Here is a 70067-nt window from a genome sequence, read left to right as displayed (position 1 = left end):
CTATGAGCCATATGGTGAACATAGTAGAATTACTTACCCTATCATTCTCATTAGTGCCACTTGGATTGAGAACATCGATGTTGGCTTGCACGCCCGCCCATTTTTGGCGGTCGGTGTTGATGCCGGACCAACGAGACCGAAGTGAGCGCATGGTTCGCTCGTTCCCACTTGTGTGTGTGTTGAACTAGTCCGTCATCCTCATCCAATATGTTTCTCTTGTTTGATCGGTACCGGTTGTTGGATCCATTCCAATTGTCAACCACGTCTTGCAAAGCAACTTGTCCTCCGCTATGGTGTAGTTGGCGGACCGACCGGGAGGGCGAGGTTCAATCAACCCTTCTCCTTCCTCATCTACATCCTCATATTCCTCCTCTCCATCAGCGGCTTCATGATGCATGAACGAGGATCCAACATTCATTGTCTCAATGAATGCCGCATCATCGACTCTACATTGCAATGAAATTCATCACTTCCCGGCTAGGTATGCATCTAAACTACAATTTGGACGAAAAGTAGTGTTTTTTTACCCCTCGGGCATTTCATCATGCACCGTATGTGCGCCCGGCGGAGGAGGAGGAGGAGGCGCCTGGTTCGTCGTCGTCGTCGTCGTCGGTCGGAGGAGGCACCTGGTTCGTCGTCGGAGGAGGAGGCTGCGGCCGGCGGGGGACGGGCGCCTTCGCTTTCTTCGGCGGCGCGACGGAGGCGGGACCGATGTGCGGCCGTTTGTTCGACGGCGCCTTTCCCTCCTCGGCGCGGGCCGCGCGCGGCGCCCGCGCGGCCATCCGCGCGGCGGCAGCGCCTGCGTGCAGTGCCCCGCGCGGCGGGATGAAGAGCGCGCGCGCAGCAACCGTTGCGTTGCCGCCGTCGGCGCCGCCGCTAGGGTTTGGCGGTGGTGCGGCGGAAGTGGCGGCGGCGGAGGGTGGGACGGAGTAGGGAGGGGTGCCGGAGGGGTCCTCCATCGTCGGGATTTCACCGGCGGTGCACGGAGACGACGGATTGGGCGCTCGGGCGGCGACGCGGAAGAGGAAGTTTCAGCGCGGGGGATTTTTCGCCCTTGGACGAGCGATGCCGCGCGCTGTAGCCGATGCGCCAGATATGCCGCTCCGGATTGTGCAAAACGCCGCGCGCCCTAAAAATTTTACAGCGCCGCACCGTTTACCGCGCTCGCTGGAGCGCCACATTCTCTCCCGCGCGCTATATCGGACGTTTTTATGCCGCGCGACCTATATAGCGCGCCTGTTGGAGATGCTCTTACAGGTAAAATGTAACAACAGTTTTCCTAACGTATGCAGGACCATATCAACATTGCGAACTCCACCTCCATCGCAGTTATGCTGAAAATGCTCCAACCCACCAAAGGAACAGTTTACAAATTACAACCCAGAGGTTTCTTACACGGACCAATCTTTTGCAACGTTTTCTTCTGTGATCGACGTCAACTGGACTGAAGTTGTGAACTCGCCTTTCAGTGTGCTGCACTGGTGCTACGTATTGTCTGATATGAACTCGCTTAACCTGGTCAGCTGAATAGTTTAATTATAGTACGCTTCTATGTGTGTGAGAGGGAAACTATTTGAATTATACTTTAGTTGATTCGCAAAAAAAAAAAATTATACTTTAGCACAATACCACTTTTTTTTACTTCCTTTTCCCCTCTTCTCTAATGAAAAAAGCAGATCACCTGCTGTTACCGTAGAAAAAAAGTGTCATGGACTGCATCCAGTGGCGTTTCGAGCGTGAATGATCATATGAGCTTGTCTGATGCGCCATTCGGGGCGGTCGCGTGAAGTGCCATTTTCAGGTCATTTCCCGTTCTGGGAAGACAACTGTATAAATCTCAGAGTCAGGTCAGGGCGCTTGGTTCTTCAGATGGCGACTGCGAGTGCTCGAGCCACCATGGCGATCCTCCTCCTCCTCGCCGCGCTCACCGCATCCCACATTGCGTCCTCTCTCGCCGACTGCCAGTTCAGCGGCTACCTCCCGGGCAGGTCCGGCGCCTGCGACCAGACCAACAGCCCGGACTGCTGCGTGGACGGGCAGCAGTACCAACGGTTCCTCTGCTCGCCGCCGGTGACCGCCCCCGCGACATGGGCCGCCCTCACCGTCAACAGCTTCAGGGAGGGCGGGGACGGCGGGTTCCCGTCGGAGTGCGACATGGCGTACCACGACGACTCGGAGATGGTTGTCGCGCTCTCCACCGGCTGGTACAACGGCATGTCGCGCTGCGGCCGGAGCGTCAAGATCACCGCCAGAGGCGGCGCCTTCGTGTACGCCACGGTGGTGGACGAGTGCGACTCCGTCAATGGCTGCGACGCTGAGCACAACTTCGAGCAGCCGTGTGGCAATAACGTGGTCGACGCCTCGCCGGCGGTGTGGTTCGCCGAGAACGTATCCCATGAAACGGCACAACTCATGAACCAGCTGCACCGGTGTATTCTGGGCCTTTGGATGTGAAACGAAGCGATCTAGTGAGATGGTGAGCTGCTTGCACAATTCCCGTCCAGCTAGATGGTGGGCTGCTTGCACAATTACACAAGGGACCTTGTTCTTATTGTTTTTTCAATTAAGCAAAATTTCCTCCATGGATCTGGTCGTCTCTCTCCAGAAATCCATCTGTCTCTCTCTATTCGATCATGTTCTGTATCTCACCCGATCTAGAGCGAGCCAAGTTTCTCTCACTTTATCTTGTTTGTGATGGGAATTTGTTGTTTGGAGCAGTCATTAGTTTGGAGAGAAGTTGGGGATGGTATTTGGACGGGGATCTCATTAGATCTCGGATTTCTGTGGGAGCTCTAAGCTCGGAGATAATAGGAAAACTCAAATTTAAAATAGGAAACTACAGGCTTGGCTATGCTTGAGTGAAATTCGCCGCCGTTTTCGTGTGCTGGAAGCCGGACCATGGAAGATCCAAGGACACGAATGGCTCAGCAATGGAAGCTCATACACGTACAGTAGAGGGAAGAGGAAGACGATGGGATTTGAAAGGAATTTTCGTGCAAATTAACTGCCTTAAAAGGTTTCTTTTGTAAAATGTACCAACAGTAAATCTCGTACGCTCAGTTTGAATCCAAAGGCTCACAATCCATGGTGCAGCTGGTGCATAGGTTAGTTTGTTTCACTGGATACATTCTCGTGGTTCGCCCTGGGTCTCGACAAGGATGTTGGTCTAGAGGCCGTCACCTGGTCTGACGCGTAAACAGCTTGCCTACATGTGTGTTTGTTGCAACATGGTGTATATCACTATATAGATTCTTTTATTCCTTCTGAAATTGAATACATAATACCAGTACATTCCATCGAAATGTATGTTGACCAGGGGTTTCTACTTGTAAATAAATAAAATTTCACAAATAGAATGGTTGGAAGATTTGGGCACGTGGAAGGGAACGGGCGTGATGCAAAGAAGACAGCAGCAGGAGTATCAGGGTTAGAAAGATGATTAGTAAAGGAAGAACACACAAGAAATGACTGAAGTTAAAAAGGACGGGACAACTAGTTAGTAGACAACCCCCACCAAATTAATCTACTCATTAACTAAGCTAGCTTACCTCTAGTAGTTGAACTATCCATGCCCCTGTCGCTACTGCGTATGCATGCCAATCAACTCTGCTGGCCGGCAGCTGACCTCTGCCTACCCAAATGGAGTGCCATCAGCCTGTCAGTTTCAAATCAGGGCAGCATTTTTACACAGTAGTTCCAGAACAACGGACAGACAGACAGAGAGAACCACACGTGTGAATGAAATAAAATGCTGTGGATTCGATCCATCGGACGGCACCGCCGCTCCCTGAAAAGTGAAAACAAAATAAGCTAAGCAACCACCGCTCTGCCGGCGAAAATGACGGCCACCCACATCATAGCCAGTGCTGCTATGGCGGCCAAAAATCACGATTCTAAATTAAAAACAGAGACAACAACAACCACTCAAATGAACTAATAAACAGATGCTCTCGAGTTCAAGCCAGCTGCAGACAGTTTACAGCATCCACACAATGACACAAAGAATCTTGTAGAGATAGTACACACTCTGAGCTGGATTTACAGGTACGATCATGATAATGACGATGTCAATCAGTGGTTGAAAATCTTGCAAATCCAGCAAAATCTCTGGAGCAAAAGCGACAAAAAAGGATTCCAAATATTCACTTGGTAAGAATCAAGAGCTCTTTCCATAGTTGTCCTAAAGTATACAGCACCACAATAACATTGTAAAAGTGGTCCATCCTCCATCACAGGCAGAACAATTACAATATTTTCAGAATATCTGGGTGTCAGATGAGATTGGACTTCACCATCCACTTCAGGTTCTGCACGAAGCAGGCCGTGCTCACTTGGCATACACAGTCAGCCTCACCTTGGCGGTGACATCGGGGTGGAGCTTGATCTCAGCGACATACTCCCCGACCTCGCGGATCTCCGGAACCTCCACCAGGCGCTTGTCGACGTCCCTGCGTGAAAAAAGGTTCATTTGCCCGTAAGCAAAGCGATAATTACAAAAGTGTTGCTGGTTATACCAACTCGAAAGGATTCACCACCTGTTAAGCTGTGACTTTATGATCTCGACGAGATCCTGCGACGTGACACTGGAGAGTACAGTGAATTTTTGTCAGAGGATGTGAACAGGGAAAAGGAAGACATATGGAGAATTGTTCGACTAGGACGACTTGCCTCCCGAAGATTTGCTTTCCTTTTCCACCTTTACGTGGCACCTTGAATGCCCCAATAGTCTCGAATACTCGCGCAAGTTGTTGTGCCTCTTCTTTTACCTAGTTAAGCATGGACATTCACGAGCTTATATGAACAACCAGTACAGGATTCAGAGGAATGCAGCATGCCCAAGACTTGGTATTTTCAGTCTGTTAAGGATAATGAGGTTAAGCTGCAAGTCTGAAACTATTCAGACAAAATAAGGATGCTGGGGTTAATATGTGATGCATATCTAGACACTAAAACATGTCTAGATGCATTCGTATCTAGACAAAACTGAGTCAATTAACTAGGACAAAGGGAATACTAAGTGTAAACTAAAATTTTGCATTGAGCATTAGAAAGTTCTTTTCTTACCCGCTTCTTTTCAGCCTCTATTCTAACCTGCTCCAGTTCCATTTCCCTGAAAAGAGGAGCAGCAGAAACTGACACATTAACCTTATTCATGTTTATACAGAAAACTGAACATTGCCTGTCAGGTTGAACACTTTCGCGGGTGTACAATATAGAATGTATCAGAATGTTATTTGAAAACATGGGAACATATGCATGTCAATCCTAGCTACAGACAACACAACTCCGCCTTCAGAAAATAATATGCAAGACAAACGACTACATAACATCTCATGCACAAATAGGAGTCCATTGGCCCTTAAAACAAGCATGGGACGAAGAACATCGCAAGGATCCTACATGCTAAGCATCACAATGTACCAATAAATTATTCAATGGATAATGGAATTACCAGGAAAAGTATGATGCTGTGAGACCCATCAAACAACAGACATAAGTAAACAACACTCAGATCCTGCCGTGGCTGCCTATATGTAAGAAGAAGGCTAACCTATATACCGAGAAATGCAAGATACGGCACGGAAATGGTTGCAGAGGAAGTTACTTGAGGACGTCTGGAGTGAGCAGAGTGGCTTTCCCCTTGGGGAGGAGGAAGTTGCGGTAGAAGCCGGCCCGCACCTTCATCGTATCCCCCTTTTTCCCACCCACCTCCTCAATGTCGTCCATCAATATGACCTACATAAACCCATTAAACTGAGGAAAAGAGCATCCAGAAAAAACACATGATGCTACAGAGTGCAGAAAGCCATAGTCAGTCAGGCCATGATGATGGCACAGTCTTTGCGCATCGTCAGTCATTTGGCTGTAATTGGCAGATGCAAACGTATTCTATCCTAATACCATTGTGCAATCATCCAATTTCTAGACCATCTAACAAACCCCTTGTCGAAACCGAAACAATGACAAGGGGTTTGTTAGATGATCTAGAAATTGGATGATTGCACAATGGTTAGGATAGAATGCACTTGCATCTGCCGATGGCTAAAATGTGCAGACTTACTTTCCATTTCGTTGTACAAGTATGAAAAATGGCTAGAATTTCAATGCCAAGAGGCGGCTAAAATGTCAGACTTGCTTCCCATTTCGTTGTACAAGTATGAAAATGGCTAGAATTTCAATGCCAAGAGGCGGCTAAAATGTGCAGACTTACTTCCCATTTCGTTGTACAAGTATGAAAATGGCTAGAATTTCAATTTCACTTGACCACTTGAACCGTTTCCAGATGAGCTGGAGCATGGACAGTGCACTACATTGCCACTGTTTTTTCAGAGTGTCAAACATCACCGGGAACATTTCCTAACGCAAACAAGTATCACCTGGAAGGAACAACTAATTCGAGCGTGTGTGGAGCATCACCACTACTGTCAACAGTCCAATGTCCAATCAATCGGCCAATTCTTTCAGCGTATACAGGCGAATGTCTGCAGAAAAAAATGGGGAGAGTAAGCCTGACAGACGACTGACCTGGCGATACTTCTTGACCTTGCCCTGGGCGACGATGACCAGCGACGGGGCCCGGCGCGTCTGGAGTCCGCGCGGCGAGACGGTGGAGGCGGAGGAGGATGATGGTGCGAAGGCGGCGGTCCAGGGCAGCGTGGATGCACACGACGGCGACGCCATTGCGCAGGCGGTGTGTTTTTCCTGCTCTTTCTGAGCTCGCCTCGCAGGGACAACAGCGTCTCTTATCCAATCTCCAATCCGAGCAAAGGTGAACGGATTTGGTAATGTTTGGGCCTGGGCAGCGGGCTCTGTATGGGCTCCAAGTTCTGATGGCCTGCGATATTCTTATGGGCCGTCAGCTTTTCCTCTCCCGGTTTTTTAAAAACTTTTTTAATGAATACTCCCTCCATTTCGACGAATGAGGCTTTAAAAAAAGTCAAGCTAAATAAATTTTTTATCATAAAAACGCTGTTGACAAATTTAATACGTATTATATAGATATTATCTAACGATAGTAATTTTATATTATATACATGTTAATAATTTATTCTAAAAACTCGATCAAACTTTACTTAATTGGACTTTTCAAAAAAATAAGCCTTATCAATTTGAACCGAGGTAGTATTCAAAAAATTTATGAATAGTTTTTTTTGCCACCAGAAGATAGGATCAGTTTTACTCATACCATATTCTTCATTATATTTTTCTCCTAGATTCGGCGCCCAACAAATAATGACCGGCCACGGATTTGAATCCGGATATATAGGACCATAGATTTGAATAAAAAATGGAGCCGACTCGGGGAAAAATAGTAGTCGATAAATTCTCTCATATATAGATATTTATATTTCTAGTAAAAGTTGAAAGGGATTCATATTTTTCAGACATGCGTGATACAATTAGTTAAGAAAATAGAGATATGATTTATGCCAAAAACCAAACATTGATGAGACGGTATTGAACGGTTACACCGTAAGCTTGGGCGGTGGTAAAATTCGGAGCTATACATACTCGCCAAATGAATAGGGTAATTTTAGTGTATTGGCCTCGGCTTTTGATTCAGAAATCAGATTATCCGATTTAAAATATTCGGATTGTCCTAATTATTATTCTGATAATCTGTATCTACATGCTATCTTTTATACCATATCCTACACCCATATCCGGTTTGATACTTCGAAATTGGATATCCTTATCCGTCCAGATTTTTTAAAATTCGATATGCATACTTTAAAATGGATTCGAAGCCAGAGTCAGTACAAAATTATCTTACCCCTGATCATGATCATTTTTTGTTTTCTTATATAACTTTTTCATCAACCCATGGTTCATCTGCCACCTGTGCTTCGTCCCTCTTTTCCTCTTCAAGAGGCGGGGCCAGTAGGCCATTCTCCGGCTAGCTCGTCTTCTACATCATCAGCATGCTGATTGTCACCTTCTTCAATGTCATCATCAGCTTATTGTCCACTTGTAATTCTTGTTCTTGTTTCTCTAACCACAATGACGTTGCTCTACTTGTACTTTATTTTCTAGAGTAGTTCCAGAAGATATTCTCCTCTCAACAGAAGAATGCCACTGACCGTCATTCATAAACCCTATGTGTGGGACTGTGGGAGAAACCAAGGTCAATAAACAAAGTACTCCGTAGAAGAATGTACGAGTACCTAAATCGGATGCCGAAATGGAGACGGACCTGCCGGATAGTGGCAACCGCTGCCGTCCGCGGCGGATGCCACCGGACAAAAACCTCCCCGCGGACTCCACGAGGCTTCCCAGACCGGCCCAACCCAAACCGCCCTTTAAAAACTCCTTCCCGCGTCACGCCCAGACAGACATACACACAGAGCGCGGCGTGCGACGGCGACATGGAGGCCGAGACCTTCGAGTGCGCCGGCGACGCGGCGGCGTTCGTGCTGTCCCGCCTCCCGCACCCGGACAGCGCGGCGGACGCCGGCCGCGCCGCCTTCGTCGACGCCGCCACGGGCCGCGCGCTCTCCTTCGCCGCCCTCCGCCGCGCCGCGCTCTCGCTCGCCTCCGCCCTGCGCATCGGGCTCGGCCTCCGCCGCGGCGACGCCGTCCTCCTGCTCCTCTCGCCCGACGACGACCCGCTCCTCCTCCCGCCCATACTCCTCGGCGTCCTCGCGGCCGGCTGCGTGGTGGTCGCCGCCCACCCGGACGCCACGGCCTACGAGGTAGCGCACGCGTCCGGCGCGGCGATCGTGGTCGCCGGGCCGGAGGCGGCGAAGAAGGTGGCCGGCGTCGTCGGCGCGCCGCTGCTGCTCACGTCCCGGTCGCCGGACCCGCGGAGGCTTTCAGCGGAGGAGCTCATGGACGGCGGCGACCCGGCAGCGGCGCTCGACGCCCTCGCCGCGGACCAGCCTGGCCCGTGGGACGCAGCGATCGTGGTGTACTCTTCGGCGGGCGGGAAGCCGACAGCCTTGACGCACGCCGACACCGTCACAGCTGTGGCGGGTGCAAGCTCGCCGGACCAGGACCGGGTCTGCCTGGCATCTCTCCCGGCGTGGGGCGCCTGCGTCCACGGTGCTTCTGCCGCCGTCTGCCGACCTGCGAGACGCGGTGGCCGCCCACGGCGCCACTGACGTTGTCGTGACGCTCGAGGCAGCAGCAACGCTCGCGGCTCCCATGGCGCCACAGGGGAAGCTCGCCGGGCTGAGGAGGGTGACGGTGGTGGCATCGGCACCGATGGCAGAGGACGCCAGACAGGCGTTCCGCCGGAGGTTGCCGTGGGTCGAGCTGACGGAGTTGTCCGACGCGCCGGAGACGGAAATGGAGACGGCTTCCGAGCAGGTGCAGGTGGCTCCGGCGGAGCTGGGAGCTCTGCTGCTCGGGCAACCTGAAGCAGCAAGTCCTCTAGCCATACAGTAAGACTCCACTTTACATGCCAAAAGATTTTCAAGTTGAGATCTTTCCATGTTAACATCGCCACATGATTGGACAACCACAGCGAATTATATCTCTTGACCATTTTCACGCGTTTAAATCTTTCAGGCACAAGGGCAAAATGGCAGATCAAATTTCAGCGGCAAACAGAGTGGTAAGACTACACTCATGCATTGAACAAATCAAATAAACGACACATAACATGATGACATCTGAAATAAAGACAGCTTGATAATATTATTACTACTAAATTTACGCTATAAACAAATATATTTCCTCCATTCGCCACAACCAATGAACATGTTTGTACCACAAACCAATGAACATATTTGTATTGCTGTATGAAGAAAAGAAAGCTAGTAACCGCAACTAATTATATTCCCAATGCGGTACAATCTTCGGTGTATTTGTATGTATGATGCCATGATTTTACTGTGCAAATTGTAATTGTCTAAACTGGCCTATGGAAACTTTCTACCAGGTGGCGCCACTCCAGAAGATCCAAAAGACTATTATGGGCGACATTTTGGCAAACTCGATCGCGGGCAAGTTCTTGAGGAAGCACCCAGTAGCCACTGATAAACAGGCTGTCTCAAAACTGTAGCAGCTTCGCTTGCGTCGTCATTTGCTGTTGGCTGCCTGTTTGTCTTGAAGGACCTGGCACAGAGTGGTTAAAGTGTTACGAGTACTCTCATAAGTTGTACTGTCATATATTTAGCTATGTGGCAAATTAAACAGGTAGCCAGAAAAAAGAGAGCTGATAGCTTGTAGGGCCAACTTCTGGGAAATAAAGCTTGTCTTGGCAGACCTGACATCGAATGCTTGAAGAGTTACAGACACTCTCAAAAGTTGAAGTATGAAATGCCGAGTTACATAAATGGCAAGTTGAGCAGGTGGGGCCTCTAATGTGGGGAAATCAGCATAATACCAGTTTAGTACATCAAACAGAATGCACCTTTATCATGCATTCATATTTCTCTACCTCCAGGACTTCAGAGTGACAGCTTTCGCTGTTCTTGGTTCTGTAAGCAACCAAGAAATTGTTTCGAAAAAAATGTAGAGATAAATGTCCTAATCCAACGAAACCACGAGATTTTCATCCAATATGAGTTTCATATATATGCAGTAAAATTTTATTGACAAATGATATTTTTAGATTACCTTCTCATAAATCAACGTAAATGCAATTTTTAAAAGATACTTGAACTTTAATATTCATTTCACAGATCATTCGACATTACATAGATGCAAATTTGCCTCAATATATTCCCACAAAAAAATTTGCTTCAATATTCCTGCCAATTTTGTTTTTCAATACTACAGTGTGGTCTAAGCCATGCAATCTTTGAAACACAGGGTCACATCAACCTCCATACAAAAAGCTGTGCAAAATGATAATCACAAAGCTTTTGGTAATAACATAACAAGGACATCGGACTTGGTCCATTCAAGCATAGACTTACTATTCGTTGTCGGAGACCTCTGCACTTCCTGCCACCCACTTCCATACACCCCCAGATTTCCGTCTTTGAGAAGATGTCATGGTTTGTTCCACCTGAGATATTTGTTGCTGCAATACTTCCAGTTCATTTTCCAAAGAGCCAGCAGATTCCAACCTTTTGTGTGCAGCAGCAATTTGGGACTGGATTGAGCAAAGAGGAGAGGTAAGCAATCAGAACCATAAAAAGGAGTGTTCAAAATATGCATGTTCGTGCGTAGAAGTTATTGCAGTGTGCAAGTTCAACCTCCAGTTTCTCGCATCTTGAACCTTCAGCGGCTAGCTGATTTTGAACAGATCGAAGTTCCTACAAAAGAAAAGGAGAAAAAGATGGGAAATTATTATGGTGAATCAAGAATTTCCTTTGCACTTTTCTCCTTCAAAGAAACAAATGGAAAGACAGTTTTACCTCTGTTAATTCACCGTAGGACAACTTCACCATATCTAGTTTATCCTTTAGCTTTGTGTTTTCAGCACGAACTTCTGTCAGCCGAGACTCTAGTTCTACTTTCTCCCCATTAAGTGCATCAATTTCAGCAACAATTTGTTTGGAAGAACTTCCAGGTTCAGCTCTCTTCACATCTAAATCATCAGTAGCAACAATATCTTTAGTTTTCTCATCAGCAGCAGTTATTACAGCATAGGCAGCTGTCACAGAAGCAGCAGCAGCGGCAGCGGCTGGAGATTGGAGAAGCCGAGGTTGCACAAAGTTTCTTGGCTTGGGTTTCATCACAAAGACCTGCACAGTGCCATCATTTTCCTCAGATTGAAGAATATTGTTAATGGAAACAAAGAACACTAAGAATTGCTAAGGGAAATAAAGAGCACTACAAAGGGAAAACAGAGGATATGCAACTTTACCACGTCAATGTAACTACGCAACAGCTATAAGCCTATAACTCTACAAGTCAAGCACTAGAGGCACCACACATAAAGCAAGCTGAGGTAAGCATGATAGCTGACATGTACAAATTCAACAAATGGATTATTTTGAACAAAATCCTATGCATAGTAGTTATTTCTATCAAAGTGAATACCTCATTGTTGTATTTCCCATTATAACCGCCAAAGGCAATTAGAACCTTTTCACCATCAACTGTGGTCGAGCAAAGAGTTAGACCCTGGAAAAAGAAAGAAAAGTTGGACAGAAAGTCAATATTCACCACATCATAAAAACTCGAGCACTCGGTGTCTTGTTTCATAGGAAAACTGATTGAGCGTATTGATAACATCATTTTGTGTTAGCCTTGGCATTGGGAGGTGGGATTTTTAAATCACAATTAACAGCATTGCATCTGAAAGTAATACAAGTTGCATGTACGTCTGCCTCTAAGTTCATATGGAACTTCCTTTCACCTAGAATTTAAGTACCCTAACATTTATTAGAAATCAATGTAAACAAATGAAATCAACTGGTATATGTAGAAATGCTCCATGAATAATCATCTCATTTCACAACTTCTGGAGTATTATTTTTTCAAAAAAAACATGCAAGGATTGTATGTGATATGATTAAGATTCTGGAATATGAATTTGTGTGAAAAATCTTAATGATTAAAGAAGCCAGCACAGTTGTGCAAATACTGCTTAGTGCTTACCTCACAAGCAAGTGGATCTCGAACTGTCACACTGGTGACCACGGACCAAACAAACTTGGCAGCATTCATTACAATTGTATCAGTGGAACCTGCAACATGTGTATTTCCATAGATACTTGAGCTCAAAGAACAGCGCAAAACGAATTTAACAAAAAAAGGTAAATACAGCATCTGACGTTCAGGCATTACCACTTGCATTATCTCCACCACCAACTATGTACCAGTTTTCATCAAGCATTGTACCAGCATGGCCACTCCTAGGAGTTATGTTTGCACCTTGAGTGTCAGGTTGAGACCACTCCAGCTGTTAAAGATGAACATTTTTACACAGGCTTCAGTTGAGTCCTAAAGTCAAGTGTTAAACTTGGCTCGAGAGGAAAATCCCTCAAGAGTATCCCTTCTGTGTAGAGTACAATATTATTTGATAAACATATTTGAATGCGCTTATGATGTATAATAGTTACTCCTAGCGATAGTGGAATAGAGTTAGATCCTAGTCATTTGATGGGAACAAATTCAACCCTGTAGTTACTATTAACATAATATATAGTTTTGAAGTTCCAAGTCCTACTCCTACTACAATGCAGAAGTATGAATGCATGTGGGGACTTTGACAATCTTCAATAAGCTTTCAAAGAACGGCTAAATATAGATGAACTTATCAAGTAAACTTTGGCTTAGCAGATTTATAGAATGTGACATTGACTTGATGCTCAAGTGTACTTGTATAGCGTAATACATAAGAACATTCAGTGCTTACACTTTGCAAGTCAAGCAAGTACAGATCATTGAAGCATGTGGAGTGAGAGGAACCGCCAAAGATTAGAAGATAATTGTCAGCATAAACAGCAGCCGAATGATCATACCTAGGAGCTGGGCCACCTTTCCTGTTTAACAATAACAAAGAGAACGATAAATTTGACATCCAGAAGAAAACTAGAAATACATAAAGCAATATTCAGCATAGCTAATAAGTAAACCCTTACTCTGTTGTAACCTCTTCCCACATCATTGTCTCCAAGTTAAGTACATGAAGATCGCTCAGAAGTCTCCTCTTGTTATCCTCTCCACCAAACATTATTAATCTAGAACCAACTAGTGATACAGATTGCCCGACTCGGGCTATCTGATGGAACGAGGGTTCAGCATGGTCTCCAGTAAATTAATGTATAATCACAGGAGAAAAAAAATCTTACTGGAACTTTTCCATGCGTATCAACAGCAGACCAGCTATTTGTTTCCACATCGATAAGCCAAACTGCATGCAGAAATTCAGCCCAATCATTTACATTCAGTTCTAGTACTTGTAAAGTTTGGGAGATCCGTCCAGAAAATGAAGAAATCAGGGAAGATGTAACTTGTGAAGTTGAAATGAAGCATGTTGCTTCACTACAAGTTCAGAACATGATAATCTGTGTGTAGGAGGCATAAGTGAAATATGTGCACACATCAGTTCATCTACAGCACCTCTATGATAATAGAGCTTATACAGTAATATTTAGGGGCATAAACAAGTATGTCATGGTCTTTGGTGGTGGTACAGAACCATAAGGCGATAGTACAGTTATTCTTATTTTCATAAATCTGTGTGTAGGAGGCATAAGTGAAATATGTGCACACATCAGTTCATCTACGGCACCTCTATGATAATAGAGCTTATAATATTTAGGGGCATAAACAAGTATGTCATGGTCTTTGGTGGTGGTACAGAACCATAAGGCGATAGTAAAGTTATTCTTATTTTCATTTTTTTAAAACCAACAGGAGTGCTGCCTTTTGATTAAGAAAAGGAAAAAGGTATTTACAAACAGGTGGTCATGTTTTCGGCGGAACATGACGAAAACTACTATGTCTGTCTAAGCATACCCATGACCCAACATGTTGCTGCTAGATGTTCTAGTATGAACTGAAGAAAAAGGGAAATCCATAGAAGCACCTGAAACCTTATTCGATGCTGCTGCTCTCGAGTTCCCAGCTACAACTAGAAGATTATTCTTCCACTTGACCTGAGTGAGAGCACTAGTCAGCATAGAAAATGAGACTCTTCCGCTTGAAAGGTTTACGGAGGTTAAGATGATAGCATTACCAAACTGTGGCCTACTAATGGTGGAAATTGCCGGATTCCATCATTATTTTCAATATTCAATTGACTTGAATCTCGACTGGGATTCAACACTGACCACTTGGATGTCTTAAAATCAAAAACCTGCCAAGAGTACCAATGTTAGGACATAGGCATAGAAGGAGCAGAGGCATGCGAGACACGACCGGTTAGCATGCATGAGTGGCAAACCTGAACATCTGACAGAGAACGGCCATTTCGACTTCCCCCAACCACATAAAGCTTGTCTTGAACCACCTCCGCAGCATGCTGTCATGTTGATTAGCACTTCAGTAGTCATCACAGAATAAACAAAAACACAGTTTAAGGCAATTGCGCTGCACGGTGGAACAGCATATTACTCGTGTGATGTTCAACTTGTCTCTTGTCTGAAGATTTGCTAAATATGATTCACGGCGCTAGACTTAGAGCACAATGCAACAACAACTCCACTAGAGCCATTTCTTACCCAGGGAGTTTCGCTAGCTAAGTGTGACAACAGGGCAGGATGCAGATTTCAAACGGTATGAACCACATCCGCAGCATGCTGTCAGGAATCAGTGCTTAAGCAGTCATCATAGAAACCGTTGAATCACTCATGTAGTCATTGGAGAATATTTTATATGTTAACGCTTGCTAAACATGTTTCGGCGCGTTGAAAGACGTGAAATAAGAGCGCAATGCAGCAGCAGCAATAACAGTAACAACTTCGGTGCAGCTACTTCCTATCCCTGTATGTATAAACCCCTGCAGGTTCGATGAGCTAGCTGTGGCAACAGGGCAGGATGGAAATGACCAACCCGGCTACAGTGCCACATCCCTGTGATCAAAACTCCCTAGAAACCACTACCTCTACCGGTCTACGGGATCAGAACAGATCAGAATTCGGAAACGACAGCCCAACCCGAGCGGAGGCGGAGCGGGAAATCGCGCGCGCGCGCACCTTGTAGCGGGCGGAGGGGCGGGAGGAGCCCTCGGCGGGGCGGAGCAGGACCCAGCGGTCGTACGGCGCGTCCGCGAGGCCGGCCCGCTCCTCGCCGCCGTTGATGGCGCCGTCCGCCGCCGCCTCCTCCTGCCCCATTCCCCCGCGCCCCTGATCCGAGATCGCCGCGCGGACCGGGCGGCGGGGAACGGGGAAATCTGCTGGGGTCCGGTGGAAGCTCCGCCGCCTCGGCGTCGGTGGGCGAGGATTCCTCGGACGGAGAGGCCGGCGCGTTGCTGGATCTGACCGACGAGGCTTCCTCGCGGTTTAAACCCGGAAAGTGATCTGAGACTGAGCGGCGAGTGCAGTGCAGTGGTGGACTCGTCGTCGCTGCCTCGTTGCGTTTGCGTAAACACATCCCGTGCAAAGCGCATACGTGAACGGGCATTTGGAGGCGTATTCCAGTAAGTACGCGAACGCACCGAGAAGGTATACTTGACATCTGCGTGCACAAAGTTAACTCCGTCTCCCGTGCTTTTTTAGATCTTACAATGGTGGAGACTCGGTCTCCTGTGTCCGTCTCGGTGCTGGAGTTGGGCGACCGCAAATTCAAGCTAATAATAAGTATATTTCGGTTTGTCTTTTAGTTTTTCATATGTGTCGCTTCATGTAACTTGATTTTTCATCAATGAAATATGTGGCTGCTCTAAAAAAAACTCTCGAACAAAAGGTCATCACCCTTTATGTTCTTGCGTGTCTATACTATGGTAAAATGTGATCCACTTCATGCTTGTTGGTTCTTCGGCCAAGATGTTTTGTTATTTTATTTTTCCTTTTTAGAATCCACATACCAGATGAGCCCTTGTGCCTCGGAAAATCATGCATCTTATGAAATTCCAGATAGGCAATCAAAATTTATTAATTAATCTAACACCTCAAATATTGGTGTTATACAACTTACCATATCCCGCATGTGTCTCCCAACCCTTATGTCAATGTCGCACATGTAGCATGGTGAATCATATATTGTCTGTCTTTTAACCCACCTATGGGCTAGCTCCGTGCATACTACTCGTTCTTCGATCTTGAGAACATTTGTTCCAATTCGTATGGATGCCAAACGGATATGTTAGCTTGTGTAACTGTGTTTTTCCACTCCGTTCGCTTAACATTGGGCTCGATGCTATTTGGTTTAACGGAATTCTGACCGATGATGTGTGTCAAGTGTCAACGTTGTGTGTAATCGATAATTTTTTGATCATGGGCGTGCAACAGGGACGGGTTCCCGCGGTTTTCTGCGCTAAGCCGCTAAACCTAGGTGAGTAGTTGTACTTGTACATAGGGCCTTGTTTTGTTGGTGTTATTCCCACCAAACACGAAGTCTTTACTTATTACTAATAACATGTTTAGTTCTAGTATATTGGACTAATTTTAATCATCACTTTTTCATCATTTTTCAAATACTAGTGTATTTTTCCCAATCCCACTACACTAGCTAGTACAGTGTATTAAGGATTGGGTGAGGTAGGGATTTCACCTAATCCCTATCAAAATTATTCCCACTAATCCACATAAAAACTCTATTACCAAGCAAGATTTAAATGGGATGCGCTCTACAATTACTATTGACCGACTTCTCGCACAATCGCATCAATGTTTGTTTAGAAGCCATAACAAAAGTGTTTTGCTATCTCCATGGCAAAACTTTCTGAATTTTGCAATCTTCATGAGAAAAAAATCTGCTATCTCCATGGAAAAACTTTTTCCTCTAATAATTTTGGTATATCCATGAGAAAAAGTTCTATTATCTGACCCATCGCCATGCTCTTTCTGTGACACTGTTGTCTTTTGTCGTTGAGTGTTCATGCATCAACATTAGGGTTGTGTGCTCTCTATATTTGATCCAACGGTTGAATTTGTATGCGTATCTTTTCCTTAGGTAGCCAGCTATTTTTGTGGTTTCTACAACCTAGATTTTCAAAAATAGAAAGGAAAGAAAGCTGAGGGCGTAGAAGTTCGTTCTAGTCAGGTCTCCTCTTTCATAATTGATAGCAAGGTTCAAGTCAGATCTCCTCTTTCATAATGGATAGCAAGTGATCTAAACGCTCTTTCGTGGCCTCGTGGGTGTAGTGAAGACCATATCGTCGTGCCTTATGTACTATCTTTTTTCTTCTTGAAAATAAGGTATCCTCCAATCCATAATAAGTATTTATGGTTTAGTATAACTTTAGTACGAAGTTTTACTAAACCACCAATAATTATTATGGATCGGAGAGAGTAAACTTGTGTGTAAAAAAATCGTTGTAAATCAGCTTAGATTAGGAGCGTGGTGGATCAAGGATGAAATAATTCAATTAAGTATTAAGATCACAACACATCATTGCTTACATCATCTCCCAAGTTTTGTATTCGGTTCTCCGTGCGATGTATGTGAGTATGTAACCTGAACAAGTGACAACCAATCTCTGCTGCCAACTGGACATTTGTCGTCTTAGCTTAATCTGAATTCATTTTCATATAAAAAATAAACATGCATGAAAATGGTTTTCTAAACAAATAGCATGGTATATACCAAAAATTCACTTACGATCTCGAGCTACATGGAACTCATATTTTTCAAAATTCGAGAACAACATTTTAAAGTTTTAAAGAATCAAAAAATGCCTAGATGTATATAATGATGTACTCTACCATCATACGAGAAATCTCAACCTGAAACACTTTATATTTTCGGATTAACAAATAAGACAAAATCTAACAGAATTTGGACGACTGACTTTTTTTTTACCATCAACTACTTTAGATGTCATATATTATATCATTTCTATGCAGCACAATACACATGATATTTCAAATAGAGATTTTTTCACGGTGGTAGAATAAATTATTTTCTAGCTATAGAATTTATTTTCAATTTTTTTGAAACTTGGAATTTTTGTTTTTAATTGTTCACAAGACGCTATTTATAGCTGGTGACCCAAAATGGTGCACTCGGTATATATACTTCCCCTTCCCTCGATCACTCTATTGTTACTCAATTTTTAAATGCTAAGTTGCACATTCTACATTTCTACGATGACATATCTTAGTTTCTAAAGGGGGGATGTCTTTAAGTTGGTCAATTTGATGTAATCGATCATTGAGCTCTATAATGTACGGATCATTTGAAACTACATGGTCAGCATTCCTTTTTAGTTATTAAATTGCATTCTCGATAAGCATGCATGAAAATGGTTTTCTAAACAAATAGCATGGTATATACCACAAATTCACTTACGATCTCGAGCTACATCCAGCTCTTATTTTACAAAAATTGAGAACAACATTTTAAAGTTTTAAAGAATCTGCCTAGATGTGCATAATGATGTACTCTACCATCATACGAAATCTCAACCTGAAACACTTTATATTTTCGGATTAACAAAGACAACAAAATCTAACAGAATTTGGACGACTGACTTTTTATTTACCATCAACTACTTTAGATGTCATATATATATATTATGTCATTTCTATGCAGCACAATATACATGATATTTCAGATAGAGATTTTTTTCATGTTGGTAGAGTAAATTATTTTCTAGCTGTAGAATTTATTTTCAGATTTTTTGAAACTTGATTTTTTTTTTGTTTTTTTAATGTCCACAAGACGCTTTGTACAGCTGGTGACCCAAAAAACTCTGCACTCGGTATATATACTTCCCCTTCCCTCGATCACTCTATCGTTACTCAATTTTTAAATGCTAAGTTCCGCATTCTACATTTCTACGATGACATATCTTAGTTTCTAGAGGGGGGATGTATTTAAGTTGGTCAATTTGATGTAATCGATCATTGAGCTCCATAATGTACGGATCATTTGAAACTACATGGTCAGCATTCCTTTTTAGTTAGTATTAAATTGTACTCAACTTCATCAGTACTACGAGAGCGTACTACTATATACCAAAGCTTGTATATATATCACGATCATGCAGGGAGACATGTCATTAAGAAAACGTCCTACTGGCTGGAAGCTTTAATTGCTATAGTATTGTATCCATTGAGTCCAAGCATATTCACACAGGTCCGTAGGATATTCCTAGTACGGCTTGAAGCATCGAGATAGTCAACGGGGAGCTTGCATCTCCATGAAAGCGGCATGTAAGCTTAACATCGTGCAGTTGCTTAATTCTCATTGAGCTGGTATTTAGGTATGTAGGTTGACAGCAATCTGTATCTTGGTTGGGAACATGAGAATGTTTATATGTTCGTGTGAAATGTAGCAGTATGTTTGAAGTGAAATTCCAAATAAACCTTAAATTTAGTTAACGAGTGTTATTTTGCGTTAGAGCGGATTTTCGGAAACTGTTCTCAAAATCTCGGCCGGTCGAGAAAGTTCACGATTCGGGTGCTCAGGCGGTCGACAAGTTCACGATTCGGGTGAGCAGGTTCTAGAAATCTAAGTACTAGTTTGACATCGAAATTTAGATTGCTACATGGTATACATGGATAAGTTTTAACTCGACAATTTGCTAGTGATGCTGGAGAGATTAGGCGTAATTGGTATTTGATTGATGTTAATAGATTGTCATTTACCAACAAATTAGAAAAAATCCAACTTTGTTTGACGTTAAATTAACCAAAAATAATCCGGGCATTTGTAGCAAACAAATTTAAACACTGTGATGCGGCAGTATTTGTATGCAATGGTCAGAGAAAATTCACAGATCACCACCGGTGTCCTGTCTACTACAGTTTCTGACCGCAACATCAGGTCAAACCTACTTGTGACGCTGACGTGGACGGAGCAGGTCAACAGAAGCATGATCCAGCTGCCCCAAAGCCTCCGAGCAAAAAGGTGCCAGGAATATCCCTACTCTCGGGCCCACCGCCCAGCCTCCCAATTGCCCAGTTCCCAAACCTCGTGTGTATGTGTCTCCTCCCGCAGCTGCAGCTACTCCTACCAGTCGCACTCGTGGAAGAAGAAGAAGAAGAAGGAGGCAAGAAAAGCCTCACCTCCTTCGCGAGCTGAACTTCTCCCTCCCAATCACTCCGCCATTCCCGCCTCGTCGATCACAACCCACCGGAGAGGCGGAGACCAATAAGCAAGAGATCGATCGCCAGTGTTGCTATCCATCGTCCTAATCAGCCGCAGATCAAGGAGTGATTGGAGCAAGCTAATTAAGCAGACAGGAGGGATCGAGAAGCTACTGATCCGTCGAGGGCGATAGGCGCGCGTATACAGTGCATGGAGGAAGGAGGCGGCGCTGGTCGCCGCGGCGGCGAGGAGGAGGATGAAGACGACTGCAGAGACCAAGACCAAGAGACGGCGGCGGCGGCGGAGGCAGAGGTGTACTGCGCGGTGGGGAAGGACGCGGGGAAGGAGTGGAGGGCGAACCTGCGGTGGGTGCTGGGCAACTTCCCCCGGAGCCGCCACCGGCTCGTTCTCGTCCACGTCCACCGCCCGCCGCGCCTCATCAACATGAGTACGTTTGTTTAACTGGTCCGCCTCTATGGCTCTATCTAGCTACCCCCGATTATTGATCGAAATAACTATGTTATCTTCGTGTTAGTTCCTCCGTCCAAGTTAGCTAGCGTAGCAATGTGCAATGCATGCCAAGCTACAATACCCGATCCGTTCATCGATTCCTCTTCAAATAAGGAGCATATATAGTATATTGCCGCTGGTCCAAATTAGTTATTGCCGGTTCATGGAACCTAGACTGATTCAGGCAGCATTTTACCTGAACCTAAACCTGCCGTTTAATTTAGATTTGAGGAGTAGCAGTTCAGAATTTATGTTGTTGAAATGTTGATTTTTGCGGTGGCTTTGTTCTTGAGGTGTTGGTCATCACCTTCTTTCCCGGAAAAGTCCATGCCAGTGCGATTAACTACTTGTCTTAGTCGATACTCGATAGTCTTTGTTACCTACGCATGCACTTTTGTGTTCCGACGAGGAATCTGGACGCATCAGTACGTACTTCTCATGCTTGTTACATTTGCTGGGTGCACGTACGGACTGACGACGACGACTTGCAGTGGGGGCGTGGGTCCCGGTGAGCCAACTGGAGGAGCACGAGGTGGCCGCGTACAGGAAGCTGGAGGAGGACAGGGCCGGCAGGGCCCTCGACCATCTCCTCCACATCTGCACAAGTCAACGGGTTCGTTCCTACCCACATTTGCACGCACGACGACGACTATCTTCATTTCGATTCCCCACCCTGCATGCAGAAGGTGGTCAATGTCATCAACAATTAGGTAGATCAGATGCTGAATTGAGCTCGTGCCTTGATTGTCGATCAGGTCCACGCGCGCAAGGTCGTCGTCGCCGGGGACGACGCGGCGAGGGGCCTGGTCCAGCTCGTCGAGGATCATGGCGTCGCCGAGCTCGTCATGGGCGCCGCCGCCGACAGGGCCTACACCAGGTAACCACACCAACCAGCTCCTCGTCCTTCAACGAGTTCACATGTACACATTCAGCTGGATCGTGCTTGGTAGGTACCATCGATCACTAGTGTTAGCGTCAGTGTGCGTCTAAATTCAGAGATGATATTTCCTGGCTAGATCGATGCAATGTTACAAGTTTTTTTTATCTGTGGAGGAACATACCGGTGGGCGCCGGTCCAGCTGCGCGTCCGATTAATTTGGTTAATTCGGTTTCGGTAATAACCAAACTAACCAAAATTAACGTGAATTTTTGAATAGCACATAAATTTTATGGACATATATATCATATTTTTCTATTTTTATGATTGAATAGAATATTTTACAAGAGAAAGGCACAAAACAACAAAAAAAAGTGCGGCCAAAATAAAAATGTAGCTAAGGCTGGTAGTTGAACTCACGACCTATGCACAAAGTGGCACAACAAGCCTATAACATCATGTTTTTTGCGGTTCGGTTTTCGGTTTCGGTTCGGGTATGCACAGCCGAAGGCGCCGGTAATTAAGGTTTTTAAAAATACAGGAAATACCGTTCAAGCTTTGTCAAACAAATTTATAAATGTTTCAAAAGAAATTGAATTTAAGATCATTAGGTATATATCGGTGAATTTCTCGGTAGAAAGATTTCTCCATCGGTGCTAACACGAATAAACAGCTTTCAGTGAGATTTCGAAAATATCGGTCTAAGAGAAAACCCTAAGTTTGACTAGAGATAGCTGTGGTGGTTGTTTCTTGTCAGGAAGATGCGTGCGCCAAGGTCTAAGAAGGCGGTGACGGTGCAGCGGAAGGCCAACACCAATTGTAGGATCTGGTTCATCTGCAAAGGAAACCTCGTCTGCACCAGGTATGTATTAACAAAAATTCACTTTGACGCTCGCTTGTTGTGAAGCTATATATTTTTCAAAATTTGAAAACATGATTCCAAAATTTCAAAAAAAGTATAAAGGAAGGTAATGGTGTACACTACCAATGTGCAAAATCTCAACCTAAAATAAAATTATATTCTAAGCTTAACAAAAATGAAAAAATCTGAAAAATTTGGGAGGTTTGAAAATTTATCATTACTGTCACTACTTTAGATGTCAAATACTAGGTATTTTGAGGTGACATTTTTTTTTGTGTTACACGGAAGGCTCGGTAGGAGCCTTGTTTTAAATTACTAAAGCCAACAAGGTTCAACACACGAACCACACAACAAACTCTGAACCAGTTTTACAACACAAAGCAGTCAAGAAACACCCCAACATCAACACTACTAGAAACTAAGAAGGAAGGATAACGGCAAGATGAAAGACCCCTAAGACGGTAGATCTTGCACAGTAGTTTGGAGCCCACGAATCCTGACAAACACCCACTTGATCTTCTAGATCGAGTTTCAGAATTGCGAACCCGGACGATGGGAGTCAACCAAGAGGTCCTTCACAAGAAGGTATTTCCTTCTAATTATATCGGCCCACAAGCCCTGACCTCCTGTACAGATTTTCCAAATCCATTTGACCATTAGGCAGATGTTCATGATTTTCGTGTCATAATCCGCAATCCCTCCAAAGGCTCGAGTTCACAGGTCGCATCCCACCTGATCCAGTGGAGCTTACGCTTTTTTTGTGTGTTTGTAGGTTACATTATTTTCTACATCTACAATTTTGTATCTTTTTTTTTTTGAAACTTCAAATCGTCGTTGAACAATTCTGAAAACGAGCTCCCTGTCGCTCATGACCCAAAAATACGCACTCTATGTATGTATCTTTAGTTCTTTACGTGGCTATGTAGCATGTGAGTGTCGTCTCTGTCTGAAAATTTGAGTGAGACATTTAGGGGCTTTTACATCAGCAGTGTTTTTTTTTATGAAGACATAAGTTGTGGATAACTTGTGAACAGTTTAAATATGTCAAAATGGTTCTTCTTAGCACCGAATAAAATAGGCAATTAGCGAGCTTCAGAAATCAAGTGGCACATTTTCATTTTGTTACATTACAGTTTAGTCTTTTATTTCGATGTAACTGGTCATGGAACAGGGAGGCCAGCGAGGAGCAGAGCAGGGCGGAGCCATCGACGGCGAGCACGAGCCCACGGTCAAGCATTTCCGACTACTCAAGATCCAAAGCCTCGCTTCACGGCGACGGCGACAGCGAGCCGTCAGGTAGTATGCACGACACGGCCACGGCAACCGTGTCTCTTCGCCGGACCCCAAGCAGGGACGGCAGTGACAGCGCGGAGGATTCCGGCCACGAAGAAGCGGCGGCGGAAGCGGGGCCGTCGGCCGCCACGCGGAGGGTTCAGGATGTCAACGAAGACCCGCCCACTCCTTCGCACGATGGTTCAGTACGTGCAACCCTGTCCTTAATTTCATCTTCGCACGATGGTTCTTGCACGATCGTGTCTGAGTGTGTTTGCCAGGACGATGCGAAGGAGATGGACGACGCGTTGCGCGAGAAGCTCAGGGACGCGATCATGGAGGCCAGGAGCCTGAAGCAGGAGGCGTACGAGGAGACTCGCCGGCGGCAGAAGGCCGACCGCGACCTGGCCGAAGCGTCCAGACTGGTAACTAGTTTCTGAATAAAAGTGCTGAATCAATTTGCTTCAAATAATGCTTGAGCTCTGTAATCTATTTTCTGAGCATAAGATCTCCGTGAATCGTAATCACAACCATGGCATGATTCTGATGGGTGCAGGCAAGGGAAGCGGAGCGCTCGTGGCAGGCGGAGGCGAGGCGCAGGAAGGAGGCGGAGGAGCGGCTGGCCAGGGAGCGCGCGGCCATGGAGCAGGACAGGCGGGAGCTGGACGCCATACTGGAGAAGATACGGGAGGTGGACGGCCGAAGCGCCGAGCTCGAGCTCGAGATCGCCGGCTCCGAGCGCGCGATGGGTGAGCTCGGCGCCAGGATGTCCGAGTCGTGCTCCGTGCTCGACACGCTCCGGCTGGAACGCGGGCGTGAAGAACCTGCGGCATCCATGTCCACGGTTGAAGTTGAAGTTGAAGTGGGTAGTGATCAAGGCCTGGGCTTCTTGCGGCTTGGCTTGTCGGAGCTGGAGGAGGCGACAGACGGTTTCGATGAGTCAGCTAGAATCGGCGGTGGCGTGTACAGAGGGACCCTGCGCAGCATGAGCGTCGCTGTGAAGGTCATCGCCCCGGACATCGCTGTCGACGAGGCGCGGTTTGTCCGTGCGGTGGAAGCCATGGCCAGGGCGAGGCACCCTGGCCTCGTCACGCTCGTCGGCGCGTGTCCAGAGGCCCGCGCAGTGGTGCACGAGCTCGTGCCGGGTGGGAGCCTGGAGGATCGCCTCTCCGGCGACGCGTCACGGCTGCCGTGGCAAACGCGGTGTGGCGTGGCGTACCGCACCTGCGCCACACTGGCATTCCTCCACTCGACGGGCACGGTGCACGGCGACGTCCGACCAGCGAACATCCTGCTCGAGGACGAGCGGTGTTCCTCCAGTAAGCTAGTCGGCCTCGGCATGCGCAGTCTCGCGGCGCCGAAGGTCGTGGGCGACATGGCGCTGGCGTACATGGACCCGCGGTGGCTGGCGACGGGCGAGGAGCCGACGCCGCAGTGCGACGTGCACGCGCTGGGCGTGGTGCTGCTCCAGCTGGTCACTGGCATGCCGGCGTTCGCGGCGAAGAAGGCGGCGCGGGAGGCCGCCGACGGGAACGCGGCCTGGCACGAGGTGGTGGACGCGCGCGGCGGAGGGTGGCCGATGGAGCGCGCCACGGAGGTGGCGCTCCTCGGGCTGAGATGCTGCGACGACGACGGAGCACCGCCGCGTCGGAGCCCGGGAGAGATGCTGGAGGAGGCGCGGGCCGTGCTGGAAGCAGCGACGAGTGCCGCGCCTGGAAGGACGTGGTCGTCGCTGTCGTCGTCGTCGGCAGCGGCGTCCGACGGCGGCGCCCCGTCCTACTTCCTCTGCCCGATCCTCAAGGTTTGTCACGCGCGCATTCGATCACTGGCCCGTCGCTTGGTGGTATCCATATCCATGCATGGTGGTGACGTGCGTATTGATCGATGTTTTGCAGGAGGTGATGAGGGACCCGCAGATCGCCGGCGACGGGTTCACGTACGAGGCGGAGGCGATGAGGGAGTGGCTGGGGAGCGGCCACGACACGTCGCCGATGACCAACCTGAAGCTCCCCTCCGACGAGCTCGTGCCCAACCACGCGCTCCGCGCCGCCATCCAAGAGTGGCGCCACACCAGGCCGCGCGCGTAGCTCCTCCTGTGGCCGGTTTTTGTGAGATGTGAATTCCGTGAGGAATGTATAGCAGGAGGCATTTTTTTTTTCATGTTCGTTCGTTTCCACGCTGCCATGGTAGTTTTCAGAATTGTAGAGAGTATGCGTGCGTGCACTTGATGTTTTCAACAAAAAAAGCTAAGCATGGCCCTCCACGCAAAAAGCATATTTCTCACTGTCAAAAAAATTCAACAAATTTTTTTGTACGTACATCTCAACAATCTATGTTTGTTCATACAATTTCACGAAAAAGCGATTTTTCAGGCGATGTAAAAAGACAAAAGTTGTCTCGCGAAAAGCCTTATTTTAACATCAATTTTTGTCTATTTTACTCAGCTCGGACGACAAGTAGATTTTTTGTGGAAAAACATTGTGCGGACATACCAAGTGAAGATATAACCGTGAATTTTTTTTGTTTGGAGTATTTTGACAATTGAAGTTATATCAATAATGCATTTTAAAATAAAATGAGCATATCTACCCAAGAGCCAAAACATCACTGCCATAAGTGTATATATATTCTGGATTTTTATGTATTAGGCACATTTGACCCAAAGAATGATTGGTATGGCAACGATTCGGTGAAAATATCTTATTGTATATAAATATCCTTAAAAATACTATATATACTTTGTTTTTTCTACTTGTAATAATGAACTAAAAATATCTATCGATATTTTTTTTAGAATATGGAGGATGCACATATAGAGATATAAGCACTTCACTCATGTAAGTGAAACAAAATATTATGAGAAAACATGTTATTGCTAATTTTATTATTTTCTCACAACTAATATGATAAGGATTAAATATTTTTCTAAGGCTTTCCTAATATATTGAAAGCAATATTTATTAGATAATATTAACTATGTTTGTGAGTTAAAAAATCGAGTTATAAAGAACTATAAAACATTAGTATAAATAATTATATTTATTTTGACTCGACTCAATGTCCACAAAGTGCATGGATTAGCTATGGATTGGAAGTTGGGGTTATATATTTGTCTTAACTTGCGTGAAGAAAGAAGTCCAAATAACCCCCCTAAGTATCCGGTTATGAACGGAGAACCCCCTCAAGTTGAAATAGGGTACTTAACCCCCCTAACTATGTAATACGGGGTAATTAACCCCCCACAAGAGAAGGGCAGTTTTGCTTGGCGGTATTGCAATATGTACAGTGATTTAATCTCCCCTACCGTCTCCTCTGCCCCTGCTCTGACCTGTATGCCTCCTCACTGTCCCTGCTCCTCTCCATTTAGGCCCCCTCCTCTATCCTCTATCTATGTCGCCAGCGGCTTCGATCCTTCCTCCCGCACTGCAGCACCACCTGACAACATCCCGCCAGATCATGCACTTCTTTTTCCATCGTCGTGTTGCTCCTTGTGTCTGCCGTGCGTGCACGCTGGATCCTACGCTAGCCCATGTTTATGCCCAGCTTCGCTCGCCTGGCACACTACGGCAGACACCCGGGTTCCATCCCTCATCGGTTCCCCTTTGTCGCGCCTAGGTGCACATTTGTTGTCTGCCAAGGACGTTGTCCCTTGTTTCGTTGCTCCTGCCCGACCTGGTCACATGTTTGACTTCCCGGTGGTCTTGAGATGTTGAGGTGATGCTTGTCCGCGGCTTCCCAATCAAGGTCGCTTGTTGCTGCTGTTGATGTGTTCTTGCTCAAATTGTTGAATTTTGAGGACGGGTCGACCTCAAGTTGCCGCCCGCTGTAGGTGTAAAAAATCCCCAAAGAAAAAGTCGGTGTTCTCACCGCCGGCGAAGGATATGGGAATGGAGATGAACCTCTACATGGACCTGGAGCCGAAGGACCTCTCCCTCCTCCTCCTCCTCATGGATGGCGAGACGCGCACTCGAGTTCCACCATGGTGTCCTAGGAGGGCACTGCGGAAACCTCTCCACATCAGCTATACCGCCAAGGCAAATTGCTCTCATCCAAGGGGGGGGGGGGGGGCAATTACCCGGTATTGCATAGTTAGGGGGGTTAAGTGCCCTGGTTCAAACTTGACGGGGTTCTATTTCCGAAACCCCATACTTAGGGGAGTTATTTGGACTCCTTTCGTTGTGTGGAAGATTGTGTGATAGTCTTAAGTTGAAGCAGTTAATCTTTATTCGTGCGTAAAGTTAATACGAGCTTGTACTGAACATCATGGCGCACTACGCGGCGAAACCGCAAGCTCAACACTACGCCGGCAGAGCCATTATGTTCATCCGCATGATCCCCTCTGAATTTGTAAACAAAAAGATAGGTTGATTGTACTACTGGATTTATCTGTTATGGGATAAACGAAAAGCAGCGCAAATTTGTTGAAACCCCGGTTCGTGGAAAAGGCAGGAAACGAAGAGGGTAGGGTTATGTAGGAAAAAACTCAATTGAGACACATCGTCAGCTAGTCTCTATATATTGCCCCATGTTCTATATCCAACATTTTTCTATCGTTGGCGTGTCAACCAGGTTTAGTTTGGTTTGCCCGTTAAAATAATTCAAGTATTATAATTCTCCTCTCTCAATCAGTACGGCTTGATCTCGTCCGATGTGTTTCAATCATTAAGCGGTGCGATCTGAAAAACTGGATACCAATCATGCAGGAAAAAATGCCATTAAGAAACGTCTGATTGTCCTTAATGTTAATATATCACGCAAGTCCAAAGCATATTCACATAGGTTCGTAGGATATCCCATTGTACGGCCTGAAGCAGCCGAAATTCGGAATAGTCAACCATGAGGCATCATGATACTCAAATATAAGCAGGTGCTGACGAGTGACGACCGGGAAATTTGCAAGGAGCTAGAGGGATCAGTCGGACGCGTCAACAAACAAAGAGATGGAGAAGCCAGGCCGTCATAGATAACTACCATGTTCAGTCAGCTAGGTAGAACGTGAAAAAGGTGCCAGGAATATCCATCGGGAGGGCCCACCGGCCAGAGAGAATGGGGCTGGTCCTCGCGTCACGCCCACTCTTCTTCCCATCGATCATGTCCCTGTCTCTCGGACGTGTTCCAACTTCCAAGCCTGCTTAGCTGCCAGTTGCCCTCCTGAAAGATAGGAAAAACAGCTAACCTCGACTTCCATCTCCCTTCTCTCCAAACTCCGATCAAGGGGCCATAGGTAGCACAAAGGAAGGAAGGGTATGGAGGAAGCAGAAGGCGGCGTTGGTCGCGGTGGCAGCGGCGAGGACGACGCCGAAGAGAGAGCGGATGTGTACTGCGCGGTGGGGAAGGACGCCGGTAGGGAGTGGAGGGCGAACCTGCGATGGGTGCTGGCAGACTTCCCCCGGAGCCAGAGCCACCGCCGGCTGGTGCTCGTGCTCGCCCACGTCCACCGCCCGCCGCAGCGCATCAACATGAGTATGTTTACTTACTTCATCTCTATCTGCCCCCGGCCTGCATATATTAGCTACCTTGATTATCTTTCGTAATCCGTCCAGTTAGCTACCAAGTGTGATGCCTAAGTCCATCCCATGTCATGGCGAAATCATCTTTACTCATGTAACTCCGAAAACACATTCGTTTGAAGTTACGAAATTCAGGTGGGGACTCTCTCCCCCGGTGAAAATTTCCAAAAAAAATCCCTTATTTGATACTGTACTTACTTCATGTAATTCTCAGTCAAATGTGAAAAAAATTAGCTTAATTTTAAGTTAACTAGGAATTAGCTTAAGTATGAGTCGATCTTTAGACCATTAGATTGCTTCCTTTATTCGTGCTAGCATAAGTTGTGAGCCATTAGATTGTTTCGCGATTTATGCTAATCAGAGCTATAAAATGAGTTGCAAGTGAGAAAATACCCTAGGCTATTAGATTGATTCTTGCATAATTCGTGTTAATCATGTGTTGCCAACGATTTAATGATGTCACCTAAATGAAAATGATGTTAAATTCTTAGTCTGAGAATGAGTGACTTCCCAATAATTTCATAGTTCCTTGCACAAAATACTCACTTTAGGTGTCTTTTATACAAACCACCAACTATACGTCTAAGCCGTTGTTGTAGGGAGGTCCATATTTAGAATTAATCTATTTAATAGCAAATCTGATGGTCAAGAACCACGTGTTAGTGATTATGTGACGTTCACGTGTCATCAAGTAGCCTCTTTCAAACATTTCCAAAATACAAAAAACCCGCAATAATTGAGATCCTAAAAAATTCCTACCGCATTCTTTTGAATCAAATACGCCCTCTTTTTTGTCCCTGCATGGGCAAGGGAGTGGTTGTAAACTAGTAACCATGGTTACCAGGTATTTGCAAACAAAATTTGAATTCAAATTCTAAGAATATTTAAATATTCTTAGTTAGCGATGGTTACCGGCGGGTAACCGGTTTATAACCATATATGGGACACACCCAAATTTCAAACACGGCCGAAGTTTTTTGGGTGAGAAGCCCATTTATGAGAGGGGGCAGGCAAATCCGTTAACCGGTCGATAATCGCGGTATATCAACCGACAACCAATTCCAGGCTCCTCATGTGTCTGACATTTATGGTTGCAAGCAACGTACAAGCTGACTCAAGTTGTGTCGCAGTGGGGGCATGGGTCCCGGTGAGCCAAGTTGCGGAGCACGAGGTGACCGCGTACAGGAAGATGGAGGAGGACAAGGCTAGCAAGGCCCTCGACGATCTCGTCCGCATGTGGAAAACTCAAGGGGTTTGTTCACATCAACTCCCTTCCTCCTTTATCTATGTCGGCATCGTCGCACACACACATGATAATCGTCGTTTTTATTCCCACAATGTAGAAATTTAGCTGCAGTAGTCAATGTCATCAACAATTCGGTAGCAGGGATGCTGAATTGGACTCTTATTTTGATTCTTGATTAGGTTCACGCGCGCAAGCTGGTGGTCGCGGTAGATGACACGACGAAAGGCCTGGTACAGCTCGTCGATGACCATGAAGTCGCTGAGCTTGTCATGGGTGCCGCTTCCGACCGGGCCTACACAAGGTAGCCACCTACCTGTCTATTCACTTCCCTACGTGTAATTTCGGACCATCGGTGTTGGTGTGGGCAGTGTGTGAATTCAGAATGTCACAGTCAGATTTGTTCCTGGATTGATAGATGCGGTGTGAATTTCTGATGTAATGTATGCGATGGTTGTTTGTCGCTAGGAAGATTCGGGCCCCTAAGTCTAAGAAAGCATTGGCGTTGCAACAGAAGGCAAATCCTAACTGCAGGATCTGGTTCATCTGCAAAGGAAACCTCATCTGCACCAGGTATGTTTGTGTACATGGCTTTCCACGTCGGGATCGAGTAACAGCATAACTCTAGCAAAAAATGTTTTTTTATGGCAGATAATTAGAATATGAAGTGTGGGACATCTTTAATGTTTTTCGCTCTATTTAAGATGATGATGTTAATTCTCCACAGGGAGGTCACCGAGAAGCAAAGCAGGGCAGCGACATCCACGGCTAGCACGAGCCCAAGATCAAGTGCTTCCGGCGAGCCAATATATACTATGCACGACGCGGCCAGAGCTTCTGTGCGTCAAACTCCGAGCATGCATGGCATCGACAATGCCACCGACCACAACGTCGAGGACATCGCTCACCAAGCAGCTGTTGAAACTGCAGAGGCCGAAGGGTGCTTACCCACCGGCTTGCACCCAACACAGGAGGGTGGAGAGGAACTGTCGACGCATTCGAGCTACAGTCCGGTACGTGTGCAGGCAACATTCCGTAAAGCACCATTTCAAAGTTCTGGAAACTTGAAATAATCCACACATGTACATATTACCTTCGATACATATTTGATACATACTCATATAAACTTTCAAGGCAAAGTACGACTATATGTTGTCTACACACACAAAAAAACTTAAAACTTGCACAGTAAGTCTGAAGATAATATGTGTAAGAACAAATACTTATTTTCTTTGAAACTTTAAAGTACAAGTTTTTGATTTTTGAAGAATCGGATCCACCTAGATCTGGGTCTCACTAGCTATTTCCGCGAAATCTATTTGCTTCAAACTCGATCTCCATACTCACAACTCGCAAGTATGACATTATTCTGATTTTTCTGATGGATGTGTACAGGCGAGGGACGCGGAGAGCACGCCGAAGGGCGAGGCGAGGTGCCATAGGAAGGCGGAAGAGCGGCTAAGGATGGAGCAGGACAGGCGGGAGCTCGATGCCATATTCAATAAGATACGGAAGGTGGACCGCCGCAGCGCCAAGCTCGAGCTCCATGTCGCCGGCTCCGAGCGCGCTATGGGCAAGCTCAATGTCAGGAGGCCCGTGTCGTGTTCCTTGCTCGACGTGCTCAGGTTGGGGCGCCGGCGTGAAGAACCTGTGGCTGTGGAAGAATCCATTGCTGCGGTGGGCGGTGGAGATCCAGGTGGGAGTTTCCTGCGTCTCGGTTTGTTGGAGGTGGAGAAGGCCACCGGGTCCTTCAACGAGTCTGCCAGAATCAGCGGCGGCATGTACAGAGGGACCCTGCATCGCATGAGGGTCGTTGTGAAGGTCATCTCCCCCGACATCGCCGTCAACGAGTTACGGTTCGCACGTGCGGCGGACGCTATGGCCAGGGCAAGGCACCCCGGCCTTGTCAAGCTCATCGGTGCGTGCCCGGAGGCGCGCATCGTGGTGCACGAGCTCGTGCTGGGCGGTAGCTTGGAAGACCGCCTAAACGGCAAGGCACCGCCGCTGCCGTGGCACGTGCGGTGCGCCATTGCGTACCAGACCTGCTCTGCGCTGTCCTACCTCCACTCGACGGCCACGGTGCACGGCGACGTCCGACCATCGAACATCCTGTTCGAGGACGAGCGGTGCTCCTCGATGAAGCTCGCCGTCCTCGGCATGAGTAGGCTCGCGGCGCCGAAGCTCGGCGGCACGGTAGCGCTGGCGTACGTGGACCCGCGGTACCTACCGTCGGGGGAGCTTACCCCGCAGTGCGACGTGCACGCGCTAGGGGTGCTCCTGCTCCGGCTAGTCACCGGCAAGCTGGCGTCCGCGGCAAAGAAGGCGGCGCGAGAGGCCGCAACCGGCGGGGGCAGGGCCTGGCACGAGGTGGTGGACGCGAGCGCGGGAGGGTGGCCGATGGAGCGCGCCACGGAGGTGGCGATCCTCGGGCTGAAATGCTGCCACGTGAGCGACGGCCGAGCGCCGCCTCGCCCGGCTGCCGAGCTGCTGGAGGAGGCGCGGGGCGTGCTGGAGGCTCCGACGAGCGCCGTGCCAGGGCGGACGTGATCGTCCTTGTCTTCCTACTTCCGCGGCGGACGTCATGGTAGATTGTAGAGAGCGGTTGATACGTCTCCAACGTATCGATAATTTCTTGTGTTCCATGCCACATTATTGATGTTATCTACATGTTTTATGCACACTTTATATCATATTCGTGCATTTTCTGGAACTAACCTATTAACAAGATGCCGAAGTGCCAGTTCGTTGTTCTCGCTGTTTTTGGTTTCAGAAATCCTAGTAAAGAAATATTCTCGGAATTGGACGAAATAAAAGCCCGGAGGCCTATTTTCTCACGAAGCTTCCGGAAGACCGAAGACGAGACGAAGAGGGGCCACGGGGTGGCCAAACCCTAGGGCGGCGCGGCCCCCCCTTGGCCGCGCGGCCCTGTGGTGTGGGCCCCCCGTGCCGCCTCTTGACTTGCCCTTCCGCCTACAAATAGCCTCCGTGACGAAACCCCCGAGCACCGAGAGCCACGATACGGAAAACATTGCCGAGACGCCGTCGCCGCCGATCCCATCTCGGGGGATCCTGGAGATCCCCTCCGGCACCCTGCCGGAGAGGGGAATCATCTCCCGGAGGACTCTACGCCGCCATGGTCGCCTCCGGTGTGATGTGTGAGTAGTCTACCCCTGGACTATGGGTCCATAGCAGTAGCTAGATGGTTGTCTTCTCCCCATTGTGCTATCATTGTCGGATCTTGTGAGCTGCCTATCATGATCAAGATCATCTATATGTAATTCTATATGTTGCGTTTGTTGGGATCCGATGAATAGAGAATACTTGTTATGTTGATTATCAAAGTTATACATGTGTTGTTTATGATCTTGCATGCTCTCCGTTATTAGTAGATGCTCTGCCAAGTAGATGCTTTTAACTCCAAGAGGGAGTACTTATGCTCGATAGTGGGTTCATGCCTGCATTGACACTAGGACAAGTGACGAAAAGTTCTAAGGTTGTGTTGTGCTGTTGCCACTAGGGATAAAACATTGATGCTATGTCTAAGGATGTAGTTGTTGATTACATTACGCACCATACTTAATGCAATTGTCCGTTGCTTTGCAACTTAATACTCGGAGGGGGTTCGGATGATAACCTCGAAGGTGGACTTTTTAGGCATAGATGCGGTTGGATGGCGGTCTATGTACTTTGTCGTAATGCCCAATTAAATCTCACTATACTCATCATGATATGTATGTGCATTGTCATGCTCTCTTTATTTGTCAATTGCCCAACCGTAATTTGTTCACCCAACATGCTGTTCGTCTTATGGGAGAGACACCTCTAGTGAACTGTGGACCCCGGTCCAATTCTCTTTACTTGAAATACAATCTACTTGCAATACTTGTTCTACTTGTTTTCTCTGCAAACAATCATATTCCACACAATACGGTTAATCCTTTGTTACAGCAAGCCGGTGAGATTGACAACCTCACTGTTTCGTTGGGGCAAAGTAGCTTTGGTTGTGTTGTGCAGGTTCCACGTTGGCGCCGGAATCTCTGGTGTTGCGCCGCACTACATCTCGCCGCCATCAACCTTCAACGTGCTTCTTGGCTCCTCCTGGTTCGATAAACCTTGGTTTCTTTCTGAGGGAAAACTTGCTGCTGTGCTCATCATACCTTCCTCTTGGGGTTGCCCAACGAACGTGTGAAATACACGCCATCAAGCATATTTTTGGCGCCGTTGCCGGGGAGATCAAGACACGCTGCAAGGGGAGTCTCCACTTCTCAATCTCTTTACTTTGTTTTTGTCTTGCTTTATTTTATTTACTACTTTGTTTGCTGCACTAAATCAAAACACAAAAAAATTAGTTGCTAGTTTTACTTTATTTACTGTCTTGTATTCTATATCAAAAACACAAAAAAATTAGTTTACTTGCATTTACTTTATCTAGTTTACTTTTAGTTACTTTTGTTACCATGTCTAGCTCTGAACCTGTTACTTCTTCGCCTGAAGAATTAGTCTTTACTTTTAAACAAGGGGATGAGGAGAGTTTTAAGGATGCCTGGTCTAGAATTTTTACTTCTTATCGTAAAACTGAACCTCAAATGACTCTAAGTTTGCTCCTTAGCAATTTTTATTTTGGTCTTATGGTTCGCTATAGATATGCTTTGGATACTTTAGTGGGAGGAGATTTCCTTCATTGCAATGGGGATCAAGCTTTTAATGCCATAAAGAAGTTGGTTGCATCATATGATTCAGCTAATAACTTTGATTCAGTCCTCGCTAGCATATATAGTAGATTAAATACTCTGGAGATAAGTACATCTAGCTTGAATGATAACTATTGCCACGTTCGTAATCGTCTTGAACAAGTCTTAGTGAACTCTAAACTCTCATTGTGGGATCCTTCTGTTAAAATTGTTATCGGTGATCGAACCCTCCATGCCTATTGTGATATTATGTATGAATTTTGCCTTATGCCCGAAAGTATTTATAAATCTTTGAAACTTTGGGGAGTTGAGGAAGGAGGAGAAAAGATAACTCTCATTGATAACTCTACTATAATCCCTAAAGGAATAGCTGCAGGTGTGCATACAACTATTTGTGGAAGAACAATATCTATTGATTATCTTGTTGTTGAAACAGGAAAACTCACACTCGGAAGATCCCTGCTGAAACTATTGGGAGCAGTCATTGATGTTGGAGAAGGCACTTTGAAATTCACCTCTATACCGGGAGAAACTCGTATATTTCCTAAACCAAAGGGAAAGAAAAACAATAAGAAAGGTAAGGGTAAAGCCCAAGGTAATGTTGAAGTACCACCCTTCGATGTTACTTGATACACACTTTCGCGCCTAGCTGAAAGGCGTTAAAGAAAAGCGCTTATGGGAGACAACCCATGTTTTTACCTACAGTACTTTGTTTTTATTTTGTGTCTTGGAAGTTGTTTACTACTGTAGCAACCTCTCCTTATCTTAGTTTTGAGTTTTGTTGTGCCAAGTTAAGCCGTTGATAGAAAAGTAAGTACTAGATTTGGATTACTGCGCAGTTCCAGATTTCTTTGCTGTCACGAATCTGAGCCCACTGCCCTGCAGGAAGCTCAGAAAATTATGCCAATTTACGTGCATGATCCTCAGATATGTACGCAACTTTCATTCAATTTGAGCATTTTCATTTGAGCAAGTCTGGTGCCATTTTAAAATTCGTCAATACGAACTGTTCTGTTTTGACAGATTCTGCCTTTTATTTCGCATTGCCTCTTTCGCTATGTTGGATGAATTTCTTTGATCCACTAATGTCCAGTAGCATTATGCAATGTCCAGAAGTGTTAAGAATGATTGTGTCACCTCTGAATATGTCAATTTATATTGTGCACTAACCCTCTAATGAGTTGTTTCGAGTTTGGTGTGGAGGAAGTTTTCAAGGATCAAGAGAGGAGTATGATGCAACATGATCAAGGAGAGTGAAAGCTCTAAGCTTGGGGATGCACCCGGTGGTTCACCCCTGCATATATCAAGAAGACTCAAGCGTCTAAGCTTGGGGATGCCCAAGGCATCCCCTTCTTCATCGACAAATTATCAGGTTCCTCCCCTGAAACTACATTTTTATTCGGCCACATCTTATGTGCTTTTTCTTGGAGCGTCGGTTTGTTTTTGTTTTTGTTTTGTTTGAATAAAATGGATCCTAGCATTCACTTCATGGGAGAGATACACGCTCCGCTGTAGCATATGGACAAGTATGTCCTTGGTTTCTACTCATAGTATTCATGGCGAAGTTTCTCCTTCGTTAAATTGTTATATGGTTGGAATTGGAAAATGATACATGTAGTAATTGCTATAAATGTCTTGGGTAATGTGATACTTGGCAATTGTTGTGCTCATGTTTAAGCTCTTGCATCATATGCTTTGCACCCATTAATGAAGAAATACATAGAGCATGCTAAAATTTGGTTTGCATATTTGGTTTCTCTAAGGTCTAGATAATTTCTAGTATTGAGTTTGAACAACAAGGAAGACGGTGTAGAGTCTTATAATGCTTTCAATATGTCTTTTATGTGAGTTTTGCTGCACCGGTTCATCCTTGTGTTTGTTTCTAACAAGCCTTGCTAGCCTAAACCTTGTATCGAGAGGGAATACTTCTCATGCATCCAAAATACTTGAGCCAACCACTATGCCATTTGTGTCCACCATACCTACCTATACTACATGGTATTTTCCCGCCATTCCAAAGTAAATTGCTTGAGTGCTACCTTTAAAATTCCATCATTCACCTTTGCAATATATAGCTCATGGGACAAATAGCTTAAAAACTATTGTGGTATTGAATATGTAATTATGCACTTTATCTCTTATTAAGTTGCTTGTTGTGCGATAACCATGTTTACTTGGGAACGCCATCAACTCATTGTTGAATTTCATGTGAGTTGCTATGCATGTTCGTCTTGTCTGAAGTAAGGGCGATCTACACTGAGTTGAATGGTTTGAGCATGCATATTGTGAGAGAAGAACATTGGGCCGCTAACTAAAGCCATGTTCCATGGTGGAAGTTTCAGTTTTGGACAAACATCCTCAAATCTCTAATGAGAAAAGAATTAATTGTTGTTGAATGCTTAAAGCATTAAAAGAGGAGTCCATTATCTCGTTGTCTATGTTGTCCCGGTATGGATGTCTAAGTTGAGAATAATCAAAAGCGAGAAATCCAAATGCGAGCTTTCTCCTTAGACCTTTGTACAGGCGGCATAGAGGTACCCCTTTGTGATACTTGGTTAAAGCATATGTATTGCGGTGATAATCCAGGTAGTCCAAGCTAATTAGGACAAGGTGCGGGCACTATTAGTACACTATGCATGAGGCTTGCAACTTATAAGATATAATTTACATGATGCATATGCTTTATTACTACCGTTGACAAAATTGTTTCATGTTTTCAAAATCAAAGCTCTAGCACAAATATAGCAATCGACGCTTTTCCTCTATGAGGACCATTCTTTTACTTTCAATGTTGAGTCAGTTCACCTATTTCTCTCCACCTCAAGAAGCAAACACTTGTGTGAACTGTGCATTGATTCCTACATATTCGCTTATTGCACTTATTATATTACTCTATGTTGACAATATCCATGAGATATACATGTTACAAGTTGAAAGCAACCGCTGAAACTTAATCTTCTTTTGTGTTGCTTCAATACCTTTACTTTGAATTATTGCTTTATGAGTTAACTCTTATGCAAGACTTATTGATGCTTGTCTTGAAGTGCTATTCATGAAAAGTCTTTGCTTTATGATTCACTTGTTTACTCATGTCATACACATTGTTTTGATCGCTGCACTCACTACATATGCTTTACAAATAGTATGATCAAGATTATGATGGCATGTCACTCCGAAATTATCTTTGTTATCGTTTTACCTCGCTCGGGACGAGCAGAACTAAGCTTAGGGATGCTGATACGTCTCCAACGTATCGATAATTTCTTGTGTTCCATGCCACATTGTTGATGTTATCTACATGTTTTATGCACACTTTATATCATATTCGTGCATTTTCTCGGAACTAACCTATTAACAAGATGCCGAAGTGCCGATTCGTTGTTTTCGCTGTTTTTGGTTTCAGAAATCCTAGTAAAGAAATATTCTCGGAATTGGACGAAATAAAAGCCCGGAGGCCTATTTTCTCACGAAGCTTCCGGAAGACCGAAGACGAGACGAAGAGGGGCCACGGGGTGGCCAAACCCTAGGGCGGCGCGGCCCCCCTTGGCCGCGCGGCCCTGTGGTGTGGGCCCCCGTGCCGCCTCTTGACTTGCCCTTCCGCCTACAAATAGCCTCCGTGACGAAACCCCCAGCACCGAGAGCCACGATACGGAAAACATTACCGAGACGCCGTCGCCGCCGATCCCATCTCGGGGGATCCTGGAGATCGCCTCCGGCACCTCGCCGGAGAGGGAATCATCTCCCGGAGGACTCTACGCCGCCATGGTCGCCTCCGGTGTGATGTGTGAGTAGTCTACCCCTGGACTATGGGTCCATAGCAGTAGCTAGATGGTTGTCTTCTCCCCATTGTGCTATCATTGTCGGATCTTGTGAGCTGCCTATCATGATCAAGATCATCTATATGTAATTCTATATGTTGCGTTTGTTGGGATCCGATGAATAGAGAATACTTGTTATGTTGATTATCAAAGTTATACATGTGTTGTTTATGATCTTGCATGCTCTCCGTTATTAGTAGATGCTCGGCCAAGTAGATGCTTTTAACTCCAAGAGGGAGTACTTATGCTCGATAGTGGGTTCATGCCCGCATTGACACTGGGACAAGTGACGGAAAGTTCTAAGGTTGTGTTGTGCTTGTTGCCACTAGGGATAAAACATTGATGCTATGTCTAAGGATGTAGTTGTTGATTACATTACGCACCATACTTAATGCAATTGTCTGTTGCTTGCAACTTAATACTTGGAGGGGTTCGGATGATAACTCTGAAGGTGGACTTTTTAGGCATAGATGCAGTTGGATGGCGGTCTATGTACTTTGTCGTAATGCCCAATTAAATCTCACTATACTCATCATGATATGTATGTGCATTGTCATGCTCTCTTTATTTGTCAATTGCCCAACTCGTAATTTGTTCACCCAACATGTCTGTTCGTCTTATGGGAGAGACACCTCTAGTGAACTGTGGACCCCGGTCCAATTCTCTTTACTCGAAATACAATCTACTCGCAATACTTGTTCTACTGTTTTCTCTGCAAACAATCATCTTCCACACAATACGGTTAATCCTTTGTTACAGCAAGCCGGTGAGATTGACAACCTCACTGTTTCGTTGGGGCAAAGTAGCTTGGTTGTGTTGTGCGGGTTCCACGTTGGCGCCGGAATCTCTCGGTGTTGCGCCGCACTACATCTCGCCGCCATCAACCTTCAACGTGCTTCTTGGCTCCTCCTGGTTCGATAAACCTTGGTTTCTTTCTGAGGGAAAACTTGCTGCTGTGCTCATCATACCTTCCTCTTGGGGTTGCCCAACGAACGTGTGAAATACACGCCATCAGCGAGTGCGCAACCAAAAGATGTGACCGTTGAAGAGCAGATTTAATTTGTTCTTTTTCGATTTCGAATTACTGATGATGGTATAGAATAGGACTAGCAATTGATCTGATCAACTGTTTTGAACATTTGCACTGCACGGTACACTAAACCAATCGATATAAAGTTTGGCGTTACAAGAAAAAGAAGAGGAAAACTTTTAAACATAAGGCTCGACGAGCCCAGCTTTGAATTAACAAAGTCATCAACCGGCTAGGAGTACAAGGTGACACAAAACAAAGAAAAGGAAGAAAAAAAATGGGAATACCAGCTAGAGATACAAGCCTAAAGCCTAAAACAAAGGAACAAGCAGACCAGAGGTAGGCCCTAAACTACAAGTTCTCCAAGAGCGCCCAAGACTTCAGCAAAACACCGGCGGCTCGGCTTGAGGCCCCAAGCCCCGAGACGCCACTCCGAGGGTCTTTTTAGAAAGAAGAGGAAAATTTAACACACCATTTTAACTTCTACACCAATCAAACACATATTATGCATATTTGAAGATCACACTTCCATTTCAAAAATATCTCACCAACATCCTACATCGTCCCGAGCTTTGCCACTTCATCCATCATCGCGTCAGACGCTTATTTTGTTCTACCGAAGCGTCGTCTTTCCATGCTCATTCTTGTGTGTCGAACGACGCCGGATGTCCATCTAAGCCAGGCAAGGCTTGACGGTGAGCAAGTGACATGTTGATCCATCATATGTGGGGTACTGGGGTCCACATGCCAGAGACTCAAAAGTCACCACAAAGAGTCAGTAACCCAAAGCTAGTGAATCTGAATCGATCAAGGTCATTGGAGGTGATACTTAACCGTCAGTTAACCCTCAGCAGACGGGACCCAGTTTCTATATGTCAAGCTATAGGACATTTACGGGTTGATTTGTGAAGGTTGTCTCGTGCGTCACTTTATGTAGAGTTCATTTGTCTTCCATTCTATCGTCTTGATGCAACATTTTTAGTCAATGGAGACCCTTTCGTCCCTAAAACCTCAACCCTGGACTCGTTCTTCTCGACGATCATCACCAACATCTACTGTTCATCTCCTCTCTCATTCTTCATCCTCCTAGATCACTCCTCGTATCATACCAAATATGTTAAAACCAAACATCGAGCACTTGGAATTTAGATTTACTAGGCCATCTCACCTGGCGGTACAGGGCTCCCTAGAGAACATTGTGTCAGCTTTGCCTGGAGTTCACATCCCTATTCCATCAGGCGGCAGCGAGTGCGCGCTTCTTGGGGGTGGAGCGGCCGTACTACATGCATGTTGCAAACTGAGTAGCTGCTTGGAATATCATGTTTCTGTAGCCACTTGATTAGGGCTTGCCGATCCACGATCACTTGTGCTTTGAGACGATACTGAGCTATATAAGATTATGTTGTATCAAATATATTTGTTTCATGAGGATGAGATTTAGTAGTTATACAAAATCAGCATAATATTCGAGAGGGTATAGAGAGTGAGATTTTGTCACTTACATCTGAATGTTGATGCAAAACCAAAGCGGCACTAGTTTTCGAGAGCTCTCCAATTGGACACAAACAGAATCAAATTTGACAAATAAAAATGGTAATCATCTAAGAAACAAGACCAGAATAAAAGAGGGTAGATGTGCAACATATCACAATAATATTTATTAACCACAGAAGCATTTCATGCAACAATTGATGAAAAAATAGCTGGATGGCATAGGTTATATAGTCGACAAACAAATAGCTGACCCACATGGATATCAGCATCCGCAAGCACATATGTGCAACATATCAGGCATAAGTTATCAACCAAAATAGAAGAATTTCACGCAACATTTGAAGAAAAAAATAGCTGGAAGAAATAGGTTGTATATATACTCGATAAAGAAATAGCTGAAAATTGTAGTCGGTGCATAAGAGTTGGATAAATTATATATAGCTAACCGAAATAAAAATAGTCATCAAGTAGCCTCTTTTTTCAAACATTTCTAAAATATGAATAAATCCTACAAAATTCCGGTAGCATTCATTTGAGCCAAATGAGCCCTTTTAATGCGGAGTGGTGGTAAACTGGTAACCATGGTTACCGGAAAAATACCAAACGATATTTGCATACAAAATTTGAATTAAAATTGCAGATTCCAACCCGGCTGAAGTTTTTTTTGGGTGAGAAGCCCATTTATGCGAGGGGGGCTACAAAATCCGGTAACCGGTCGATAATCGCGGTAAATCAGTTGGTAACCGAATCCCCGCTCATCGTGTGTGTGACATTTATGGTTGCAAGTATGGTACATGCTAAATCAGGTTGTGTCGCAGTGGGGGCGTGGGTACCAATGAGCCAAGTTGCGGAGCACGAGGTGGCTGCACGAGGGGGCGTGGGTTGATTTGTGAGGGTTGCGTGCATCCCTTTATGTAGAGTTCGCGTCTTCTATTGTATCGTCTTGATGCAACATTTTTAGTCAATGGAGACCCTTTCGTCCCTAAAACCTCAACCTTGGACCTCTCGCCGATCATCACCAACATCTACTGTCCATCTCCTTTCTCATTCTTCATCCTCCTAGATCACTCCTCGTTGACTCGTTCTTCATCCTCCTAGATCACTCCTCGGTTTATCCTCCTAGATCATCGTCGTTTTATCCCTACCATGTAGATATTTATAAGCAGTAGCCAATGTCATCAACAATTCGGTAGCTGGGTTGCTGAACCTCTTGATTATTAATTAGGTTCACGCGTGCAAGCTGGTCGTCGCGGTGGACGACACGACGAAAGGTCTTATCCAGCTTGTTGATGACCATGAAGTCGCCGATCTTGTCATGGGTGGCGCTTCTGACCGAGCCTACACCAAGTACCCGCCTACCTTCCTACTCTCTTAGCTACGTGTAATTTTGACCATCGATGTTGGTGTGGGCAGTGTGTGAATTCAGAATGTCACAGTTATCAGATTTACTCCTGGATTAATAGATGCGGTGTGAATTTCTAATGTAATGTATATGATGGTTGTTTGTCGCCAGCCCCTAAGTCTAAGAAAGCATTGGCGTTGCAACAGAAGGCAAACCCTAACTGCAGGATCTGGTCCATCTGCAAAGGAAACATCATCTGCACACGGTGTCCAGGTATGTGTGTGTGCTCTCACATCGGGATCGAGTAACAACATAACTCTAGCAAATAAAACATCAAATGCTTTTTATGGCAGATAATTAGAACCAGGTTTCTTCCAATTATCAATGTACCTAGGTAGTCTTTCCAATATATACCCAATATATTGTATTCCATTGACAATCGACCAGCTTCCTTAGGCATGACTGTGCACTAAGTATATATTCCAGCAAGTATATTGAATTTCAGCAAAAAAAAGAAGAAGAAGGCTGGCCTCGTCCCGTTGCATGGTACATGGGCGGGACCCACTGCCTACCTCCTCTGCTCAGTTGCCGTTGAAGCCTCCGCCCGCCATTGTGACGTCACGGACAGATCTACCTCCTCCTTCTTCCATTTCTCCAGCCTCTACCCGCGACTGCGAGTGCGACTGATCCATCGCGCCGAACAATCCTACTACGGCGTGGGCTGTCCCCTGCCTGCTTCCTATCCAGCCGTGGACCCCGAACCGCGCGTCGTCGGCGGCGATGATGGGCGCCGGGTCGCCGGACACGGCGGCGGTGACGGCGCTGCTTCTTGTGGTGGTGGCGGCGCTCCTGGGAGCGGCCTCGGCCGGCGACATCGTCCACCAGGACGACGACGCCCCCAAGATTCCCGGCTGCTCCAACGACTTCATGCTCGTACGCGCCTCCTTGACCCTCCCCCTCCCCCCTTCTCGTCCTCTGAGGTCCGAATTCTCGGCTAAGAGCTGCGGTGCGAGAGTTCCGATTTGGGTGGGCGCTTCCGGTTAAGCTAGGATTTCGAGCTGGCGGTTCCGCTGCTGCGTAGTGCGTACCCAAGTGCGGTTGCTTAATCTGCTGGATTGGGGGACGAAGCGTGTTGAGTGGGATTAGGTCGATCGCGGCACAACTTGGGGCCTGAAGAACACTTCCGAACACAGCTCTGCTTGCAGTTTGTAAGCCTGAGCCAGCAGGCTGGGGCTGCTTGGAGTGCACGGCTTGGTTTAGCATATGCCTTCCTAATTTGGCTGGGTTATCTTGTTATTCATGTCTATCTTACTATGGGCTATCGTCAGTTATGCTTAAAGATGGGACATAGGTCTACACTAGATGGACCTAGCGCGCGGCAAAGCGCCTGTTCCCTGCTCGCATTCGCACCCAACAGAGGTTGCCGCCGGCAAATATGATGGCCTCAAGTGAGTCTATCTTGGCGTCAAGTGGATCTATCTCCATCACTTGCAATTACGACCAGCAAGCGCCGCTTCGAGGGTCTGTTTGGTTCAGTGATTAATGAATCTAACAGGTCCTGTCCAGTATATCATTACCATTTCGTTTGTTTTATCTGATGTCTCCCACCAAAAATAATATCTCGTCTTGTATATCAAAAGATACAGAAGTTGTGGTTTGCACATCAGATAAAATGGCAAACTGGTCAATCCTATGAAACGCAGTGTAATCACCCAATCTTGTGATGTACGGGAACCCAAATACTGCTATGAAAATCTTGGCATAAACGGGTAGCCTAGGAAAACACAGCGAGTTGATCTAGGGGAGAGTTTGTTTGGGGCTGTGGAGAAGGTGTTTACGTAACAAAGGCAGCCAAAAACACGGAGGTCATTGTATCGAGGAGTAATGCCATGGAGGGAGAAGTATGGGGTGGTGGCTGGATGGAGGGAGGTGGGGCGAATATTGAGTAGGTATGTTGCTGTGTGGAGAGCTTCAGCCCATAGGGAGGGTGGCATGGACGCCTGAAAGAGAAGGGTCCGAATAACATCATTGGTGGTGCGTATGGCGCGTTCGGCTTTACCATTTTGTTGAGAGGTATAGGGACAGGAGTATCCGTGGAGGATGCCATGGGTGGAACAAAACGCATCGAGTTTGCGAGTTGTCAAATTCTTTGCCGTTGTCACATTGGATGGAGAGAATAGGGAGGTTGAACCGGGTGCGGACTAAGGCATGGAAAGTAGTGAAATTAGCATAAACCTCGGACTTTTTGCGTAAAGGAAAGCTCCGGAAATAATGAGTGAAATCATCGACTATAATAAGGTAATAGCAAAAACCGGAAGTGCTTGGGTACAGGTGATGTCCAAAGATCACAATGAAGACGCTCAAACGGACGACTAGTACTAGAATGCGACGGATAAAATGGCAACTCGATATGTTTTCCTAATTGACATGCATGGCACAGGGATGACCCTGATTTATTGGTGGAGGGATGCTTGAGGAGACGCTTCATGGTGTGGTGTCCGGGATGGCCGAGTCGACGATGCCAAAGGTCTGGATGGTGGGAGACGTTGAGGGCGACATGGTGGAGGGCTTGACAGAGCGGGTAGAGAGGGCCGGAGCTATTGCATCGAATGATCACGGTCCCGGTGAGAAGATCCTTCACAGAAAAACCATATGGGTCAAATTGGATAGAACAATAATTATCAATAGTGAATTGTCGGACAGAAATAAGGTTTTTGATGATGTGAGGAACGACAAAAATATTATTAAGGTGGAGTGGTTTGGATGGAGAAGAAAGTGTGTGAGATCCGGTGTGGGTGATAGGAATAGAGGAGCCGTTGCCGACTGTGACAAATTTGGAAGAGGAAGGTTGAAGAGAGGAGAGTATACCGGGGTCGGATGCCATGTGGGAGGATGCACCGGAGTCCATGTACCATTCACTGCCGGAGAGCTGCATGTTGGTTAGGGCGTTGACGAGGGCCGGGTCCAGGGGAGGCCGGTGATGACCCGGCGGTGGCGGAGGCGGCCGCGGACCATAACCGGTGGAGGGTTGGCCGTATGCGGTGTAGGCCTCGCGGAGAAGCGATGCCGGGCGTGGTCCGAGGAGGCCGTGTGTGGGAGGAGTCCAGGGACGCGGCGACCGGGGGCGGGCTGCCGGGGAGCCTCGCTGTTGCCGAAGATTGGCGCGAGTCGGCGCGCCTGTCCAAGGGTTGAACTGCCGGGGCGAGTCGCGGCCACGACCACGGCCGCCACGTCCACGACCGCGGCTGCCACGGTATGGCGCAAAGAGGGTGGATTGGCCCGAGCCACGGCCGGCGCCTCGTACGACGCGCCCCGGGCGACGATGGTGGTGGTGGAGGGGACGCGGGCCGCCGGGGTTGGGCTGCACGCTCCGACCGCTCGCCCATAGAGCCGTCCCGGCCCGCGTTCTTGGTGTCCGGCTTCTTCCGAGATTCCTCGAGGAGGAGGGCTGATCTTGTCTGCAGAACGAGGGGAAGGGTGCCCGAAACGGAAGAAAAGAGCGCGGATGTGCGTAGCTCTCATTGAGGCCACGAAGCACGGTGAGGACGAGAGTCTCATCGGAGACAGAGTTGGCCGACATCGCCGAGGGAGTCCGCGAGGGCCTCTCGCTTGGCGCGAGTAGTCGTGGATCGAGAGATCACCCCGAGGTGTGTTGCGGAAGTCAGCCTCGAGTTGCGGGGCACGGTGCATCTTGTTGTCGCGGAAGAGGTTCTCGATGGCCTTCCGGATCGCCCGGCGGTGGAGCCGGGTCGCATGACGATGTTGAGAAGCTCGGTGGAGATGGAGCCGTAGATCCACGACAGAACGGTGTAGTCATCACGGCCCCAGTCAGAGTTGGGGCCGGTGTCGAAGGGCGTATCGTCGGAGAGGATGTGGGCAGTGAGCCCGTAGCGACCGAGCGCCACAAGGAAGAGTTCCCTCCAGCTGGTGTAGTGGCCGTCGTTGAGGCTGAGAGTAATTGGGACGTGGGTTTTGATGGAGGGTGCGTAGGTGGAGGGGTTGGGAGGGTTTGGGACGGTGGTGATGGCGAGGCTGGGATTAGGGTTTGGTGGGGTGGCGGCGCCGGCGTTGGGATTGGCAGTGGTGGCCGCAAGTTGTTGGGTGAGAGTTGCTTCGCGGGCGTCGAGGGCTTTGGTGCGTTCATCAAGTTCGCGCTCCTTGGCAGCGATCTCGTCGGGCGTCATGGTGATGGAGTAGAGAGAGGAGGGTAGGCGGCGGCTAGGGTTTTAGGAGAGGGTTGCGGTGGGAGGGCAGGGGCAGGAAAGCCTGCTCTGATACCATGAAATTGTGCAAGTAAGGGCGGCTCGATGGCCTGCCTCTCAATCCCTCTCATATATATATAGACAAGTTACATTGTGTTACAAGTAAACTTGATAACCAAGAAATCTAGATCCTAACCGCCAGAAGTATCTAGAGGAAGAGATCTTCGTGATACGTTGCCTAACACAATGAACTATCATTTAATAAGATAAGTCGTAACAGGTCAGTGGGTGCATCCACGGCCCCAAATCTGATGTTCCAAAACATAGAATATCCGGATGTACATCCGGGATTTTTTTCCCGAGTTTTTTTTTTTACATTTTGAAATAGATATAAAATGCATTTTCTTAATAGGTGCATCTAGACCTATGAGCCAAAACACCATGTCCGCTAAGGATCACTCTATTTTCTTTGATTGCACGGAATCATGCATAATTCTTTCCTTCAAAGCAAAACCACCTGCACCAAGTACAAGGGACTCTACACTGGAATGAGGCACATCAAATATGAGAATGAAGTTTATGTATATCTAATGCATCTCATTTGAAGGGCATTTTATCAATGTCGTAATCTCATTGTTAATCTCCATAACTGCACAAAAGAAACAACATAGCACAAAGATGTGGTGAGTATCCGCAATAAGCCACATGAATTGGAGAAGGCTGGCTGCACTCTAAATGGATGACTCCAATGTGCAAGAAACAATATCAGTCACCGACCAACAAAGTTTTTTTTAACCAAGACCGACCAACAAAGTGATGGCAATTTAGGTGATCAGTCAAGCAGCAGCGAATGTAGTATGCAAGCTGTCATGTATATATATGGATATGCTATGTCTTACAACAAATGGAAAAAATATATATATATCAAAGTTCACGACTTTTGCAGAATTTGATCATGCTAGATTGCTAAAATACATTTTTGAAAGGTAAGGTAGAATTCTCAAATAATTACTTCTCTTGTTTTGCTAGCAAAGCAAATATCAGATAGTAGATTAAAAATTTATTTCACACACCATCAATCATTGCAGTATATGAGGAATACTGTTTTTTCATGAAGAAAATGACATCTCGTCTAGTCGTTTGCTTTTCTCTCCACGCTTTGAACACATCAACAAGAGCAATGCCATAAAAAGTACTCTTAATAAATTATGAGCATGCTATGCTAATAGTAGATGCTTCGTTGTCCATTAATGGCATTCCTCGTCATTCCCCTCCATAAAAAAAGTGTTCACTGATCACACAATTTTGCTTAAGTCTTCATGGCCTGCGTCAAAGATTCCAGGGCAACCCTCTAATTAGGTGGCTTTTTGGGGAACTGCGCGGCAGGCTGGCAGACTCTAGTGGCGGAAAACCTTGCAGAGGTGACAGCCAGTGGACGAACAAAGGGGAAGAACGGCCGATGAGAAAACTGGGCGCCACCGTTGCCAGAATCCGGTAGTCGTCCCCCAGAATTAAGCTTGCCGCTGCAACTTGCTAGGAAAGGATGAAAATACAGCATCAATGGAGAAGGGGCCAGCACATAGAGGTGGTGTGAGCACCATGCTCAGCATTGTGCGGGGCATGGCCGCGCGGAAGACACCGTGTAGGCCTTGGGCTCGTCACGTCTCCTCTCTGCTGCGCCGGTGCCCCGCCATCTTCATATGCACTGCAAATCTTAGAAATCCTTCTGGAATCGGCCCCAAATAAACCAAATGAGTCCGTGACAGGCAGCAGCGAAGGCACCAACAGCAAGCATGGGTTGAGGACTGGAGGATGAGAGGAGTGCAGACTGCAGAGAGAAGGTTAGAGAGAGTTACCTTGCTAGCAATGGGGGGCGACTCCAGGCGGCATAGAGAGCGGATCCAGGTTGTGGCGAGCGACTCCAAGCAGTGGCGACGGTGGTATCAAGGGACTCCAGTCTCCAGGCGGTGGTGGGCCTGGTCGCTCGGTGGCGGAGGGAGGCTGAATCGGCGGGGCGATTTGGCCGAAGCAGAGAGAAGGGAGTGAATGACGTGTGATGTGCAACTAACCAACTTGGAGTCAGTCGCCGACAGGTAGGCCCAAGAGCGACCACAGCACCTCAAATCCTTGGGAGCTTAGAGCTCTTTCAAGATGAGTTGTCCGAGGCTTAATTCTTGATCTAGGTTCATGAAATGGTCGGTTTGAAAGATTGATGCAGGGACTTATGTCTCTTACATTGCACGATCTGTTATTTGATTCCTGTTACTGCTTGACGATTAGAATTAGCTTGATCTTGAGCTTGATCAAACTAGTCTGTAAGCTGCCGGAGTTTTGCTATAGAGGATATTTTCTAGATATGCTGGCTGGTGATACGACGACGATCCAACCTGTAGTGTGATAAAAAGATATCTAGGTCTTGGAACTCTTCCGAGAATACTACAACCTCGATATTTTGGTCCATACTAATTGGTTATTTCTGACTTACTTTCTGGTAGTAGCTGATACCTTGCTAAACATGCAATCCGCTCAAGCAGATTATTTTTCTACTGTCTACCATCCTTTTCTTGTTATCTCATCAGTGGTCATAAAATGTTTATCATGAACTCCACATTGTCTAATAAATATGTCTCCCATGCCTGTTAAGTTACTGCTTACCTTGATGAAGGTGGCTATTGGTCTGTTGGCGACTTGGCGTTAAATAAGCAGTTAGAGGGATGTAAGACCACATCTGAAGGACACTACAATTAGATCCTTACTAGTATCATCACTTTGTCAGTTTAGGTTCTGTGGTTACTATTATTAGATAATTAATGCCTACAAATGCTACTCCCTCCGATTAGTGTCGCTGATTTAGTACAGTTACTCTGACATCTCTTGCTCAATTATTTGTAGTCACATTTTGTTTCCTCACCTTGCTATCAGGTAAAAGTGCAAACCTGGGTCAACAACAGAGAGGCGGATGAGTTTGTTGGTGTTGGTGCTCGGTTTGGCCCCATAATAGAGTCAAAAGAAAAGCACGCAAACCGGACAGGTCTATTATTAGCAGACCCTTTTGATTGTTGTGCCCCTCTCAAAGAAAAGGTTACCATTCTGGAAACCATGATCTAGCTGTTTGTGATTTTTCGATTGTATCCCACATCCTTATGTAGTGATTGGTTATTTCTTTATCTAGGTTGCTGGAGAAGTTTTGTTAGTGCAAAGGGGAGACTGTAAGTTCACCACAAAAACTAAGAATGCCGAAGCGGCTGGTGCTTCTGCTATTATAATCATGAATAATCTCCATGGTATGCCCTATATATGACGTTTCTCATATAACTGATAGTTTTCCACCTATGGCCTTTCACAATTACTGTTTAATTAGAAGATGAAGATATTGGGATACGAGGAATGTGATCAGGACAATAAGTTGTGTGATATATACCATTTTTTACTGCTAGAGTGTTTGTCTACCATCATACTTACTGAAACCTTTTGATTATTTTATTGGACTTTTTTTAGTAGTTGCATGTACACATTCAGTTGTGTACATGTTTGCGTATGTAGAAAGCTCAAGAGCACACTTTATATTCATGACATCTCGTTCGACCTATGTTTTTGGTGTTAATTAGTAGCGTATGTCTGCTTGCAGAGCTATACAAGATGGTTTGTGATCAAAATGAAACGGATCTAGATATAAATATACCTGCAGTTCTTCTGCCAAAAGATGCAGGCACTATTTTAAAGGGTCTTCTCTCGCTTGGTAAAGGTAAATGTACTTAGGTCTTCCATTCTCTCAAATTTCGTGCGCTGTCTTGTGAATACAAGGGTTGTATTTTAGTTTAAAAAAACCAAGGCCTGTCCAACCTATTTTTTTTATTGATTTCTGTATTTTGGATTTCGTTTGACAATAATATTGCTGATATAAATGTTTCTCCTTTTCAATTTCCGCAGTTTCAGTGCAGTTATACTCCCCAGATCGACCTCTGGTTGATACGGCCGAGGTGTTTCTGTGGCTCATGGCTGTTGGTACCATTCTTGGCGCATCATATTGGTCAGCATGGAGTGCTCGAGAAGCAGTTACTGAGCAAGAGAAGCTTCTAAAGGTTTTGAGCCCAAGCTTTTACATGATTTATCGTTTTGATTTTCGAGAAGAGGAAAACTAACATGCACATTATTCGTATAGGATGGCCACGAAAGTTTAGTGAACTGTGAGGCTGGAGGTTCTAGTGGTATGGTAGATATCACCATGACGTCGGCAATGCTGTTTATTGTGGTTGCATCACTCTTTCTGGTAATGCTTTACAAACTGATGTCTCACTGGTTTGTGGAGCTCCTGGTGGTTATATTTTGCATTGGTGGTGTAGAGGTGCGTTTTTATGCCATATTTTTTAAATTGAAATTATTCTTTCTTAACTGTGTATTTGCCTTAGTTTTTATATTTTTATATTCTTGTGCTTCATAAGTAAAATACAATAGGGTTTATTTTCTCCTGCACAAAACTAAATTGCACAAATAGTGAAGCAATGCGATTTAGAGAATAGTTTAAACAAGTCCTTAAATCTGCTTAAAATGTATTTTTTCAATTCCCCCCGGAGAGCATTGAAGCACTTCCTATTTAATCTTACTTTTTTCTCATTCATGCGTATGAGAAACTATCCCAAATGAACAAGTAGCTTATGGTTTTTGTTTGATGACCAAACAGCACACTGTATCTAGTACAAGTGCAGAGTGAATCAATCCTGCCCATTTCTTAACCTGCTGACATACTATGTTTTCCTTGTTTATTCAGGGTCTACAAACGTGTTTGGTGGCTTTGTTGTCAAGGTACATTTCTGGCTCTGCAAAACACATTTGCATTTTCTTAGTTAAGATGCACATTGTAGATATGCCTTAGTTGTTCCTTTAATATGTGGATTTAGTGATTTACAGTCATGGCTTGAAGAAAGAAATAAGGAAAAGGTCAGTACTGACCTGAAATCGTGGTATCTTTCAGGTGGTTTAAACCTGCCGCAGGATCATTTGTCAAAGTGCCATTTTTTGGTGCTGTCTCATACCTTACATTGGCAGTTTGTCCATTTTGCATTGTCTTTGCTGTTTTATGGGCTGTTTATCGCCGGATGCCTTATGCATGGATTGGGCAAGATGTTCTTGTAAGTGCAGATTTGTTTTCTAGTTTCTACAGCCTTTCCTTGGGATTATTCTCTGTTGATTAACATCATGCTTTGTGCCTTCAGGGTATTGCACTGATTGTTACTGTAATCCAAATTGTGAGGATACCTAATCTTAAGGTAATTCCTTCTGCCACTTGTTTCATGCTTTTCATCAAATGAAGTAATTCGATGCCAATATTTTATTTGTTCGTAATTGTCAGGTGGGCTCTGTTCTTCTCGGCTGTTCCTTCTTGTATGACATCTTCTGGGTTTTTATATCCAAGATGTTGTTTCATGAGAGTGTGATGATTGTGGTATGTACATATGACCATTGTGATATTCTGTTCTTTTTTTGTCTCAATAGACATTCTTGTAATATATGTATTCTGCCTGCAGGTTGCTCGTGGTGATAAGACTGATGAAGATGGTGTTCCCATGCTGTTGAAGATACCACGAATGTTTGACCCATGGGGCGGATACAGCATTATTGGCTTTGGTGATATCCTTCTTCCTGGACTGTTGGTTGCTTTTGCGCTAAGGTTAGGCATGTTGTATATGAATTTTATAGAAGTAATGGGAAGAGCGGATTTTCATAATTAGAGGCTGGAGAATATCTATCAGCTTGCATATTTCCCATAGCATATGCTGGATACCTGTGTACCAATTACTTTGAACTTATAGTATGCTTGATACTATAGTTGAGCTTTCCACTTAGTATTTTCCTTCCTTCTCTTAGGTACGATTGGGCTGCCAAGAAGACCTTACAGTCTGGTTACTTTTTGTGGTCGATGGTTGCGTACGGTTCTGGTAAGACATTGCCGCTTCTAGAATATTTAGAATTATTTGCCATGGTATTCATCTTTAATTATAGCATCGCATTTTCTTGTCCTCCGATGTCTGTTTGAAACGAATTGAAATCGAGTGATTGCCCCCTTACTGGAATTCTTTAGAAAGAAGAGATTCTATCGATATGCTATATGTTGGTGCAAACAGTTCTCTATAACCTGTCCAGGCAGTATGTTAGTGTTTTTTCCATCTGAAGTTTTGACGTGATGCATTTTTGCCATCCTTAGGTCTTCTGATCACATACGTCGCCTTAAATCTTATGGATGGTCATGGCCAACCAGCACTTCTCTACATCGTTCCTTTCACGCTTGGTAAGGAAAATCGCTTCTGTGTCTGCCGATAAGTTTCATGGCTTCAAATAATTCTGCGCCTGCGCTTTAAACTGTTAACATATCTACCGCAGGCACCTTCATATCACTCGGCAAGAAACGAGGCGAGCTCAGAAACCTTTGGTCGAAAGGACAGCCTCCGAGAGTCTGCACGCACGAGCATCAACACCTGATTGATCCGGCTTCCGCTGTAAGCTCATCGTAAGAAGCATGCTAACCTGGCCTCAGAGAGTTCAACTAATTTAAAAAAAAATCCCCTTTTCTTGCGGTATTGTAATGGATCTGCTGTGTAACTCTAGTCCTTGGTTGTAATAGTGTGCACTACTATAGATATATGTTGTCATTAGTACCAGTTAATCTCAGTTGTATATAGATCCTTGTCGTCGGCCTAGGATTAGGGTTTGAGCTCGGTCTCTGGATGGTAAACAACTTATCCATAAATCACGGTTAATGTAAAAGTTTTTAACCTTGTTTTCTGAAAGAGAAGTTGTTGAAAGATCTTTCTTTCTTCGAAGCTCTACCCTGATTAGCTGCCGCCCTCATCGTCGCATGAAACGTCGAAGTTTTCCGTTCCTTGTTTTGTGGTTTGATGCACAGTTCTGCCGTGGTCTCGTAACATGGCTGCCGTGTACAGTTGTACAACATTTGTTCATATATGATGACCACGGTGCGGAAAAGATGTATAGAGGCGTATGCTTGACCAGGTTGTGGACACGCGGCAGGAGCATGCCGGTTTTGCCGGTGCAGGTGACGCATGGGTGATGGGCATCGCCCAACTAGTCACGGTCGTTTCCAACGCGAGGCCAGGAAAAGATAAACCACAACTGTCTTGCACGAGCACTCATCCAAGCTTGCCGTGGGTGATGCACATGGACATGGGTGCATCGTCATCGTTGACACACTATACCCTCAACGGAAAACAAGAAGATGATGGACAAGAAAAGGTTTTGCTCCATCAACCTGATCTTAAAGATTATTGTTTGGATTGGGCATATTCCCTATAATGCATGGTGAGGCACGCGATGTTTTTTTCCCAATCTGTTGCTCTTCCCCAAGCCATGCGTGCTTGGACCTTGGAGTTGGAGTGGTGCACCTTTCTGAGCGAGAAAACTACTCTTCTTGTGCAGGTGAGGTCGGGGTCCTTTTCTGTCTGCTTGAATGGAGGTGAGGTCGGAGTTGGAGCTGCGGCCTGGCGGTGCGGTTGTGTGGCCAGCGACGAAGCTGCGGCCGCCGTCCCCCTAGACGATTCCCGCTGTCGCTCTCCGCACTTTCTTCGCGTTCTATCTCGTGTTTCTTCTGTACGTTCGCCTCCTGTCGCAGCGAGTGGTTGTGCGCGCGACTTGTTGTGGGAGCTGATCGATCTGGTGAAGGGTGTGTGCGTTTGGTCGTCCTTGTCACCTAGTGCGCCTGGATTCCATCATCAGCCATCCACATCACCGTAACATGATGCTTTGTTACTTGCTACTTACCCTACGACCACTCTACGTCGCACTCTTTGCTTTGCTAAAGAAGATCCAGAACAGATCCATCGTAAATCCCCTCTTTATCTAGCTTTACCAAATTCTGTGGACCAAACATACATCGTTGAGGAACTGGATGTAGAAGCTACGGCTGCACACTTGTGATGGGAGTTTGAGGACTTCGAACCCGAGTTTCAACAAGCACTCAAGCAGGGTTTCAGTTCATGGCAGTGTTTTGTTTTTCTTCCGATCGAAAAAAGAATATTTTCTTCTTATCTTCATTTTTTCATGGAGACGTGGCTGGTTTGCGCCTATGATTGATTGATTGATTGGTGGATCATCAAAGGGATAGACGAAGATGCTCGAGACAGCTAGATACCTACACGAGCTGCGGAACTGACCGCTCTGTCCGTGTCTAACAACCAGCTAGAACAAAAAGGGCGCCACTTTCCAACCTCATAATATATACAAAATCATTCATGTTGTACGCTAGAAAATCCTAGAAAACCATACTAAGAAATCCTATCACAACAAACGTACCATTCTCTACGGATAGATTAAGTATAGCCCTTATTAACCCTATCCTATCACCATCCTGCGAATTAACAAGAGCCGACTAAGCCATTCGGTACCACAAGCTTCTGCCACCCCATGACAGGTGAGGTGACACACCAAGAGTAAAGTAGTAAGCCACGAACAATTCATAAACAAATTTATTAATTCTTGGAGAGCTAGCTAACATTGCTATCACTAGGCCACTAATCAAACAAACCAAAACACCTATCATCATCATCCACTAATCAAGAAGTGGCAGCAAAAAATAAACCAAGAAAACGATTATCACCACACACACAAACACTCTCCTTCTCACACACACAGACACCATGCATAACGGCCATGATTGCCATCCGCTATAAGAAGCACTCCGAAGCCACTCCCTTTCCTCATCTCTCTCACACTAGCCCATCTCTCAACTCATCGACCAAGCTAAGCTCAGGCGTCATCAATGGAGGGCAAGGAGGAGGACGTGCGCCTGGGCGCGAACCGCTACTCGGAGCGCCAGCCCATCGGCACGGCGGCGCAGGGCGGCGACGACAAGGACTACAAGGAGCCACCCCCGGCGCCGCTCTTCGAGGCCTCCGAGCTCACCTCCTGGTCCTTTTACCGCGCCGGCATCGCCGAGTTCCTGGCCACCTTCCTCTTCCTCTACATCAGCGTGCTCACCGTCATGGGCGTCGTGGGGAACCCATCGGGTTCCAAGTGCGGCACGGTGGGCATCCAGGGCATCGCCTGGAGCTTCGGGGGCATGATCTTCGTGCTCGTCTACTGCACCGCCGGCATCTCCGGCGGGCACATCAACCCGGCGGTCACCTTCGGGCTCTTCCTGGCCAGGAAGCTGTCCCTCACCAGGGCCGTGTTCTACATGGTGATGCAGTGCCTCGGGGCCATCTGTGGAGCTGGCGTGGTGAAGGGGTTCCAGACGACCTTGTACATGGGCAACGGCGGCGGCGCCAACTCCGTCGCGCCGGGGTATACGAAGGGAGATGGTTTGGGGGCGGAGATCGTGGGCACGTTCGTGCTGGTGTACACCGTGTTCTCGGCCACTGATGCCAAGCGCAGCGCCAGAGACTCCCACGTGCCCGTAAGTGTCTTCGTCTGTACATAGCTCGCCGGTCGGCCGGCGCCGGCCAGCGTGCAGCTGATTTTTTGTGTGTGTGTCTACGGATGGATTGATTGATGAACCGAGGACTGAGTGCAGATCCTGGCGCCGCTGCCGATCGGGTTCGCGGTGTTCCTGGTGCATCTTGCGACGATCCCCATCACTGGCACCGGCATCAACCCGGCGAGGTCCCTCGGCGCCGCCATCATCTACAACAAGAAGCAGTCATGGGACGACCACGTAAGGACACCATCACTTGCTCCATCGATCTTTACAACCTGAATTACTTAGTGCTTAGAGAGAATTAAGCTTGGTGATGATTAGGAGCCACTAATTAATCTTGTTGATCTCTTGGCGTGCAGTGGATCTTCTGGGTCGGCCCGTTCATCGGCGCGGCCCTCGCGGCCATCTACCACGTGGTGGTGATCAGGGCAATCCCCTTCAAGAGCCGCGACTAGTCAACCAGTCAGTCTGTCGACCACGGGAATCTTTGCTGTTCATCAAGCAACAAGCGTGATGTGTGTGTATATGATTTCAATGATCACTATGGTGTGTGTGGAGTTGATCTAGATGGATCTAAACCAGCTAGATGGCGATGCTGTCCCTTGAGTTACTCGTGTTGCACTCCCCCCTCGATTGGTAGTACGTGTTCCCTTGTAGGTTGAATTGTGCTCCTGACCTACGGGTACTTTATATATGCATCTTGTCTTGATAGCCGAGGACTAAACCTCTCTGAGTTGGTTTCGCGGCATAGAAGAGAGGTAATTTACCCCTTCAACTTTAGTGGTAACGCATATTCTAAGGTACTTGAGTATTTGAATTCTCTCCATCCACGAAGATGCACACACATTAAGGCCTTGTTCGTTTAATCCTCTACTCAGGCCTTGTTCGTTTAATCCTAAGGGTCTGCTTGGTTTAGATGGGATTGGGGAAGATTGGGAGGTGTTGACCGGTAATTGAGCACAATTCTATGTCAATCCATATCAATCCCCTCCGGGTAGGATGTAACCGAACGAGGCCTAAGGGAATAAGTCACTACAAGACAAGACGGTATGGCATTTCGGGGCAGTTCGGTACCATATCATGAATGTGTTGTGTAAAGTTATTTCACTCGACCTATCACGGTGTGTGGCAACAACACTATCGCCGTGGTAGATTATATTGTGATGGTAAAGTGGGTTTCCCTAGCTAGCCATCATTGTCAGCATTAGTAAATGCCGCAGCGGGTTGAGACCATCTCATGCTCAACTTTTATTCATAGAGAAACTTCTCAAAATCCACGCTTCCCCTACTCATACTCTCTTCCTTTCTCGCTACACCTCCTCTGTTCCAAGCTATTGCAGTTTTCCACATGCAAGGTTGCTCACGACGCAAGATGATGGTATGCATAAGGCAAAGCTCCAACCAAAACATGTTGTTGCTATCAAACTCGATAGGCTCCGACTACTAGAGTCAGGTATGCCATATACCGACGTGTTATATAGGTCAAGGTGTTATCCATGGAAGAAGCAGACGATATTGCAATGCCTAGGCCATCAAGTACATGTTTTTGTCATATTATTTGAAGTATACAAATCAAGAACTTTTATAACCCTAAATATAGTAAGTTAAATGATAGTACAAGTGTTATAGGCGATTTTGGGCATGAATTTATGACAACTAAACGATGTCTACACTAACTTTTCACAGAACACATGTTATCCCTGTGATACAAAACATGATAAATTCCACAATATTTATTGCTAAATCTAGCGGGTGAGTCACACCACTACTTATTACGTACACATAAAAACATATGTTGCTACTTGGTACACTTTTCTGACCCGTGCACAAATTTCACGGTATTTATTTTTATATTTGATGTTATTAATAAATCTAGCGACTGAGGCCCACCGCACATATTAACTGACAAAACGACACCACTACCAATACACTTATGTGACCCTATGCCTTTTTCACGGAATTTACTAAACAACTAAAGAATTTGGTACACTAGTAGAAAATAGGCCTTCCATCCCAACCCATTAGTCTCCAAATATTTTGGCCCGAGATTAATGCGGTCTTTAGTCCCGGTTCTGCTAGGAAACCGGGACTAATGCTCCGGCCTCCATCGCCAGCGTGTTCGAACGGGACCTTTAGTCTCGGTTGGAGACAGCAACCGGGACTAAAGGGTTATGGCAGGTTGCGGCCGGCGCAGGCCTCTTTAGTCCCGGTTGGTGCTACCAACCGGGACTAATGCTCCGGCCTCCATCGCCAGCGGGTTCGAGCGGGACCTTTAGTGCCGGTTGGAGACACCAACCAGAACTAAAAGGCTATGGCAGGTTGCGGCCGGCGCATGCCTCTTTAGTTCCGGTTGATGTTACCAACCGGGACTAAAGGTCTACCATTTAGTCCCGGTTGGTGTCCCCAACCCGGACTAAAGGTTTTTTTGGGTTTTTTACTCCCCACACACCCTTCACCACCACCCCCCTGGATCGCCTTTTTTTGCTTTGTAAAATACAAAAGAAAATAATAGAAAATTCAAAAAATAAAATGTTTTTAGATTCTTGTATATTATGCAACCTACTATTCGCTAAAATTAAGAAATCCGAATTTTGATTTTTTTTGCAAAAGAAGTTTGAAAAAAGGTAAAACGACATTAACTTTTGCATACGATGTCGGAAAAAAAAACGTATAATATATCAAAATCATCGTGGGAAAAAGTTACATCTACCCGGTTAGCCAATTTTTAGTTCTCAAAATTCCAAATGAAAATATGAAAGCAGGAAGATTTTAGTTTTTGCTATAAATTACAGATTTTTTTATTATTTTTCAAAAAATTAAAATTAATAATTGCATCCTGCATAAAGATTACTATTACTTTTACCCAATTTTAAGATTTTCAAATTTTTAGCTTTTAGGTTTGGCAAAAAAAAATAAAAAAAATAAATAATACAAATTAAAAAGTTAATGTTTATTTATTTATTCAAGATTATCATTACATCATTACTTTTGTTTATTAAAATAATTATTTGAAATTCAAATAATAAATAAATGTGACATCGACCAACATGTTAATAGGATTGATATGATACTAGTATCACATACATTTGCGCGAACCACTTGGATGCGGGATGGGATAGAGCTCAGAATTTAAGCGTGCTAGTGTTGTAGTAGTGGGGGGATGGGTGACCGAGTGGAAAGTTTGACCATGATTAAATAATTTGACTAGAGATAAGTGTAGTTAGAGATTAAACTATGCAAATAACTGAAATAATAGAAATTCTGAAAAAATAGAAAAAAAGGACTGGAAAAAAATTAGAAAAAAATAAAATAATTTTTTTTCACCTGGAGGCCTTTAGTCCTGGTTAGTGTTATAAACCGGGACTAAAGGTACTCCGCCCCGACGCACGTCTACAACCCATGTGGATGGAACTTTAGCCCTGGTTCGTAAGCAACCGGGACTAAAGGGGGTGGACTTTAGCTACATATATTTAATCCCGTGCAACCGGGACTAAAGCCCCTTATGAACAGGGACTAAAGGCCTTTTTTCTACTAGTGGTATCTTATTCTTTCCACAAATCTCCTCAACTAATGTGTGACATCCATTCGATGATCGTCACTGAACCGTGTGAATTGCTGACACTAGCTACAAAACGACACCAATGTGGCATTTCTATTATGTTTTCAACCATTGTTCGCCATAGAACACTACATCACGGTATAAGATTTGGGGCATTTCAAAGTGCCCCAAATTTGAACCAAAGTGCCACTAATTAGCTATAGGGGAACTTTTTCAAGTGCCACCTTTACTTGTGTCTCTAAAAGTATTTGGGGCACTACCTAGTGGCACTTTGCCAAGTGCCACTAAATCCAATTAGGGGCACTTTGCCAAGTGCCACTAAATCCAATTAGGGGCACTTTGCCAAGTGCCACTAAATCCAATTAGGGGCACTTCTAAAAGTGCCACTAAATCCAATTAGGGGCACTTTGCCAAGTGCCACTAAATCCAATTAGGGGCACTTTGCCAAGTGCCACTAAATCCATTTAGGGGCACTTTGAGATGTGCCACTAAACCCAATTAGGGGCACTTTGCCAAGTGCCACTAAATCCAATTAGGGGCACTTTGCCAAGTGCCACTAAATGCAATTAGGGGTACTTTGAGATGTGCCCCATAACCTGTGGCAATTTCCAAAATTCCGCAAATACCATTTTATGTGCTGCTCACTGTCATACAAGAATGAGCACACAATATGAACATTATTTCATACAAGAATGAGCATATACTGTCATACAAGAATAAGAACACACAGTACCAACATATATACTGTCGTACACACTGTCATACAAGAATCCAATACACTTTATCGCGTCCAACATAATATCTCACTATGTCTCACAGAGCAAAACGGAGACAGAAATTATGACTCTCAGTTTGTAGTAATTTGATTCAGCAAAACGGAGACGAAAATTGTGACACTCTCGGTTTGTATACTCGTCAAATCATCACCATGTTTCGACTTTGAACATCATAACCGATCGAGCATCACCTTCTGTTGAATCCAGACGAGATGGTGCGGCATCAGTGATCACCATCACCTTGAGTATTCAGAATTGTACCTTGAGAGAAGCAGTAATATGTTTCAGCAAAACGGAGATGAAAAATAGAAGTGCAGTTTCCATGCTCAGATGCTGACAGTAAGTAGTAAACCAAGTAGTTTGGTCATGTGCACATGGTGGATGCTAAAAACTTTCCTTGTTGCATACATCAATGTGGCACAAAGGAGCATGAGTAAGTTGACGCTAGCATATAGACCCCTATTTTGAGTGAAAGAGCTGAAAAATATGTCCTAATGAAACAAGAGAAGACAGTACTAGAGCATTTTTAACTGAAACTCAAATGCTCAATATGAACTGTCCTGAAGTCATTATCCTGTCACAACTCTAGACCTAATGTCCCTGTTTGGCCTAGGAAATGAAATGTTTGGTCCATCACTAACCATCTGTCGCGTCCAGCATAATTAAAACGCAATTGAAAACCATCATGAACAAGAAAACATCACTGTACAATCACATGAGGGGAAAAGCAACATAGTATTAATAAACGAGGTCAATCCAAAAATCAAGCAGGCTTATTTGTGATATTTCATGGCTGCTCAGGCAAGTGAAGAATTTATATGAGGCTTAAATAATATAAATTCAGTTAACGGTTCACGTGGATAAACTGTAAAAGGATGATGATGAGCAATTCACTTTTTCTCAGTAGCTTGATCAAAGTTGCGGAAACTATAGGCCTTGTGACCATGGAGATATTTAAGCATGGAATGTGCACAAATTTACTAATAGTTAAGTGACATTTGTACCTTGAGATTTACTTCTTCTCCTCTTCTTGCACTTCACATCTCGAGGGTCATTTTCCCGCAGCTCTTTCTCCACATTTCTCACAACTTCTCCATTTATGTTATCCAATTCTTGCTCCGTAAGCTGCAAGTCAATGTCGAGACCTAAACGAGTTTGTCGACTTCGTATTTTGTAAATTTGTCACGGCAGTATTTAGATGCAAAAGGAATATGGCAGTATTTAGATGCAAAAGGAATATTTTGATGCAGTCATTGTAATCTACATTTTTTTGGGGCCATGGTATGCAGTGCGCTTCAGCTTGTCCTACATTTTTTTATCCTGCCTTTAGCTTTTGGCAGTACTGTGGTTTTCTTGAAAACAATGTTAACAAGAACTTCAACAAATTCTTCGCTTTCTACATCTTGTACTGTCCCTAGAGCAACCAACTGTAAGCTGTTTGGTGAGGTTAACCCCACTTCCATCCCTGTTTTGATTTTGTCAACCTGCCCATTAAGATACAGCATAAATATGACTGTACTCATATCCACTACTACTCAATAATATAAAGTTTTAATATCACAAGCTTACCCTCATTGCTTTTCTTGGTGGAAACCAAGCTTTGTGCTTCTTAGTTGCAATGATTTCTTCTACCTTCTCTTCCTTAACCTTGATCAATTCTTCGCAGCCTTCTAACAACTTCTTGTATGATGTCTTGGGTTTTGGTTTTGCACAGTCTGGTGCAACCACACATGAAGCAGTCAGCTGCACTCCTTTTCTTTTTCTTGGGTAGTGTTGTTGCTTCTTTTGTTGTTGCTTTGCTTGATTTCATGTACTGACTACTTGCCGTTGTTCCTCTGAGTTGACTTGATTCAGTGATTTCTGTAGGTCCTTTTGCTTCTACTGCTCTCCTCTTGTTTATGGTTTGCTGCGAGTACTTTCCTCCTTGGCTTGCTTGAACTCCTTGTTTCGGTTGGCTTGCTGCATTTGTTTGCTGCGAGTACTTTCCTCCTTGGCTTGCTTGAACTGCTTGTTTCGGTTGGCTTGCTGCATTTGTTTGCTGCGAGTACTTTCCTCCTTGGCTTGCTTGAACTGCTTGTTTCAAGTGCTTGGCTCCTCGGCTAGCTTCATCTGTTTGCTTTGAGTTATTTCCTCCTTGGCTTGCTTCAGCTGCTTGTTTCGATTTCTTTCCTCCTTGGCCAGCTTCATCTTTGCTTCCTACAATTGCTTGGCTGTACCTTCTCTTTTTTTCTGCTGCTGCTCCTTCAGTTGCTGGGACTTGCTCAGTGTCAGTCAACATTTTCTTGCCACTGTATTCCTCTTCTGCCGGTACGAAGGAGTGGTTCAAGTGCTTTCCTAGAAGTTGGCTACCTTCATCTGTTTGCTGCGAGTATTTTCCTCCTTGGCTTGCTTGTGCTTGCTTGTTTCAATTGCTTGGCTCCTCTGTTTGATTCCTCTTTTTGCCTCAAGTGCTTGCCTCCTTGGATTGCTCCATCTTTGTTAGCTTCAATTTGCTTGTCTGTGTCTTTTTCTTGCTGCTGCTGCTCCTCCTTCAGTTGCTTCCACTTGCTCAGTCTCTGGCAACATTTCCTTGGCAGGGATTGCCTCTTCTTCTGCTGTAGAGGTGGATTTCAGCTCTTGGGTTGCTAGGAAGGAGTTCAATTTATCTTCTATTAGTTTACTCCTCTCTGTTAGAGCTGCTCGGCTTGCCACTAGTTTTTCTACCAGGCCTCTGAGTTGCAGGTTCTCTTCTTTAGAATCTCTAAATGCAGCTACAGCTTCATTTAGAAGTACACTAGACTTTCCACCAACCACTAGTCCGAATCCATCCATTCTTGACTTGCTTGGGAAGATGTGGGAATATAGATCTCCATCTCTGTGTTCTTCATGAATCAGCGATGCATTCACATTGAAAGCAGCAGTTATCTCCTCCTGTCAACAGAAGCACGCAACAACTCTTTTTAAAACCTTATTGTCAGCCAAAAATGCTATCAGTTGTATACATAGGAGAATGGTACATACAATTTTAGCTGCAGAATAATCGTCTACTGGAAGTCCATCTTTGTTCGTATGGACAATACGGTACAGTTCAGACCGAGATACAGGCTTTCCTTATTTAATTTCCTGTCATTTGCACAAGTCAACAACTTGAAATGAAAATTTCTTCTCAGATTGTACACAAATATATGATTAAGCCTGATATCACATTATAGCCATGGGTATGGTATGAATCAACTATACCACCAAAGAACACATACCAGAACCAGGAAACTTACCTCCTGTTCATGCACAACCGCGAAGCTCCTAGTACCAGCAGTATGTCGAGCATTCTCCTGATTTGCCCTTGTTGTTTTATTTACTGCCGACATTTCCTGTAATATTATATAAGTCCATGGACAAGCACATGTGAACAAGTTAAAGAATCATCTAGTAATACATCAGAACTGACCATTGTCTTTTCCTTTCGCCAGTACTTGCATAGCTTTTCCCACTGATTCTCATGAATCCTACCCCCACAGCCATTTGCAATATTTTGGTTCAAGGTCAATCTTGCATCATAAAATGTAATCTTTAAATAGTACTTGAATGATCTCCACTTTTTGGCTGCTGATTTCATTACCCAGTACTTGTTTGCTTCAGTAAGGTTGAAGTAAGCCTGACAAGCACTAGGTTAGATCAATTTTCCATTTGAAGAATTAAAAAATGTTCATATACAAAATAATGTCTTATGAAGTTGCACATGAATGAATGAATCAACATTATGACTGTTACCTTTAATGTCATCCACAATTTATTTTTCTCACATTCTGGCACATCCCTCCAACTATGGGCACCAAGAGAGATGTCTTTTCCTTTTACCAAGCTACTCATGAAGTTCGATAGCTTGGATGTCTTAACACCACAGGGCTGTCCTAAATGGTTAAACTGCAGTTGCACCTTGTTATTAGGCCCATGCTTTTGTTATCACCAGAATTTGACCGGATCAGAGGTGGGCCGCGATTGAAGATGGGCTTGAAGAATATATATGGAAGAAACACATGAATCGGCCTTGTATACAAAGTTTGGGCTAGTTTGCCCGTGTATCTGTACCATAGTAGGATAACGTGTCGGTAGGATGAAGTTTGGGCTCGTGCCCGGTTGGGATTATTCCCATGTTAGAGAGTCTACGGACTATAAATATGTATCTAGGGTTTATGAAATAAACAACAATCACGTTCACCACAAACCAATCTAGGCGCATCGCCAACTCCCCGTCTCGAGGGTTTCTTCCGGGTAAGCATCATGCTGCCTAGATCGCATCTTGCGATCTAGGCAAGCACACGTTTATTCGTCGTTCATGCGTTGCTCGTGCCGAAGCCTTTTGATGGCGAGCAACGTAGTTATCATAGATGTTTTAGGGTTAGCATTGTTCTTCGTATCATATGCTATCGTCGTGCAACCCTTAGGCATCTAGCCGCCCTTACACCTATCTTGGGTGTAAGGGCGGCACCCCGCTTGATCATTATTTAGTAGATCCGATCCGTTATGGTTGCTCCTTGTTCTTCAAGGATTAGTTTAATATCTGCATGGTTAGGCCTTACAAACGGGTTGAAGGATCCAGTGGCGCGTAGGGTGTAGTTTGCTAGCCCTAGACACGATGTTCCGAGGATCAACCTCGTGTTGGTTTTTAGCCTTGTCTAGGGTCGGTTTACGATCACCGTGCGTGGCCGCCGGGCTCAATCACGAGTAGGATGTTCCGATTATGCGGTGAAAACCCTAAATCGTAGTAGGTCGTTTTAGCTTTATCTTGATCAAGCAGGACCACCATCCGATCGTACACCTCGTACGCATCATGGGTGGATCGGCTCCTTGAGCCGATTCACAGGATAACCTGAGAGCCGATCGAGGCTCGTATTTAATGTTTACGTGTATGCCATGCAGGAAACTAAGCGAGGCATCATCCAACACCTTCCTGACCAGGTATAGGTCATGTGGCACGCCCTTGCATCAGCATCGGACGTGCGTGCCGAAGGCTTTGCGGGCCGTCGCTCGGAGGGACCAGGGCCAGCCGCAGTCCTGGGAGATTCCCGGCTCTACGGTGTTGCCCGTCGCTGCCCGCCGGTGGGTTTCTGACCGCAACAGCTTTGCCCAAAACTTTTTCATGTCGGTAGGTCCTCTTGTAGTTTTCTCTTCCTGACCTACAACTTCATTTTTATTCAAGAACAAGTTAAAGATTATTTGTTCAGTTGCAGTTTATTTTTCATTTTAGATGCAATTGTATTTCATACCTTGTTGATGTACTTGTGCATGATCTCTGGTTTCATTGTCAGAACTTTCCTCATCCCCTGTCTCATCATCCGAGGCATCAGCTTCTTCAGCATGTTCTTCATCATCATCGTCTGAATCATAAACCCGGGCAGACTACAAATGTACAAGTAATATGTTAAATTGAACAAACTTTAACATTCACTGATGCAGACTACAAATGCATATAATATTTTTAGACATTGCTAGCATTTGCAAATGTTTAGTGAATTTAACATTAAAACTTACTTCTAAGTGTTCATAATACATCTTTCTGAACTTTTCATCTTTTAGTAGACAGATTCTCTCATATTCAGATGGTTCCATCTCTGCATCAGGTAAGCCAAGCATCTTGTTCCTCCAATCTTTTCTTCCATTCATCTCTGCTCCTGAAATAATAACGAGATTTTTTAGTTCATCTCAACTAATTCACTGATGATGATAGCATACTTGCAATTACACTCACACTGTTCTGATCAGGTTCCATATCATAATAATCTCTTGTTGTAGGAAAAACAACCGCATTCCAATCAGTATCTACAGGGTCATTTACATAGTACACCTGTTTGGCTTGACTCGCAAGAATGAAAGGTTCAGAATGTATGTCTTGGGAATTATAAATATGATCAAAGTTAACCTCTGTTATACCAAAGGGTTTTAATTCCCTTACTCCGTTTTTTTTTACCCAATCACATTTGAAAAGGACTACATTTCCTTCGTTTGAATAGTTCAGCTCTATGATATCAGTAACTCTACCATAGTATACGACATCTCCTACTGCTGGATTATCATCTTTGGCACTAGAAAAACTAGTAGTACTTGCAAGAACAGCAACACCATCACACTGGGTAGATTTGCCTACACCATATGAATGGGTATGGTATGTGCAGCCATTAATAAAATAGCTATTTATCTTCGGGCCATCATATATGGTTTTTGAGATAATGTAATGATATCACGAGGCAGATCAATTCCCTGTTCTCTGAGTTTTTGTACCTAAAAGAACACGCAAGAATGTAAAAATGACAGTGACATACATTAATATATATAGTAAAATTTCATTCGATAATTTATAGATTGAAAGTCTTACATGGTCGACAAACCAAGTATGGAATGTTCTGTGATGATCATTTTCAATCTCTCTCTTTGATTTCCTTTTACCAAGTGAAATGTATTTTTTGTGCTCCCTACATGATTTAAACGGGTTTAGAGCCATGTATGGTATTTCCCCTAGTACAAAAGATAGGAGAAAAACGCACTCGGCATATGTTGTAATTTTTGGATAGCATACAAGCACACATCTTGCAGCTTGTGTCCATGAAACAAAATCCAGTTGAGTTACTGCAAAGGCTGAAAGAGGCTTGCCGATTATTGTTAGGTAGGATTGACTAGCAGTTGAAGGACCAGGGTTTTCATTATGCCTTGGCGCTCTAGTAAACTTGGTAATACAATCATGCAGATATCTTGAACAGAATGTCAGACTTTCATCCAACTGGTAACTTTCCGCAATTGAGCCTTCTGGGTGACTTGTGGTCCCTACCATGTTTTTCACTTTACCCATAAACCTCTCTGGTGACCACATGCCCCTGTAATGCACTGGCCCGGCTATTCTTACTTCAGCAGCAAGGTGCATAGTTAGATGGACCATTATGTCAAAGAATGAAGGGGGAAATATCATCTCCAACTAGCACAAAATTTCAACTATTTCGTCTTCCCATTTTTCAATCTCCTTGACATCTATCACCTTTCCATACAACACCTTGAAGTACTTGCATAGCCTTATCAGTGGTATAGATACAGTCTCAGGCAACGATCTACACAGTGCCAAAGGCATCAAATCTTGCATGATAATATGGCAGTCATGGCTTTTCAAGCCAACTAACTTCTTAGTATCTAAGTGCACCTTGGGAAAAAGATTGGATGCGTAACCATCAGGGAATCTTGTATACTTGATAACCATGCAGAAAATGTGCTTTCCGTCGGGATTCATCTGGAAAATTGCTTTAGGTAGTGTAGGTTTAGGTCCGGTCATATCAGCATGTAGATCAGCCCTTATTATTCATAGCCTCAAGGTCCTTTCTAGCATTTAAACCATCTTTTGATCTCTTATCTACATCAAGTATGGTATTTACTATGTTGTCAAATGTATTCTTTTCAATATGCATAATGTCGAGATTGTTTTATGACAAGAAGTTTGTCCCAATACTCCAATTGGAAGAACACACTCCTCTTTTTAAATGTTGCATCGACAGGGTGAACATAAATGTCAACATTTTTATCTTTTTCGGACATTTTCTTCCTTTTCTTGTCTCCCCTTTTTTGTTTCTGCAACTTACCATAATCTGTATGCAGACATGCAGTCATAACTGATATTTCTTGTCCGGATGGTTGCTTTGGAGGTTGTATGAACTCAGTCTTTCCATTGAAAGAAGCTGCATCTAATCTGTACACATGTTTATCATCTAGAAATCTTCTGTGCCCTAAGAAACATGACTTGCGCCCATGCTTCAAATACCTTCTGCATGTGTTTACTAGACAGTGAGAGCAAATGTTCAAGCTCTCACCACTTATGCAGCCTCTTCCGAGCCAGTCGGCAATAGTCCAAAGCAACGCAGCACGCAACAGAAATTTCTCCCCGATACGTGCATCATGTGTCCACACTCCTGGTTTCCAAAATTCTTGGAGATCATCAATGGTTAGCTGCAAGTACACATCCATTTCCTTTCCAGGACCCTTCCTACCAGGCACAATTACACTCAGTATGAAATTGGATTCCTTCATACAGATCCAAGGAGGCAGATTGAGTGGAATGAGAACAATAGGCCAAATGCTATAGGACAAGTTCATGTTACGGAAGGGATTAAAACCATCTGTTGCCAAAGCAAATCTAATATTCCTTGGATCATTACTGAACAACTGGTGGTTGGAGTCAAATGATTTCCATGCTGGAGAATCTGTCGGGTGCCTCATCATTCTATCTTTAGTTCTACCATCATTGTGCCAAGTCATGTATGGTGATGTTTTTGAACACATGAATAGCCTTCTAGCCCTAGGCTTCAATTTGAAGTGTCTAATAACCTTCTGAGGAACCTTGTACACCCTTTTTCCATCTACTCCTGTGTTCACACTCTTCCATCTACTAGTCTTGCACACTGGGCACTCTTGGAGGTCAGAGTATTCTCCCCTAAACATGATGCAGTCATTGTTGGATCTATGCCAGACCGAGTTGGGCCGGGTTCAGCCGGGTGGGGTGATGACGACTTCGAGGATCTTCCATTCGTGCTACTAGTATTCCTGGTAGGGGCTAGGACACTCCATTTCCTCGTGGCACTGTCTAGCTTCGGGGTGTGGATGATGCCTTGTTGAAAGCTTGGGTTGGCTAACAACCACCTAGTGATGAAAACGCATGTGGGCGCGGTTCTCCTTCGTGAAGGCATCACCATGAAACCCATCTTGTCTTGGTGGCTGGATCCTGCCTCTCCGTCTCAGTTTTTGTTTACAATGCCTCAACTTGGTATTGCCGCAGCAGTGTATGCGGAGTCTCCCTGTGATCCCTCATTCCCGTTCGGCATCGATGTCAATAGGGTTTTCTTTTACGCGGTTAATCTCCCTATTTGGGCGGCTGTATGGGTGGGAACGATCACCCGGTTG

At 45.2% G+C, this 70067-nt stretch overlaps 6 protein-coding genes and 1 pseudogene across 6 annotated transcripts; 5 read left to right on the top strand and 2 right to left on the bottom strand.

Moving 5' to 3' along the window:
* Positions 1-1896: 1896 nt before the first annotated feature.
* LOC124690983 (putative ripening-related protein 5) lies at positions 1897-3196 on the top strand. The gene is made up of 2 exons (XM_047224286.1): positions 1897-2372; positions 3133-3196. The coding sequence occupies exons 1-2, from the start codon at positions 1897-1899 to the stop codon at positions 3194-3196; spliced, it is 540 nt and encodes a 179-aa protein (XP_047080242.1).
* An 814-nt stretch (positions 3197-4010) lies between these two features.
* On the bottom strand, positions 4011-6696 carry LOC124693488 (50S ribosomal protein L9, chloroplastic-like). Its single transcript, XM_047226960.1, has 6 exons — positions 6526-6696; positions 5606-5736; positions 5065-5110; positions 4669-4766; positions 4536-4583; positions 4011-4448 (listed from the first exon to the last, which is right to left on the bottom strand). Exons 1-6 carry the CDS (start codon positions 6679-6681, stop codon positions 4328-4330), a joined length of 600 nt encoding a protein of 199 aa, XP_047082916.1. The 5' UTR covers positions 6682-6696; the 3' UTR covers positions 4011-4327.
* Positions 6697-9637: 2941 nt separating this feature from the next.
* Positions 9638-15680, bottom strand: LOC124690982 (acyl-CoA-binding domain-containing protein 4-like). The gene is made up of 14 exons (XM_047224285.1): positions 15543-15680; positions 14792-14869; positions 14585-14704; positions 14435-14504; positions 13695-13756; positions 13485-13624; positions 13259-13385; positions 12688-12802; positions 12499-12587; positions 11938-12021; positions 11310-11639; positions 11148-11207; positions 10866-11044; positions 9638-10059 (listed from the first exon to the last, which is right to left on the bottom strand). Coding segments are annotated over exons 1-14 (1593 nt in total). The 3' UTR covers positions 9638-10058.
* Positions 15681-20751: 5071 nt separating this feature from the next.
* On the top strand, positions 20752-26181 carry LOC124688857 (U-box domain-containing protein 33-like). The gene is made up of 8 exons (XM_047222477.1): positions 20752-20989; positions 21543-21664; positions 21807-21928; positions 22686-22790; positions 23962-24268; positions 24344-24487; positions 24619-25863; positions 25958-26181. The coding sequence occupies exons 1-8, from the start codon at positions 20752-20754 to the stop codon at positions 26147-26149; spliced, it is 2475 nt and encodes an 824-aa protein (XP_047078433.1). The 3' UTR covers positions 26150-26181.
* A 3109-nt stretch (positions 26182-29290) lies between these two features.
* Positions 29291-33410, top strand: LOC124690981 (annotated as a pseudogene).
* Positions 33411-43958: 10548 nt separating this feature from the next.
* LOC124693483 (signal peptide peptidase-like 4) lies at positions 43959-54196 on the top strand. The gene is made up of 14 exons (XM_047226956.1): positions 43959-44123; positions 50315-50473; positions 50565-50676; positions 51021-51137; positions 51323-51474; positions 51555-51737; positions 52161-52195; positions 52365-52521; positions 52606-52659; positions 52743-52835; positions 52918-53060; positions 53258-53328; positions 53595-53678; positions 53771-54196. The coding sequence occupies exons 1-14, from the start codon at positions 43971-43973 to the stop codon at positions 53899-53901; spliced, it is 1644 nt and encodes a 547-aa protein (XP_047082912.1). The 5' UTR covers positions 43959-43970; the 3' UTR covers positions 53902-54196.
* Positions 54197-56052: 1856 nt separating this feature from the next.
* LOC124693482 (aquaporin PIP1-5-like) lies at positions 56053-57530 on the top strand. The gene is made up of 3 exons (XM_047226955.1): positions 56053-56798; positions 56916-57056; positions 57179-57530. The coding sequence occupies exons 1-3, from the start codon at positions 56163-56165 to the stop codon at positions 57272-57274; spliced, it is 873 nt and encodes a 290-aa protein (XP_047082911.1). The 5' UTR covers positions 56053-56162; the 3' UTR covers positions 57275-57530.
* Positions 57531-70067: the final 12537 nt, after the last annotated feature.

The sequence above is a fragment of the Lolium rigidum genome, chromosome 2 (genome assembly GCF_022539505.1).
Source record: "Lolium rigidum isolate FL_2022 chromosome 2, APGP_CSIRO_Lrig_0.1, whole genome shotgun sequence".
In the NCBI taxonomy this organism is placed as follows: Eukaryota; Viridiplantae; Streptophyta; class Magnoliopsida; order Poales; family Poaceae; genus Lolium; species Lolium rigidum.
This window is presented reverse-complemented; position numbering and strand designations above follow the sequence as displayed.

What these genes read in the sequence shown, in the direction of transcription:
- LOC124690983 (XM_047224286.1), top strand. Translation starts at nt 1,897, where the DNA reads ATGGCGATCCTCCTCCTCCTCGCCGCGCTCACCGCATCCCACATTGCG. An exon ending in GTCGACGCCTCGCCGGCGGT is followed by an intron (nt 2,373 to 3,132) that starts GTGGTTCGCCGA and finishes GGATACATTCTC; the next exon opens with GTGGTTCGCCCTGGGTCTCG.
- LOC124693488 (XM_047226960.1), bottom strand. Translation starts at nt 6,681, where the DNA reads ATGGCGTCGCCGTCGTGTGCATCCACGCTGCCCTGGACCGCCGCCTTC. An exon ending in CTCACTCCAGACGTCCTCAA is followed by an intron (nt 5,111 to 5,605) that starts GTAACTTCCTCT and finishes TCCTCTTTTCAG; the next exon opens with GGAAATGGAACTGGAGCAGG. An exon ending in GGAAAGCAAATCTTCGGGAG is followed by an intron (nt 4,584 to 4,668) that starts GCAAGTCGTCCT and finishes TGTACTCTCCAG; the next exon opens with TGTCACGTCGCAGGATCTCG.
- LOC124690982 (XM_047224285.1), bottom strand. Translation starts at nt 15,680, where the DNA reads ATGGGGCAGGAGGAGGCGGCGGCGGACGGCGCCATCAACGGCGGCGAG. An exon ending in GTTCTCTGTCAGATGTTCAG is followed by an intron (nt 14,705 to 14,791) that starts GTTTGCCACTCA and finishes TACTCTTGGCAG; the next exon opens with GTTTTTGATTTTAAGACATC. An exon ending in TGGGAAGAGGTTACAACAGA is followed by an intron (nt 13,386 to 13,484) that starts GTAAGGGTTTAC and finishes ATTGTTAAACAG; the next exon opens with GAAAGGTGGCCCAGCTCCTA.
- LOC124688857 (XM_047222477.1), top strand. Translation starts at nt 20,752, where the DNA reads ATGGAGGAAGGAGGCGGCGCTGGTCGCCGCGGCGGCGAGGAGGAGGAT. An exon ending in ACATCTGCACAAGTCAACGG is followed by an intron (nt 21,665 to 21,806) that starts GTTCGTTCCTAC and finishes ATTGTCGATCAG; the next exon opens with GTCCACGCGCGCAAGGTCGT. An exon ending in TCCTCTGCCCGATCCTCAAG is followed by an intron (nt 25,864 to 25,957) that starts GTTTGTCACGCG and finishes GATGTTTTGCAG; the next exon opens with GAGGTGATGAGGGACCCGCA.
- LOC124693483 (XM_047226956.1), top strand. Translation starts at nt 43,971, where the DNA reads ATGATGGGCGCCGGGTCGCCGGACACGGCGGCGGTGACGGCGCTGCTT. An exon ending in TCTTCTCTCGCTTGGTAAAG is followed by an intron (nt 51,138 to 51,322) that starts GTAAATGTACTT and finishes CAATTTCCGCAG; the next exon opens with TTTCAGTGCAGTTATACTCC. An exon ending in TTTGCATTGGTGGTGTAGAG is followed by an intron (nt 51,738 to 52,160) that starts GTGCGTTTTTAT and finishes TTGTTTATTCAG; the next exon opens with GGTCTACAAACGTGTTTGGT.
- LOC124693482 (XM_047226955.1), top strand. Translation starts at nt 56,163, where the DNA reads ATGGAGGGCAAGGAGGAGGACGTGCGCCTGGGCGCGAACCGCTACTCG. An exon ending in CCAGAGACTCCCACGTGCCC is followed by an intron (nt 56,799 to 56,915) that starts GTAAGTGTCTTC and finishes GACTGAGTGCAG; the next exon opens with ATCCTGGCGCCGCTGCCGAT. An exon ending in AGCAGTCATGGGACGACCAC is followed by an intron (nt 57,057 to 57,178) that starts GTAAGGACACCA and finishes CTTGGCGTGCAG; the next exon opens with TGGATCTTCTGGGTCGGCCC.